This window comes from Triturus cristatus, chromosome 4_2 (genome assembly GCF_964204655.1).
Source record: "Triturus cristatus chromosome 4_2, aTriCri1.1, whole genome shotgun sequence".
NCBI classification, from domain to species: Eukaryota; Metazoa; Chordata; class Amphibia; order Caudata; family Salamandridae; genus Triturus; species Triturus cristatus.
The window spans coordinates 940,681,572-940,753,660 of NC_140586.1; the positions used below are offsets into that span (position 1 = coordinate 940,681,572).

Below are 72,089 nucleotides of genomic sequence, written 5' to 3' on the forward strand. Positions count from 1 at the left end.
TGGCTTGTTTTGGGCTCAAGGATTCAAGAGAACCTTGTGCTGAGCCAGAGCCAGGCATATGGCTCGAGCCTTCAGTGGTTTGTCCACCTCTATCACATAACAGCAATCAAAGGGACAAAGACCTAGGAATCACCTGTTGTGACCATGGTCAAATAATATGGTCAAGTAGGAGTATTAACACCACAGCACAAGTTCCCTTGCTTCGCAGTCAATAAGATTCCCACTACTTCATATTTCAGTAACTGGGCTCTGAGAATGGGTGTCCTACCCCTATGGGTGTAAGCTGCCCAGACTTTTAATAGAGTTCACAACCAGAATATTTTGGCCAAGATGTCAAGTCAGGAGTAAATGACATCGAGGTTTGTGGCTGCCCAATTCAGTGAACTACACACCTTGTTGGGGAGTTTCACAAGGATTTTTAAAAGCACTTGCTACTTTAAATGAGTCTGTTTCTAAGCACTCCAAATGTTTACAGATAAGAGATTAAAACCATAAGGACATTGTGAGGCCTAAGATTGTATATCCTTCCAATTAAATAATCAAGTTACCGCCTGTGTAAACTTGATTCACCAAACATAGCAATAGCAGGCAGAGAAGGCTTGCTTCAGGGCCAGTACAAGGACAGCAACTGAAATACAGCACAGCACAGCACTGTCAAATCTATGTCTCTTGTAAACACTAGGGGATTAATTTAGAGGGCAGTATGGTATGCTCTCAATAACCCGATGAGTCACAGTCCCCACATTGTACAGGTTTTGTTGTACAGGTTTTGTTCCCCCTACTTCCAACCTTAGACCCCCCTCGAATTCCCTGCCAGACCCTCTCCCTGCTAATGCCAATGTGGCCCTCTATCACCCCGCAGACCATATGTTCGAGGCATATGAGCTGCAGATCACATGCTTTGCTTACTCCTGCCATCTAGTGTTGGGTCTGGATGATTGCAAGTTGTTCTTCGAAGAAGTCTTTACAGTCACGAGGTAGGTGATTCCTCCTTTTGGTGATAGTGGGCTGCTCTCCACTTCGAAACCGTTGCTTCGGGTTCCCCTCGGTGCGCAATCCACTTTACCCGCGTCAATACTGTTTTTGAACGCGTATTCCACTTCTCCGCGTATTGTGTCCGTCGATAAAAACATCTACTTTGATCGGAGGTCTTGGAAAGGCCGTCGAGCCTACCTGCGTCGGTCCACTTCGCAGTCGATGGAACGGACCCCATTTATATTCTGCCCTAGGTGCCGCACTAATTATATGCGCACCGACCTGCACGAAGTTTGCAACTTGTGCTTGTCTCTGGAGCACAAAGAAGAGAACTGTGATGCGTGTAAATCGTTCCGATCGAAGAAAATGCTCTGTGATAGTCGGGCTTGATGTCACAAGATGTAAAGTCAAAACGGTGACTACATGCCGGACATCTTTGGCAAAGATTTCGAACTGTAATTCAACGCACAAGGGGCCGAGGAAGAACAAGAAGAACCTGTCTCCATCCCGGAATCGGACTCAGATGTGGAAGAAAACTTGCCACAAGGTCAACATACTGTGAGTACCGAACGCCCCTTATCCCAAAACCCAAGTCAACCAAAACAAAAGGCTTCGGTCCCACCCCTGCCTTCAGGCCTCAGTCAGCACCGACAACATGTTTCCATTGACCCTCCCTCCGGCTCGGCACGGATATACGCCTCTAAGCCTTCTGGCTCGGGATCGAGTTAGCCATATTCTGGCACGGACCCGAAGCATTCAGGCTCGAAGCCAAAACCTGCTTCGGAGCTGAAATCCTTGACACCCAAGACAAAGCCTCTTTCGGCACCGAAACCTTTGGTGACGAAAGGAGATTCTACCCCAGCACCGACATCTTTGGCACCGAAACCCAAAACTGTGCCTCCGAAGCAGCAGGATCCAGATTTCAACCTCCCAACATCCAAATCGGACCCAAAACAAATGTAACTATACATAAATCCTGATACAGGATGTGTTCTTACTAAGTCACCTCAGAAACGTATCCTGAGTCACAAGAAGAACCTTACTTTATTCCTTTCAAGAAGAAGAATGTGGATACTAACCCTACTCCCTTCCCACATTCTTCGACACCAACCTCTCCACCTTTACGTCATTTGTTAATCACACCCACCAGCTCTCCACCACCATTTGATGAAAAGGATGATGATGGGGGGACACTCTTCTACAGATAGATCCCTGAAGAGACTATCACACAGATCCACCCAGATCTTTACCCTGCAAAGCCTTCTCCTCCTGATGACAATGTAGGACACCTAGAGTTGCTCACTACAGCTGCAGAATATCATGGGGTGCAGTTACACAAGGAGTCTCTAGAGCAAGATTTCCTATTTGAAACTCTCACTACCACACATAGGGCTAGTCACACTCTGCCTATACTTAAAGGCATGATGAGACATGCGGACGACATTTTCAAAGATCCAGTGCGGGCCTGCATTCTCACCCCCCCGAATTGAAAAGAATATAAGGCTGCTCCTTCAGAGCCAGTCTTTATTAAAGGTCAGCTATCACTAGACTCGTTGGAAGTCTCTAATGCCCGTAAAAGGACCAATTCACAGACCCCGGGGGATGCTCCCCCTCCAGATAAGGAGTCAAAACTATTAGACGCCTCTGGTAAGAGAGTAGCTGCTCAAGCAGCAAACCACTGGAGCATTGCCAACACCCAGGCCCTGCTAGCCAGATATGACAGGGCTAACTGGGATGAAATGGAGCAGTTGCTGCAACATCTCCCAGATGAATATAAAGCAAAAGCCCAAGATTTAGTTCAGGAGGGAAAGCTCATATCCAATTCCTCAATAAGATGCACTTTAGATGGTGCAGACACTGCAGCTAGGGAGGTTAACACTAGTGTGTTACTTAGAAGACATGATTGGCTAAGGATTTCTGGGTTCAAACTTGAAGTCACCAGTCTATTTTAAATACTCCGTTTGACAAGGAGAATCTCTTTGGCCCCGAAGTAGATAAGTCTTTGGAGAAGATGAAAAAAGACACAGAGGTAGCCAAATCTATCGGAGCTCTACAGTCTCCTTCTAACCGTGGCTCCTTTCGTCGCTCTTCCTACCATCGGGGTCTAAGACCATGTCTTCAGACAACACTGCCACCTCTTACAAAGATAACAACCAATCTTCCTCTACGAGAGGTTTCTTTAGAGGAGGATATAGAGGTAACAACAACAAAGGTCGAGACAAGGGTTCCGTACCGCGTAATTCCCCACTCTCACAACAAACAGTGACTTGCTCACACTTCCCATGACCATTTAACACCTATAGGGGGACGTCTTCTCCAATTCCTCCCCATTTGGCAATCTATCACTACGGACAAATGGGGGTTAGGAATTATCCAATATGGTTATTGCCTGGAACTTACCAACATTCCTCCAAACATACCACCAGGTTCTCACAAAATGTCGCCAGAACATTACACTTACATTTACACTTCAACAAGAAGTACAGTCTCTCCTCTCCAAAGGAGCCGTAGAACCTGTGCCGTTACAACATCAAGGAACAGGGGATGTACTCCTTGTATTTTCTTATTCCCAATAAAGACGGCTCATTGAGACCCATTCTAGACCTCAGAGAATTAAACCTTTACATACTTTCGGAGCATTTCCACATGGTGACACTGCAACAAGTGCCCCCTCTTCTAAAGCAGGGCGCTTTTAGGTCTACCCTAGATTTAAAAGGCGCATATTTCCACATTCCAATTCATCCTGCTCATCGCAAATACCTCAGATTCAAGGTACTTCCGTTTGGAGTTACCACTGCTCCCAGGGTATTTACCAAATGCCTTGCACTAGTCGCAGCACATCTCAGGAGACAACACAACCATGTCTTCTCATACCCGACGGCTAGCTCATCAAAGCCATCAATTACCAAAGGTGTCATCAACGCACTCAAACTACTATTCATTTACTTCACCAACTAGGATTCAGAGTAAATGCGTTGAAGTCACACTTGCAGCCTTCCAACATACAAACTTATCTGGGAGCCACAATAGACACTCAGAAAGCTCTAGCCTCTCCCAATACAGCCAGGATTCACAACATTCAGTCCTTCTCACTCAATTTCAGCCCAACCAAGCATTGCCAGCAAGAGTATTTATTCAACTACTAGGGATGATGGCATCTTGCATTATAATTGTTCCCCATACAAGACTTCAAGTGCGTTCCCTTCAAGAATGCTTAGCAAGTCCATGGTACCAGTCGCAGGGTCAGTTGAACGATCTAGTGTTGGTAGATGGTCGCACCCATCGCTCTCTGCAGTGGTGGAACCCACCAAATGTATCCAAAGGGCGGACCTTTCTCGACCCTGTTCCGCAGACAGGGCTAACAGCAGACGCATCGCTCACAGATTGGGGCACTCACCTACAGACTCACACAGTCCAAGGGTTGTGGACTCTAAAATACAAGAGCCTCCATATCAATCACCTGGAGCTACTAGCAGTATTTCTAGCGCTCAAAGCCTTCTAACCTCACCTTACAGTGTGGTAAATATTTAAATTACCTGTACTATTTTTATGCGGTAAAGTTCAATAAGAATAACTCAGTAAAAATAAGAGGCAGAATCCGTGGTATTAGAGGTTCTAAAAAGGCTTTATTCCTTACAAAGGAATGATGGTTCGAACCAGGCAATCGTATTCCATCACCACGAAGGTTCAGGAAGGGATAGGCAATACATTATTGACAAGTAATCATATATATATGAAATGCATTACAGTAAGACAGATGCAGGAGGCGTAACAGCTGATATGAAAGATAAGAATACACATACGTAATGAAAAAGGCGTTACAATAGGCGTGCATAAAGGCGTATACTAGAAACGTCATTTAAGATGATGTCACAGGTGGGTGGATCCATAGAGAATCCTGCAATGTCAGCAGAAATATTTGGCAGAGATGCGCGCGCAGCCGCATGACGTGTGATTGACGTGTAACTAGAGGGTGAAGGGGACTTGACATTTAGCTCTACATGTGGAGACAGAAGTCTGGGATGTCAGAACGACCTAATCCCAAATCGTATCTAATATCTTATGTTTAAGGAACTGTATTATCCAAAAGGAAAGGTCTCTCAGGCAGGGTCTATTCTATACTGACTGTTAGTGCGTGTACAAGCGTCTAAGTGTCTACATGAGATGCGAGGGGGCATGGGCCTTCCATGGTAACAGGGGCTATGAATTATTTGCACGGAGACAGTGAGGCCGGGCCCTTTGCTCGGTAGCTGGAAGGATGTTTACCTAAACTACTAGACAGGAATGCATTGGATGAGGAGCGGAGCAGATAACTTTGAAGGCTGAATACAGTCTTTGGCTGGCAACAGGCTGAGTCAAGCACCGTTAGCCGCGCAGGGAGTAGGACGAAGGTCATGGATACAGATGCGAGCTCAGGCTGGAGCTTTCAGAGGCAGAAGGCAGGAAAAGGCTCGATGGCAGAATTCAGGGCCTACTCGCCAGAGCTGAAAAACGTGAAAGGTACACCATATAAAGTCGGTGGCCAAACACACTTAGGAACGGAATATCCGGCCCATTCATGGCGGATCTGAAAGAGGACATGTTGACGTTGGACGCACATGTATTTGCGTCTTCATAGCTGGAAGTGGAGGGAACATACATGTACTTGTAGCATGTACATGGAGCCGTTGGGGTCTAAGATAGGGGACACAATTGATCATAAAATTCATATTTCCTCATTCCCTCCTTGTCCCCTACTGACCCTTCATGAAATATCGATCTTCATTAATCCATCAATCTGTTCATATAGCATCATTTGTTCTTCTTTCTTCTTCCGGGATCTTGAATGAAAACTTGAATGCGGGATACATGATGTGGCACACAGGCCGCAGATCGCTGGCCCACACTGTAGGCACAGGCAGCAACTGAATAGTATGAGAAGGCCAATACCTAGGAAGGATAGGATCCTCCATCCCCAGGCTGACAACACGTTCCAGAGCCAACCGGACCAAGTCCAGGTGCCTGGATTCTGGTGTATCTGGCTTACAATCTTATGAAGGCGAGTTATGGCTTTATATACTGACGGCGCGTTTTCTGGAATGAAAACACAGCAACTTGATCCGATGACCCTACAAGCTCCGCCCCTATCGGCCAGGATGACGTCAAGGACAAGACGATTTTGAAGAACAACAATCCGCATCGCAGACTGCTCCTCTGTTAAGTTGCCTAATGCGGAAGTAGTTTCATTCACTACTGCTTCAAGTGTTCTTGTTAATCTACGTATCAGTTTACTATTTGTGACAGTGCCTATGTAGGGAAAGAAACCTTTATTGAAATCTGTGTATTGTTCCCATGCCGTTTCAGTATAGTCGACAATCGGGAGATCTCTCTGCTGTCTATTGTGTACTAAATGGGTATTTCTGTGATAATCAGGAGGGGCTAGGAAAACAGGTGGCAGAAGGAATGCAATGTAACAGGTACCATCCCAATCTAGAGGTAAACGTATATATGCGGTCTGACCACATATGAAGTAGCAATGACGAGAAGCTCTAAATGTAGACTTGCCTTGATCACTGAATTCGATTACAGTGGTACATCTACTATGGCCCATATGTACTGAACCATTCTTTCTTACACATAATTCACCTTTAACTGGAAATACTGACATAGCGGGCAAGACTGGTACAGCTTCGGATTCAACATTCAGAATCATGAGGTTAAGTGTAAAGTTACCTAATCCATATACTTCATTTTCTAGATCAGTTCCTGTTCTTTTGGGAAGTCCCTCCTTGTTAGGGTAGCAGACTTTAAGCAAAACTAGGTTCAGGTTTCCCCATACCCAGTTGTCTTGGTAAACTACTGAATTTGAATCTAATGAATTAATCAAACTAAACCATGCTCCACAGGAGCCATTGTGTGTGAATGGATACGGAAAGAGAGGCAGAACTCCCTTGTAGTTCTGATAGGGAGGGAGTCGGCCACATATCCAACAATTTGTAGCATTGCTGGTCTGATGGGAATGATGTAACATGCTAATGAATGTGTTGTTGCGCAGCGCAAATCTATAGGACAACTCATGCGGAGGTAATTCGCTAAAAGAATGTTCGGCAGTAGCATTGAAAGCACGCTTGGAAATAGGGTAATACATATGTAACAGTATACTTGCAACAATAATCAGAATGCTTAGAAAAAACATAATTAATAATGTCACTATACAGTGACTACGAAGTGATTTACAGTATGCATGTTTCTTGAGCTGTTTCTGTCTATTTCTCTCTCTATTTCGGTCTAGAGGATACATGTCAGAGACTAATTCAACCGATTCACCTTGGAGAGGACTTAAACAATCAAATTGTCTGACTTGCTAGACCTTAGTTTCAGTTTATAATTTTCTTGTTCGGTTTTTTCAACCAGGGGGAGTTTTGAGTCAGTCTGTGAGGGAATGCAGGGCTGAGAGTTCAAATCCGATGGTAGTCCATGAAATTTCTTGATATGGCTCGAATGTAGCCAACCCTTGCGACCCTCAATCTTCACTGCTGTCCTCGTGGTTAGCAAAACAAGTTTTGGTGATTGCCAGCGAGGCTCCAGCGGGCTCCTCCTGTCGAAGTTTCTTACAAACACTAGATCACCTGGAACCACTTCATGGGGCTTCACCTCAGTGTTATCGGGAAAAGCTGCAGCTACCTGTGAACGACAAGATTGTAGTGCAGACATCAAGGAAGCCAGGTAATCTGTCAGCATATTACAATCAACATCAGTGATTTTACGAGGTATAGGCGTCCCCCACATATTTGGTGGCCTACCGAAGACCACCTCATACGGGGATAGCCCTGTTCGAGAGTGTGTTACCATTCTCATGTAAAAGAGTGCAACCGGTAAAGCTACTATCCAGTCGACACCTTTTTCTCTACAGATTTTAGAAAGTCTAATTTTCAGGGTTTGATTATGACGCTCCACGAGACCTGCTGCCTCGGGATGCCGGACACAGTGGAATTTCCATTGATAGCCTAACAGAAGTGAAACGTGTTTCATTAGCTCGGATGAGAACGGCTGGCCGTTATCTGAGTACACGACACGGGGAAAACCGTACCGTGGGAAGAACTCTCGAACTAACTGTTTGGCAGTAGTCGGGGCAGTGTAATCTGAAACCGGGTAGGCTTCTGTCCAACGGGAAAGAGCACATACAACTACGAGGACGTATTTGAATCCTCAACAACGTTCCATCTGGATATAATCCATCTGGAGGACTTCAAAAGGGTGATCGGGAGGTTGAAATACACCCTGTTCTACGGGAATGCTTTTACCTGGATTGAACTGACAACAAATCATGCAGGTACGCACTTTCTGTTTAGCTGCTGCTCGTAAATGTTTGTTGAACCAAATGTGTTGAATACTGTCTAGCATAGCTTTCTCTCCTAGGTGTGCTGGGCTATGTATTGTGTTAATGATAACTTGAACCATGGAGTCGGGGAGAAACCATATAGATTTTCCCTTCGTCATCCATCCCTGATCTGTTTGGATCCCTCCTAATTCAGTCCATTTCTTTATTTCTTCTGGTGTAGCATGTGTCTGTATGTCAATAACATCAAGGGCGGGATCCTTAACAGACATGCAGTGTGTCGGTGTCGGAACTATTGTCTTTGTCAAGTCAGTTGTATGAGTCTGATTCTGAGCAGTCTGTTTAGCTGTTTGGTCTGCTAGATCGTTACCCTGGGAAATGATATCGGTAACTTTTGTATGGGCTTTGCATTTCATAATAGATATCGCAGTAGGCAAATGTATTGCATCTAGTAGGGCTTGAATGAGGGGTCCGTGTTGAATGTTGGCACCGTGAGAAGTTAAATAACCTCTCTCTCGCCAAAGAACGCCGAAGTCATGGACGACTCCGAATGCATAACGTGAATCTGGGTATATGTTGACTTTCTTATTTTTGGCTTGAATACAGGCTTGTGTCAGAGCGATGAGCTCTGCTGCTTGAGCTGACAAGGTGTTAATACAATTTGTTTCAATGATTTCAGTGTCTGTCGTGACTGCATAAGCGGCCACTAACTCTCCTGTACTTGTTCTCATGCATGAACCATCTACATAGAATGTCAGGTCTGGATCTGGTAATGGAACGTCTGTCAGGTCTTGTCTGGGTTTCGTCGTAATAGTAATGACTTCAATACAATCATGTGCCAATGGGTCTGTTCCCCTTACTGGCAAAAGTGTGGCAGGATTTAATGTACTACAACGTCTGATTTCTATGTGTGGCTGGAACAATGTTAGTTCGTAACCCGTCAATCTTGCTATAGTCAAGTGTTGTGTTTGTGTCCGGTTCAAGAGAACCTCTACTGCGTGTGGTACTTGTACTGTCAATTGATGTCCTAATACTATGGCATCGCTTTGTCTGATCGCTAAAGCTGTTGCTGCGACTGATTTCAGGCACGCAGGAAGAGCCTGAGCTACTGGGTCTAATGTGCTAGAAAAGTAAGCACATGGTTTGTGTGATCCTGCTTGTTCCTGTGTGAGTACTGACAAGGCAGTACTTTCGCGTTCTGTAACAAAAAGTGTAAAAGGCTTACTGTAACATGGTGTCGCTAAAACAGGTGCTTGACATAAAGCTTTCTTTAAGCTTTCAAAAGCTTGTGTATGTTCCTGAGTCCAAGGGAGGACAGTCAATGTCGCTGCCTCCTGTGTTGTCAAGTGAATGAGTGGTTTTGCTAGAAATGCATATTGAGGGATCCACTGCCTACAGTACGAAGTGAGGCCTATGAAGGCCCGCACCTCCTTTTGTGTCTTGGGTGGTGGCATGTTTATAATTAACTGGATGCGATCAGGTGTGAGCTGTCTCCCCACTTTGGACAGCAAGTGCCCAAGGTACACAACTTGCTGGACACAGAATTGTAGCTTCGAAGGGGACACCTTGTGTCCCTTGTCGGCTAGAAAATGTAAAACAGTCAGTGATGCTTTTTCACACTCGGGTTCGCTTCGGGCGGTGATCAACAGATCATCGACATATTGAAGCAGGGCAGTGTTAGCTGGCATGTGGATACTGTCAAGTTGTCTTTTCAGTGCTTGGCTATAGATGCTGGGGCTTTCTGTGAATCCTTGAGGTGCGCGTGCAAATTTAAAACTTCGTCCATTTAAACTGAACCCGAACAAATATTGACTTTCCGGATCGATTGGGACGCTAAAGAAGGCGTTCTTGAGGTCAATTACAGTAAAGAACGTTGCTTCGGAATCAATGGCTGTTAGTAATGAAGAGATATCTGGGACCACTGGATATTGTGGTACAATGCATTTATTCAACTCGCGCAGATCAATAACTAATCGATATACTGGTGGTGCTTTTGGATCAGTTCGTTTAAGAATCGGAATAATCGGGGAATTACATACATTGGAGTCGGTTTCCACAACCACTCCTTGTGCAATGAGCTCGTCAATGATTTGCAGCAAAGCCACTACAGCATCTGGAGGTAACTTGTATTGTCGCATTCGTGGTAATACCACTCCTGCTTTGAGTGTGACTCGATATGGTGTAATGTGCATACAACCTACATCAGTGGGGCCTTGTGCCCATAAATGTGCAGGTAAATTCTGTAACCGGTGATCCATGTCTCTGGACACGTAGTGACCTTTAAAGTCACGCAAAAACAATCGGACTCCTTCCGGAGAACAACATATTATAGCTCCTAGAGCTTTCAGTGTCTTTATACCTAACAAGTTTTCTGGACATGATTTAGTAAGTAATAAATCTGTAGTCCGTGTCAAAGGACCAACTGTAAGTGGAAGTGGTAGCGATACTTCGTTAATAATGGGCTTTCCTGAAAATCCAAGGGAAATATTCTGTGAGCCTGAGAGGGGTGCCCCTGGAACTTCGTTGTGACTTATAGTTGTTCTGCTTGCCCCTGTATCAACTAGAAATTTTCTGTCTTTCCCTAATACTTGACTATGTACATAAGGTCCCTCTTGATCTACAGGAACCTCAATAAGGGGTAAGCCAACTTCCTTCTCTAGGCTATTTCATGTGTATCGCTGATAATCGGGATAGTCAGCTTGTGCATACTGGTACATCTGTTGTGTCGTGGTTTGTGTTGCAGCAATAGGCTGCGGCTGTGATACTGCTACGGTCTGTTGTGGAGCTGGCATAGGCTGCACATGCTGAGGTACTTGTTGTTGGATCTGATCCTGTCTAGGTGGACGTGGTCTCTCCTTGGTTTTACCCGTAGAGATATTATGCTTCAGAACTGCGCAATCGTTTATATAATGACCTGGCTGTTTACAATAGTTGCATGTCCCTTTTACAGGAACCGCTGAATCACTGGACTGTGTCGCACCCTTTTTATGACCGTCAGCTGGAGCTGACTGAGCAACAAGCATTTTCATTTTCGTGTCTTTCATACGTCTTTGTTCATGTTCTTGTTCTTCTCTAATTCTATTCTGGTGATACTGTAACATTTGTAACATCTGTGAAGGGGTATTAGCTTGCCAAGTGCTCTCGACTTTCAATACTCTATTCTTAACTTGGGGCAGGGAATTTTCGACTAGTTTTGTCACGAACAGATGTGGATACGACTCGCTATTTGCTTTTAGGCCACTATTAATACCAAAACATTTTTCAAATCGGGAATAAAAATCACTAGTGTCTTCATCTTGTTTTTGTTTACAGGCTGAAATTGCACCCCAGTCTTCCTTTTTTGTAGTTAATAAACGTGGCAGGACTTGCACTAATAATCCTGGTAATGCTGTAGTTTTTCCCCCGAGCCCTGAGCCTGCAGTTCGGGCCTTTTCTTCGTTTTCTAATGCTGTCCAATCAATCTTTTGGTCTCCCACCTCCCATTCCTTTTCTTTGAGTTTCTCGTAAATACCGGCAGGCAATAATACTTTTAATATTTTCATAAGTCAGTCAGTCAATTATCTTTATTCGATTATTGAACATCATAAAAGATCGAGCAAAAAAATACATAACAACATTTCATCAGATCATTAAATTTGCATACAATTATCAGAAAAAAGAAACAATTAAATTTGTACATTTAAAACATACATAAATATTTTAAAAAGAATAAAAAGAAGGGTATATTACAAAAGAGAGGAAGTTCATTTTTCACAGATAAAGTGCCTATGCCTTATTTGGAACTTATTCAAACGTGCTCCTGCCACTAGAAAACTAGCGACAGCGAAGGCTACTTTTATATTAGGAAGAAGTTGCAAGAACAGCAGAGCTGGTTTTACCTGAATAAAGCCCTGAGTGCGTAAAATAGGGAGCAAGTACCTTTTTCTAATCTCAATATAATGACCGCAGAACATGATAAAGTGCATCGTATCCTGAACCGAAAAACAGTCGCAATCACAAGGTTCAGCGTCATCAGGTCTGGCCCAGGTTCCAAAGTTACCCAAGATAAAGTGAATTAATTCGAAACGAAATCTCGTTAAGAGAAAACGATGGTAAGGGTTTGTTACCCACAAAAGGTATGGTTCCATTCCAGGAACAGAGGTGAGCAAAAAGTGTTTCCTTACCATGGGTTTTTTTAGCTCTTGTGCTTCCCTTTCCAGAGCGTATAGATTTAACAGGGTATTTTTAACTAATTTTAAATCTTCGTAAGTTATTTCATCTGGAGATGAGAAGAGCTCCGGTCGGCCTGCTAAGGACAGCTGAGTTCTCACATATCTTACCCATGGAATTTTAAGTGCTCTGTCCAGGGCTAAACAATCTTTTAAAATGATGTGATTTAATGTAAGCTTCTGGTTAAGCCAGATTTTTAACCAGCCAATCACTGGTGCTAATTTCAAGGTGTCAGATATATAGCCCAAGCCTACCTCTGTATGTAATGCAAATGTCGGGGTTGATTGGGGAACAGAAAGAAGAGATCTTAAGAATTTATTTTCTACATTCTGTATTTTAATGGGGTTAATATATCCCCAAATAATGGAGCCATACTGGGCGACTGACAAGCATTTTGCTTTATAAACTTTAATTATGCTTTCCATAGGACGAGCGCCCAGTTTTTTGGCAAAACCCAGCAGCCCTGCGGTCGCTCTAGCGACAGCGTTACTTTTAACCAGAAGCTGGGGGCCCCAGGAGCCCTTTTCATCAAAAGTCACACCTAAATATGGGAAAGAAGGAACTCTCTTTACCTCCTTCCCTGCGCAGTGAAATGTTAGCGTCTTTTTTTTTTTCTGCCTGCGTGTCCAGAGATCATTACATGTGATTTATCTGTATTGATTTTCATATCCAAAGATACCATAAAAGCTCCAAAAGATAAAAGGAGTTTATTCAATGCAACTCCAGAGCGTGCAAGAAGAACAGCGTCATCCGCGTACAGGAGGACAGGTATCTTTGTCTCCCCTGCTCGCGGAATATCACTGTGTGATGTTTGCATTACTGTCTCAAGGTCATTAATGTATAGGGTGAATAGTAGGGGGGCGAGTATACACCCTTGTCTAACCCCCCTCTCAGACTTAAAGAGGCAGGTGCATCTTCCTTCCCTAGTGACTCTAACTGAAGTCATAAGATCCTTATGTAGCTCGGCTAAGTAATCGACTAAGGATGGGTCAAGGCCCATGGCCAAAAGGATCCCCCACAGCCTTGACCTGTTAACCAGGTCAAAAGCTGAGGAGAGGTCCATAAAGGCCATGTACAGTGAACCACCCCTAGCGACCACATATTTGTTTATAATAAGCTCTAGGTTTAGGCACTGATCTAAAGTTCCTCTTTTGGCTCTAAAGCCATATTGTGCATTAGATAAAATACCCTTACTTTCTAAAATCGTGGACAATCTGCCTAACAGGACTCTCCCCAAGATTTTGACACTTGAATCAATAAGAGAGATGGGCCTGTAACAGGCCGGATCTGTCCTCTGTCCCTTCTTGAAGATTGGCACAATGGTCGAAATTGCCCAACTGGGGGGGAAAATAAATTCCCTAGTGGCGTTAAAAATATTAGTTAAAATTTTTGAGCTGAATTGAGGAGCGGTCTTAAAGAAGTCTGCAGGGACCCCGTCTGGCCCCGGTGCCTTTTTGCAAAGTGTATCTTTTAATGCAAGTATCACCTCTTCCTGAGTGAAGGGAGGAATTTGAGTCAATGATTTTAATGCTGTTGTTTCACAATCTGTTGTGGTGTGAGTTTGACTATAAATGTTACTAAAGTGTGACACCCACTTTTCGTCTGGGATAATACAGTCAGCTCTTTGATTATCTAGTCCCACAAAATATGGGTGGTTTATGACTGCCCAGAATTTAGCACTGTCTTTCTGTGTCTCGGGCAGTAACAAATCATTCCAAGCCTCATTTTTAATCTCAGATTTCCTCTTCCTAATAGCAAGATTGTATTGTTTCCTCAATGATGCTATCAGTACTCTATTTCTAGGTTTACACTTTAGAGCCTTAAGAAGGGCTGAATAGGCCCTAGAACAGATTGTGTCAAACCATCTAGGGCCAATTGGTTTGTTTGACTTTGCCTTTACGGTCAGATCTAAATTAACTTGATGACATATGACACCAAAGGCATCAACCATTTTGGCACTCGGGTTTTCGTTATCTAAACAAATGGCAATTTCATCAACAACTTTGGCCAATGTCTCCTGTAAAAAGGATGTTGGGATAACTTGGTCCCATTTTAGCCTGCGATTTTGATCTTTAAGCTCAAGACCTGTCGCACACAATGTGTCAATCTTCCTATTTTCCAGGACTCCATAAGCTAAAACCTCTAAAATCACAGGATTGTGATCGCTAAAAACAGAAGTTTCTACCATATAAACGAATGTTTTAGGTAGAATACTTAAAGAAACAAAAATGTAATCTATGATTGTACCAGAATCATGACCCACATATGTTGGTAGCCTCAAATCGTTTGAGCAGGTACAAAATTCATAAAGGTTGAGGGTAGCCAAAAATGATTCCAAAATCTCTCCGCTTGGAGTGTGTTCAAAATGCGGAGATGAAGGATGAAAAGGAAGTATCTCAGTTTCCCTCTGACAACCTGCCAAACAGGGATGGATATTAAAATCTCCCATAAGGATTACCTCAAATTCGAAACAGCTATTCTCAATATGAGTAGATAAGAGATCCTGTAAGGCTAACAAATGCTCGTTAGGAAATTGACTGGTCGAAGAATTATAAAAATTTACAAATAAAATAGGGTTACAGTTTGATAAAGTCAATTCAACCATTAAGCAATTTTTGGATTTAGACTGGATATATCTGGGTTTACCTTTAACGTCAAGAGAAATATACACAACTAGCCCACCCCTAGCTCTTCCTGCTTTACTAGGGACTGCAGGCACTGAGAAATGAGAGTAGCCATCTAGGGGCAAACACTCTGACGTGTCCCAAGTTTCCTGGAAAGCAAGAATGTCATAACTCCTGATTTTATCCAACCACATTTTGTCTTTAAATTTGGTTCTGAGTCCAGCAATGTTCCAGCTCAAAATTCTACAGGCTCTATTGCCTGCGGAGAACTGGAGAGGTAAAACGAGAGCCGGCTGTGGTTCCTCAACATCATTAATTTGACTTGGCAAAAGTCAATCATTTTGGTCCATAAAAGAAAGTGGCGCAAAACGGTTAAACAGTTCCAAAGGTTGTGTAACAGGGTTAAATACAAAGGGTTGTTGTCGGTGGGCTGGTGCGTTATTCCTTATATCTTGACCCCATCTAGAATGAAGATCCCAATTTGTATTCCATCCTAAAACAGGAGTCCTTGGGATTGATACATTCTGCTGTTCCCCGTAAAAGAATTTCAGAGTAAGGGGAACCACAGTGCCTTGTCTTCGTTGAGGGGGAAGGATATTTGCAAGAATATTAGGAAGAACATGTTGGTTTGAAAAGCTCACAGCCACACAATCACCTTTGAATTTTTTTGGACGGTTTCCCAGCCAAGGAACCCTAGATGCTGATTTGATTACACTTGCGAGATGTTGCTGTCCTCCTGGAGCTAGCCGCACATTGCTGGTTAACCAATGTAAAGCTTTGCTACACAGTGAGTTAGAACTTTCCACCGTGCCTCTTTCTAATGGAGGAACATTTGCAAGGACTAACACCACGGGTGTGGCTTCAACAATAAATTGCAGGGGATCCGACGTAGAAGTATGGGGTTGTAATGTTTGCATGTGGGTAACATTCGCCGCAGGGATTGGGTTTACTGGGGGGCACTGGAGCGTAGAGGTCCCAACAACGGCGTTGGAAATCAGTGACGATGGATTCTCCCCAGAGGGCTCTGTTCCCTCTCCGACACCCTGATTATTGTTCAGAAGAGTAACTAGCGTGGTTAAATTTTCAATGCCACTTGCAACTGTATTTTGATGACCGCCCAGCTTCTTGACCTCTGCTTGTAATTTATCTATCTTGGATATGAGGGGTTTGATAATGAAATTAATTTTAGTCTCAATAAAGTCCGCAATTTTGTCTAAGAGGGCTTCTTCAATAGAACAAATAGAAGGATCCTCAGCATGATTCATTTGTGTACATTTTGAGGTATTAACCCTCTTCCATTTAGCCCCAGAACGTAGACCACCCCGCTTAAGAGGGAACTTGGTGCATTGACGTTTGGGTCTAACTTCATGAGCTGTAGGAATTAAGTCAAGAATAGGCACCTGGGATGTCTGAGACTGTGTATCTTGGTCAGAATTAATGTCATTCAAATCATTTATATCACCCTCAATAAACGAATCTTCTGAAGCCGGAGTTACATTGTCCGGAATATCAGGTATGACTTGTGAAACAGTGTCAGCTGACATGGTGGCGCTAAAAACATCTTGTGTGTTAATTTCATCAGACGAAGTAATAGCAAAAGTGGGTGGGGACAAACAGAGTAAGTCCGGTGATTGGCTCAGCCCCAATGACTCCCTCCTTTGCGTATTAATTTTCTGTACAGTCTGAACCAAATAATTGTTCATCTTGTTATTTTGGACTGTAACTGCTTTTTTAGGCATGACTTATACTGTAACCGCAAATCGTGCGAAAAAATGAATATGGGGACTTCTATGTGCTCAACTTACTTGCGCAATGATGTCCGATATGACTCCTGCAGCGTGTGTGGCCCTGCCCCTGCCCCTGCCTCTTCCTGCCGATGAGCTCCGGGCGTCCCGCTCGCGTCCCGCGAAGCGGGCCTGACGCTGATTTTATGCGCCTCCTGGCGCCGTTGATGCGTGCGTGCTGTGCGCCGCCGCAAGTGCTGCCGGGATTCGTAGTCCCGTGCGGCGGCGCGGGATCTGGCTGGCGATGACTCTTGGCGGTGGCGGCACAAACGTGTGGTCTGTACGGACTCTTGGCGATGGCGGCGTTCAGGTAAGCTCGGTTCCCCCCGCTCCGCCGGCCTGACGCTGATTTTATGCGCCTCCTGGCGCCGTTGATGCGTGCGTGCTGTGCGCCGCCGCAAGTGCTGCCGGGATTCGTAGTCCCGTGCGGCGGCGCGGGATCTGGCTGGCGATGACTCTTGGCGGTGGCGGCACAAACGTGTTGTCTGTACGGACTCTTGGCGATGGCGGCGTTCAGGTAAGCTCGGTTCCCCCCGCTCCGCCGGCCTGACGCTGATTTTATGCGCCTCCTGGCGCCGTTGATGCGTGCGTGCTGTGCACCGCCGCAAGTGCTGCCGGGATTCGTAGTCCCGTGCGGCGGCGCGGGATCTGGCTGGCGATGACTCTTGGCGGTGGCGGCACAAACGTGTGGTCTGTACGGACTCTTGGCGATGGCGGCGTTCAGGTAAGCTCGGTTCCCCCCGCTCCGCCGTCTTTTATTTCACGGTGGAAACCTGCTGGGTCTTTGTCATGGCTGGGTACTAATTTTTTCATTTCCAATAATTCTATTTTAGTTATGGGCGTGTACACAAACACGAGTTTAAAAGTATTGTCTTCACCTTTGACTGGGTGCACTTCACGTAAGGGATTCTGTCTGTCTATGTAATACGTTTTTCTTTCCATGGTGGGAGCTGAATCATGCTCTGGGCATACGAAGACAATGTACTGGTGCCGATATTCTAGAATTTCTTTAATTAAATCAGTACCCGAACCTCTCCATTTATTCGTGAGTAATTCTATCAGTATATCAGGTAGGGGACCAAGATCGGAGTGTTGGCTTTTATATAGTATAAGGAGGTGTTGTATCATGTATATACCAGCTAAACGCTGTTCGTCTGGGGTAAGATTCAGAAACGTGTGTGCTAGCGCATCATCACTGTATTTTTCAGAACGGTCAGCCCATTGTACTGCTGACCTGGCTAATTCTTGTTCATCCATAGAATCGAGCACATGGTACCCCCTTCGGTCTCGGAGTAATTTATCAGCAGCCTGGAATAAGTGTTCAGGGGACCTTGTATTTAACATAGTGGCTTGAAAATTTCTGTTACATTCTGGACGGATCGGACATATTGGATCATTAAAGTATCTGGTATTATTAAAAGATCTTCCCTTACCTACATAAGCTATCGTTTCTCTGTTTGGTAGTTCTAATTGTCCTGCGGTCATTTCTGATTCTTCCTCCTCCTCTCCCTCTGATTCAGTTTTGTCTGCCTCTAATCTGGTTTTATGTATTCGTTCTACTTCTTTTCGGATCTTTCGGCACATAGCTGCTATACACTTCTGTTTATCATGTTTTCCCTCTGATATATTCTGACCCCATCTGGTAAGTACTTGCATTTCATCCTGATCTACCTCAGGCCTATCTCTGTTTCTGATCAAGCAGTTTATGAAGAAGCGTAACAGTAGTCTCTGTATATCCACTTTCTGGTATTCCATGGCCTCGTCAATACTTTCAGGGCCTTGCCCTGATTGGACAAAGTGATATATATTGTCTAGATGAGCAACCATCCCTGGTAGTGTCGTTAAATATATTGAAGCTCGTCGTATACGTAGTGATGACAGCAACATTCTGTCCTTTTTACCGGGCACTGGATCATATCTACAATCTACAAGATGTTCCTTAAATATGTCGGAATTTGCTGTTTGAGGTGTACGTTGGTATGCTAAATCTCTAAAAGTCGAACTATTTCCTGGCGGTGGCGTGAAAAAAATTGCTGTCGCACCTCCTGTCGCACCTCCTGAGGTGCCAGGCGCGAAAGGATTTGTTGAATGTAAGGTAGAGAGTGTAGATGCAGGAAAAGCGGTAGAAACAGATGGACCTATTGGAATGTGAGGAGGAGTTTGTTGCTGCGGAGGTGGGGGCGGATGATCTTGGGGTTGAGTACCATCGACAGGTGGTGTGTGTGGCGGAACATTAACATATTCGGGAGCTACATCGTCTAAATAGGAAGAAAGGAAAATGTCCTTTGCGGTCTTGGGGTGTACTTTAATCGGAAGTAATGGAGGTGGCAGATCCTTTGGTATTTCCGGGGTGGCCTTAGGTAAACCCTCGGCCAGTAGAGGATACATACCATTCATAAGAGTGTTTCGTTGTCTGTCTACTTGTTCTGTTGTTACTCGGATACCTTCCTCAATTAATATGTTTTCTCGGGCTTTGTCTGAATTCTCCCTACTTTTCTCTTCCTTTCTGAACGCTTTCTCTGCGAGTCTATGCGATTCTTTACGCCATAATTCAATGGCATCTTTCTGTGACTGTCTGGCTTTCTTTTTCCATAATTCTTCTTCTACTCTCATGATGCAATCTGCATCCCATGTCCCAGCAGCGGGCCATCTCTGACTCTCTGCTAAATCCTTGGTGTAGTCCACCCATAAATCAAGATATAATACGGCATCTAGGCCATGTTTATGGTACATAAAGTACCCTGGAGTGTCCCTAGGTGGAATGGGAACAGCTTCTTCGAGTACCCCTTTTCTAGTTTTTATCTGTCTTAATTTTGAAAAGAACGGCATCTTTAAACCTTGCTATTTTATTCTTACTCGAACTCTTAATACTTGGACTTGAACACAATTAATACAATAAACACAATAATGAAAATTGAACAATCATTCATACCACAATTTTTTGAAACATATTAAAACATTTAACATTTAAAACGAACAATGATAATTAGAAGAAAACTAGTTACTGACATAACACTATTATTAGATAATACTAGATTATACACTAGATATACTGGATGTACTGCTAAACAGTACAGATACACTGCTAAAACAGTGCAGACCCGATTTGTGTACCCAAACCCGTCTTGACCGGCACAAACTAATGTGCACGTCTAAATGCGTCCCCAGCAAGGGTACTCACCGGGAAGCACGGAACGGAAGGCCTCGGAAACTCTGGACTGGACCGGACTGGACTCGACTCGCGAACGGAACTTCGGAACCTGGTGGGCCTCTGTATACCTCGGATCTTGCTCTCTCAGCTAGGCTCTGGTCGGGATCCTTCGCACTTCTCACCGCCTCGTCTGGGTGTTGATCGCAGCCTCAGTCACTCCCGCTTGGCCGGAGGGAGATACAGGAAATCCTGCGGGTACGCGTAGTTGTCCGTCCAGCTGTGGCAGGAGACCGGGCCTGCAACGCACCTCCGGCGCGTGAGATGGGGAAAGTGTCCCTGTTCGGGCGCCAATTATGTGGTAAATATTTAAATTACCTGTACTATTTTTATGCGGTAAAGTTCAATAAGAATAACTCAGTAAAAATAAGAGGCAGAATCCGTGGTATTAGAGGTTCTAAAAAGGCTTTATTCCTTACAAAGGAATGATGGTTCGAACCAGGCAATCGTATTCCATCACCACGAAGGTTCAGGAAGGGATAGGCAATACATTATTGACAAGTAATCATATATATATGAAATGCATTACAGTAAGACAGATGCAGGAGGCGTAACAGCTGATATGAAAGATAAGAATACACATACGTAATGAAAAAGGCGTTACAATAGGCGTGCATAAAGGCGTATACTAGAAACGTCATTTAAGATGATGACACAGGTGGGTGGATCCATAGAGAATCCTGCAATGTCAGCAGAAATATTTGGCAGAGATGCGCGCGCAGCCGCATGACGTGTGATTGACGTGTAACTAGAGGGTGAAGGGGACTTGACATTTAGCTCTACATGTGGAGACAGAAGTCTGGGATGTCAGAACGACCTAATCCCAAATCGTATCTAATATCTTATGTTTAAGGAACTGTATTATCCAAAAGGAAAGGTCTCTCAGGCAGGGTCTATTCTATACTGACTGTTAGTGCGTGTACAAGCGTCTAAGTGTCTACATGAGATGCGAGGGGGCATGGGCCTTCCATGGTAACAGGGGCTATGAATTATTTGCACGGAGACAGTGAGGCCGGGCCCTTTGCTCGGTAGCTGGAAGGATGTTTACCTAAACTACTAGACAGGAATGCATTGGATGAGGAGCGGAGCAGATAACTTTGAAGGCTGAATACAGTCTTTGGCAGGCAACAGGCTGAGTCAAGCACCGTTAGCCGCGCAGGGAGTAGGACGAAGGTCATGGATACAGATGCAAGCTCAGGCTGGAGCTTTCAGAGGCAGAAGGCAGGAAAAGGCTCGATGGCAGAATTCAGGGCCTACTCGCCAGAGCTGAAAAACGTGAAAGGTACACCATATAAAGTCGGTGGCCAAACACACTTAGGAACGGAATATCCGGCCCATTCATGGCGGATCTGAAAGAGGACATGTTGACGTTGGACGCACATGTATTTGCGTCTTCATAGCTGGAAGTGGAGGGAACATACATGTACTTGTAGCATGTACATGGAGCCGTTGGGGTCTAAGATAGGGGACACAATTGATCATAAAATTCATATTTCCTCAACAGGCAAAACGGTCCTAGTATGCACAGACACCATGACAGCTATATATTATATACAAAAACAGGGGGGAAAACACTGTCTCTAACTGTCACGCCAAGCACAAGCCATTTGGAAATGGGCCATACATCAAAAAACTGTATCTTCTAGCAGAACATCCTCCAGGAGTGAACAATCAGATTGCAGAAAGAGGCAGCAAATCCACAAGTGGGAACTTCATCCCCAGGTTCTCCTTCCCTACTTTCAGGAATGGGGATTTCCACACGTAGACCAGTTCGCCACAGCTCAAAACGCAAAATGCCCAAGCTTCGCCTCCAGGTTCCCACACCCGCTCTCCAAAGGCAATGCCCTATGGATGAACTGGTGAGGGATATTTGCTCATGCTTTTCCATCTCTCCCACTCATTCCGCTGGTAGTTCGGAAGCTCAGACAAATATCCCTCAAATTGATTCTCATAGCTCCCACATGGGCACCCCAACCTTGGTTCACCACCCTGCTAGAGCTCTCAGTAGTTCCACACCAAAAGCTGCATCTCAGCTCGAGTCTCCTCACTCAGAGCCATGGATAAATCAGGCATCCAAATCCCAACAAACTCAACCTGGCGATTTGGCTCCTGAGGTCATAGAGTTTGGTTATTTACAATTACCACCCGAATGTACGAACATCCTAAAGGAGGCTCGGAGACCTACTGTTAGGGCATGTTCTGCAGCAAAATGGAAGAGATGTGTTATCTAGTGTACAAATAGCAATATCAATCCCCTTGATGCCTCAGAGCAAAACCTCATCTGTTGCCTCTTACACTTACAGCAATCTGGATGAGCCTACACATCCATTCGCTTGCATCTAGCAGCAGTCGCTGCATACTTACAAAACAGAAAACACTTACCTCTATTCAGAGTACCAGTTATTAAGGCGTTTATGGAAGGATTAAAAAGAGTAAAACCGCCAAGAGTCATACCTGCACCAACGTGGAACTTGAACATAGTCCTTACAAGACTGATGGGTCCACCTTTTGAACCACTGCGCAGGTGTCCATTACGATTTCTCTCTTGGAAGGTTGCTTTTCTTATCGCAATCACTTCCTTAAGGAGAGTTGGTGAACTCCAGGCACTAACTATACAAGAACCTTACTTTCAACTTCATAAAGACAAAGTGGTTCTACGAACCAATGCCAAATTTCTACCTAAAGTGGTTTCTGCTTTTCACATCAATCAATCAGTTGAGTTACCCGTGTTCTTTCCTCAACCTAATTCTATAGCAGAACGAACTCTACACACGTTCGATGTTAGAAGAGCTCTACTATATTATGTATAAATAACAAAAGATTTTCGCAAGACAAAACAGCTCTTTGTTGTTTTTTCGCCACAACACAAAGGCAATCCTATATCTAAATCGGGCATTGCACGATGGATTGTCAAATGTATCTGAACATTTTATGTGAAAGCAAACAGAACCTGACAATACCCCCTAGGGAGCATTCCACCTGCAAAATAGGTGCTACTATGGCCTTCTAAGGGAATATTCCCTTAGCTGACATGTGTAAGGCAGCAACATGGTCTACACCACACACATTCACCAAACATCATTGACTTATGATACGGACATGAATACTTTCTGGAGAAGAACCGCCTGATAGGGTACAAAATCATATCTTTTTCTACACCAGCAATTAAGTTATAAACTTGAATTCGATCCACTTTGTGATTAAACACCTCTCATTCCAACAAGCATCACAGGACCACTTATTGTTATTTTACCAATTAGTGATAATGTTTCGGGTGGCAACAACAATAAATATGTTTACAATTTTACCTTCGAAAGGAAAAACATACCATGTCTAAATCATGCTGCACAATAGGGCATTTTTAGGTGTAGCATTCATTAAGGTTTGACCAGACTTGAAACCACAACTCCTTATCTTTTCAGAATTTAAATGTCATATGGAAATAGTTCCAACAGACCCACCACAAGACCAGTATCAATTAGAAGATGAGTTCATTGTAATTGGAGAATATGTGCTGATAAATAATCTATTGATGTAAAATACAGTGGTCAGGCCATGTTTGTGGATCCAATCTATTCAGATTTTAACTTCATACTTTGTTCCATAAATTGACTGAGCATAATACTTGAAGGTCCATCTCTCAGATCAGTTCTATTACAGTTTTATTTCCGATAACGATAATTGAGATCAATGATAAATAGATTTTAGGAGCCATGGGTGGAATTGATCCTCTAGATTATTATCTGCAACAGACGCCAGAACAAACAGATAACATCCAAAAGGTTTGAATATGTTTATTATAGTGGTTTAGAGAAAACCAAAAAGACACACATTGTTCCTGATACTCAGAAAATGCATCTAAAAATCATGATTACATCATATCTTATGTTGAAGGTCCAGAGACCGCTTGTGCTACTTTTCTGTATAAGTGACAACATTTGGAAATATATTTAACAAAACATTAAAGCTTGATGTCAGAAATTCTGTCTTTAAATAAGTATTGTGTCAGAGTGAAGCGAGATGGTTTTCATTTGATCTCAAGCAATACTAACATTAAATAGGTAGTTGTACAGGTTACTAACTCAACTAATGTTATTAGCAAACTTAATTTGGAGACAATTTAGAAAAATAGGGTTTTACCGTTCACAAACGCCTGATTCGGTATTTCTCATGGTTTGAATGCTAAAACCCTTTTTGAAATATACTAAGACCATTTAAGGATTCAGAATTTGGAAGGGGATATTAATAGTGTCCCTTCTGAAACTTGAATGCATCCTTATAGTATGTATTAAGTTTTTCGACCAAACATCAGTTGCAAAACATTAATACGAGGCGGTAATCCATTCGCAAACTGGAAGGATTCCCCAAGGGGAACTTTTTGAATGTGAAAGTAAAAAATGGGCTGCATTTAAAAAAAATGAAATATTCCTTTATCTAAAAGCTATCACAGAAACTGTAGTCTGCTGACCCCTAAAGGAACCACTTTTACCAAATGGATTATTAGTGATGGAGGTTTAATATGTCCTATATTTCTGAGGTTTAGGGCTTGAGTTAGATTTCAGTGGATGGTTTACTGCATCACATTGGTGACGGATATCCCATCTGCAGAAATATTACTCCCATAGGACATAAAGGAATTTATATTTCGTCCGACAGGATATCCGTCACCGTTGGGACACAGTAACCTGTCTACTGAGATCTAATTCATGCCCTTAGACTCCAATAATTTTGTCCTGTGGTGTAAATATGTTACTGTTATTTTATTTCCCGTTCCAATATTGTAATGAAGTGTACCTATTCTTTTTGTCAAACATATTGAAATATCTTTATCACAAATTTTAGGGAACTCTAAAAAGTGTTTTTACTCTCTAACTAAGGTGTATACTTACTTACTAAGGTGTATAGAATACAGTGTGGTAAGTATACGGGAGAGGCAGCGATGTACCGTCCTGATAAGACCATGATAATTAACTAAATCAGTCGAAATATTGACTATGCAGGGACTGTTTCACATGAACTATGTCTCCTGAGAATCAGCTTTGCTTAACTTGTATTGTACATAAGTAATTCTCAGCCCTGTTTCTGTTCATATTATGTGGATCTGATTGTTTTATCATCATATCACTTTCAGCTTGACCACTCCGATGGCATCACTCAGAAATTTATATATACACTTGCTGCTGAGAATACAATTTGGCTTTTTAGAAATGAAAAGGACTCATCTGAATTTTATTTATTTAAAAAAGGTTTATTAACCTCGACACAGGCCCTGCATATGTGATACATTCCTGTGAGATAATGAACCCACGAACCCCTGAGTTTGTTCACAATGAGAATGGTTAGTGCTCATATGCGGCTCCGCTCATTACTCTGGAGTAGAAAGACGACACTGAGCTGCGCGATGTCTCCTACCGGCGTGCAGCAGTACTGCTTTAAAGTTTCAGTATACAGTCTGGCGCCTGGGGAATATTCCCAAGGTGAGGAATTAGCAGGTAAAGGAATATCCTCCAGAAACAGCGTGACCAAAGGTAAGTAACTCGTTTGTTACGTTTTACTGCTGCTGTATCTTATCAAGAAAATTCGGCATTGAATAATGTTAACAAAGTGTACAAAACTCTACACCCAAAATATATATTTCAGTCTTATGTAAACAAACAAGGGTGAGTAGAAACCTTTTAGGTCTAGTACATTTGAGACAGAAATAATGTGAATTTTGATGCAATTAGTTGATTTTTGCAAGCACTAACATTTCTGTGAGTCGAGGAGTGACCTTGAGAGTTTTGTACCTTTCAGATACTCAAACTGCTGATTTTTTGGGAATTTGTTGACTATTTTCAATCCCACAAATTTCTTTGGAGGTTGCATGCCAGCAGCCTAAGTTATACTGCAAGATTTAATTGACAAATCCTACTGCAACTACAATTTTTGCTCTTTCATGTAAAGTCAGGTTGCATTAAAAGCTTTTCTGCAACTCAGGATGGATTTGGGTTCCTATTCACCTAGTGTGGATGCATTTCTCATGTTTTGCGAGACTGACTTTCTTGTCTGACTAAACCTTTTCTTGCATTCAGAGCACGTATAAGGCTTTAGTCCAGTGTGGGTTCTCTAATGTCGAATTAGATTGTTTTTGTCAATAAACTTTTCTGACATTCAGAACATCCTAAGGCTTTTCCCCCATGTGAGTACACTCATGTTGAATGAAAAGCAGTTTGCAACCAAAGATTTGCTTGCATTAGAAGCACTCATAAGGTTTTTCCCCAGTAAGGGATGGCTCATGACGTGTAACACTGTCTTTCAGATAAAAGCTTCTCTGGCATAAGGATTTTCTCCAGTGTGGAGTTTCTCATGTTGAGTGAGAAAGCATTTTTCTCTGAAGGTTTTCTGGCATTCAGAGCACTCAAAAGGTTTTTTCCCAGTGTGGAGTCTCTCATGGTTAGTGAGATTGTGCCTATCAATGAGGCATTTCTGGCATTCAGAGCACTGGTAACGTTTTTTTCCTGTGTGTGTTTGCTCATGTAGTGTGAGACTGCGTTTAAAATGTTATCTTTTCTGACAATCAGAGCACTGAAAATTATTTTGGACGGTGTGTGTCTGCTTATGGCGCTTATAACAGTCTCTATCTCTGAAACGTTTCTGGCACTTAAAGCACTGATAAGGTTTTTCCCCAGTGTGGATTCTTACATGTTCAGTGAGATAAGATTTATGTCTGAAACTTTTTGGGCATTCAGAGCATTGAAAAAGGTTTTCTCCAGTGTGGATTCTTGTATGTTGAGTAAGTCTTTTTTTGTCACTGAAACATTTCTGTCATTCAGAGCACTGATAAGGTTTTTCCCCAGTGTGGGTTCTTGTATGCCGAGTCAAACTGCTTTTTACAGTAAAACATTTCTGGCATTGAGAGCACTGATAAGGTTTTTCCCCAGTGTGGAATCTCACATGTTCAGTGAGAACTGCTTTAAGGTTGAGGTTTTTTGGGCATTCAGAGCCCTGATAAGGTTTTCCCCCAGTGTGGGTTCTTGTATGCAGAGTCAAACTGCTTTTTACAGTAAAACATGTCTCGCATTGAGAGCACTGATAAGGTTTTTCCCCAGTGTGGATTTTCACATGTTCAGTGAGAGAAGATTTACGGCTGAAACTTTTTGGGCATTCAGAGCACTGATAATGGTTTACTCCAGTGTGGATTCTTGTATGTTGAGTAAGTCTTTTTTTGTCACTGAAACATTTCTGGCATTCAGAGCACTGATAAGGTTTTTCCCCAGTGTGGGTTCTTGTATGCCGAGTCAAACTGCTTTTTACAGTAAAACATTTCTGGCATTGAGAGCACTGATAAGGTTTTTCCCCAGTGTGGAATCTCACATGTTCAGTTAGAACCGCTTTAAGGTTGAGGTTTTTTGGGCATTCAGAGCACTGATAAGGTTTTTCCCCAGTGTGGGTTCTTGTATGTTCAGTGAGTCTGCTTTTGCAACTGAAACATTTCTGGCAGTCAGAGCACTGATAAGGTTTCTCCCCAGTGTGGGTTCTTATATGCCGAGTGAGACTGTTTTTGTCAATGAAATATTTCTGGCATTCGATGCACTGATAAGGTTTTTCCCCAGTGTGGGTCCTTATATGCCGAGTCAGAGTGCTTTGATGATTAAAATATTTCTGGCATTCAGAGCACTGATAACGTGTTTCCTTACAGTGGTATCTTGTATGCTGAGCGAGACTGCTTTTGTCTCCGAAACATTTCTGGCATTCAGAGCACTGATAAGGTTTTTCCACAGAGTGGGTTATTGCATGTCGAGATAGACTCGGTTTGTTACAAAACCTTTGCTGGCATTCAGAACACTGATAAGGTTTTTCCCCAGAGTGGATTCTCATATGTTCAGTGAAATAAGATTTACGGTTGAAACTTTTTTGGCATTCAGAACACTGGTAAGGTTTTTCCAGAGAGTGGGTTAATGCATGTCGATATAGACTCGGTTTGATACTAAACCTTTTCTGGCATTCAGAACACTGATAAGGTTTTTCCCCAGTGTGGATTCTCATATGTTCAGTGAGATAAGATTTACGCCGGAAACTTTTTTGGCATACAAAGCACTGACTGAGGTTATCCCCAGTGTGGATTTTCATATGTTCAGTGAGATAAGATTTACGACGGAAACATTTTTGGCATTCAGAGCACTGAGAGAGTTTATCCCCAGCGTGCAAGCTCACATGTTCAGTGACATGAGATTCATCACTGAATCTTTTTTCCCCAGCTTGGGTTATTTCGTGTTCAGTAAGGCTGGTTTGAACACTGAATTTGTTCTCATAGTCTGTGTTTTCACAAGATTTATTTCTAGAACTAATGTCACCAAGTTTGTTTTCCTTTTCCTTATGTGCCATGCTAGGAGTGAGCCAGACCCTTCATAGAGTCCGGCTTGTTTAGAAAAGGGTCAGCATTAATCTCTGAAAGGAATCATGTGCAATCTCCTTAACACTTGAATTGAGCAAAATATGTCTGGAAGCTGTCCTATAATACCGGTTATAAGGTTTCTCGCAGATAATGGTCTTCAGGTTACGGCCTCTCCGGCAGCAACTTATTTTGTGACTGACATTTTTCTCACGTTCATATATATAAGTTCTTAGCAAAGCAGTGATAAGGTGTTGGTTGGATATTTAATGATTAAATGTTAAGTACCTTTTTGCGCTGACGTAATGGCAGTAACTAAAGACATTAGAGCACGCACAGTAGAATTGTGGATCATCAGTCGCAGAACATCAGTTCCTTTTAACCTTCCTTTACATGGAGCAAAGTTTGTAGTTCTGATGACAGGGATAACATTAGATATAGCGCCGCAGTGTTCACTTAATCAGTTTTTATATTTAACAGTTATACATATACTGCTGCTCAACAAATAATGCTAAGCCGATTTACATAGAATTCATCACAGAACAGTACACAATAAAAAGGAAACATATATTTGAGATGGTCATGGACATAATGAAGTGTGTATCTTTGAGGGTATTGCAAAAGTGAGGCGAGTGGTTTGAGGTGTTATATCCAGAGACAGATAGTCTCGAAGTTGTCACTGGTTAAAAACGGTTGTTGAGCAAGAGTGATTTTTAATCTCAGGGCTTTTGGCTGTCGGATGTGTCGGCTTCAAAGTCTTCTTTCAGTGTCTTTTCTTTGATGGTCTGCAGAAGAAACCTTTTGCAATAACTTCTTTTATTCGGTGTGTGCTTCCTCTCTGGAATTAGATGAGGCTTTAGATTAACGTTTATTCTGTCATGTTGAGGCAATTTGTCTTTCTGATAATATTTCAGATGAGGATGCTGTGACTGGTCTTTCTACATTATTTCTGATGCTGTGTGCACAGATATGGCTTTGTTCTAGGTTAATGAAATGCAAAATTAGAGACTTCACTTACAGGTATAGTACTTTTCTCAGCTCCCAGGTCCGCGCCACACCTAGATTTTGGAAATTGTTCAAGCTTAGAATGCTGGATGTCCTTCAGTTTTTCAAAATAATCCTTCTTATGGCACTGACATTCGGTTGCCTAGCGCTAAACCTTGCTTTCTTTGCACGTAATTTCAATCACCTGTAGATTTAAAATTAAACAGTTAATAGAAGTAAATTTCCAAAAATATAAATTAAAAGTCAAATCAATGCAGAATTGTAGAATTTTGATAAATGTGTGCTCTTTTTCTGACACAGCATAGCTAAGAATTGTAAACTGACAGCCCTTCGGATGTAAGAGTGAGAATTTGTAGAAGTTTCTAAATGTTAATAGACTCACATAACTTACATGTACCCTGTGGATATTTAAGTCATATGGGCTGGCACAAACATCTATTTTAAAAAAATACTATTAATTAATTTGTAATGTAGATTTCTGGGATGGGAAATGTCCCCTCCATTGACAACAGGCGTTTCCCCCTGCCTAGTTGCCAACTGCATGTATCTGTTATCCTGACTTTTGATTTTTGGCCTCGGCTTCACGCTAATCTATTGTGTTGCGAGCCCTATGCCTAGATCTATCCCTCAAATAAGTCAAGCGCAAAGAAATGAAAGCATACTTTCATGTATTAATTTAATTCCAGCTGATTAGCAGTTGTTAGGTTTTTCTGCACCTGGATTTACCAGGTGCAGAAAAACATGACACGATTTTTCCAGGCGGAAACATCTGACGGAAAAGCTGCATAAGACTTTGTCTGCAGCAGTAGCAGCCAAGACTTGTGCTGTCTTTTTTTCTAACTAGGGGAACACATAATGCTTTGCCCTGTTAGAAAAGATTCCCCTTCCCTCCCGTACTCTTGCCACCCCCAAAATAACTAATATATCTACCACCTGCTGGAAACAGGTGGTAAATATTAGCGAGAAAGACCCCATGAAATGGCAAATTGCGTGCGGTTTGACGACCAGAAAATCTGCTCCTCATGGCAGTTCCCCATTCCATGGCATCCACCTTGCAGTTGCCGGACAGTCTGTCCGAGTTGAAGGGACAACATCTGCAGTCTGAATTAATTGCTGGTACCTGTCCTGAAGAGCCTAGATGCCTGCCTTCCTGTCAGGTAAGAGAAGGGATTTTGACCATCCAACAGGAGGACGAGGCTGTCCTGGAAGAAGCAAGGTCCAGCGCATCCCTAGCAGCTGTAGGGGGCCGGAGGAAGCCAACTACTGGAAATCCATTCAGCAGGACCAGGGAGTCAGATGGTCCCCCCAGACTCTACCAACAGTTCAATGCAGAAAAATAATACTCTATGACAACGTGCTTGACGACGCCCAGTCAGGTGATGAATGTGTGCAGCCAACCTGCCCGTGCAGGGCCACACTTGCCAAATTCTTAACTAAACCAAGAGGGGCTGAATCTACAGATTTCCTGGAGAAACTGTGTGGGGCTGTATCTGCCGAATTCCTTAGCGGTCCATGTCAGAAGCTCATGAGGGACTACAACTACCCAAGTGTCGAACATCCTGTCTGAGGGTACGCCTGTGGTCCAGCCGGCCACAATGTGGGCTCAATTGCCGATGGAGGGGCCCACAGAGGGCCTTCACTTACCAACAAGCAAGGTGTGACCGCAAAACTTTGGAACTGCTGATCTTCACTGTAAGCTGTAAAGAAAAGGCAAAGCAGGTGCCCTACTGAATGCTGCCATGCACCCAGGACGTAAGAGCTCCACAAAAGCCTGCTAGTGGGCCAGTGCTCTCTCAAGTGTGTGGGTGTGCCCTGCGAGTGCTGGGCAGCTGGTAAGGGACCCTGACAGGACTGACTCATGTTGTGAAGGGGTAAGGTACTTAAGACTGGGAGCACATGTGTATGAGGGTGAATGAACTGCACCTGTACTATATTCATGCTACTCCTAAATGCCCCTGGAGGGGAAGAGGGATCAGAACCAGAAGAAAAATGAATGATACTAGGGAGGGCAGGGATAGACATGAGTGAGCGGAGCACCTGACAACTTAGAATGCAGAGATATTGACTTGTTTTTGATTAATGTAGTATTAGATGCAACTGAGTGAGTAAAGTACTTTTTCTTGACAAGATAAGCAGTGTGCTGGTCATTCATTCCTTTGTGTCTGTTGGTGTATTGCTGAGCTCTGAGTTCAAGCAGCCAACATTACCAAGCTGAGAATTCTGTGACTACTCGCCCTCGCTACCTTGGGAGTCAACTACAAAAAGGGTAAACTTGGTCCAGTTTGCACAGCTATTCTAGGACAGGTCTTGGGACATCAAAGGAAATGTATGTCAACCCAGTAGCTCCTGTCTACACCGTGGCCCCTGAACTGGATTAAACACAAAGGCTGGAACAAAAGTCACATGCTAGGATTTGTCAAGCTAAGGCGTTTTCCCCTTTTATGTTTTCTAGACAACAGAATTAATTTTTTTAACATTTATTTATCCTTTTCCAGTATGACATGATTTAACGTAATCAGTAACTTGTTCAGCTGACATTGTAGAGATAAACAGACTCAATATATATAGTAAATGAAAAAAAAAGTCAGTGTTAAGACAAGGAACAATGCAGTGTCTTGTCATTTACTTATTCGTATGCAATAAGTCACATGCAGACAGCCTTCTAATTATCTCTTTCTTTTCTCCACTCTTCTATTTGTCAATTATCAAGACTCTGGGCCTGATTTTAGGTCCAACGGGCCGCCTGCCTTGTTTAGAGATCTCTGCTGGCCCTGAGGGGCACTCTGTCTGTCAGAGGAGCCACAGTGGCTGCTCTGAAGGCATGGAAAGATTGGTGAGCAGCTGCCATGTTTAGAGATCTCTGTTGGCCCTGGGGGGGCACTCTGTCCATTCAGAGGAGCCACGGTGGCTGCTCTGAAGGCACGGAAAGATTGGTGAGTGGCTGCCATGTTTAGAGATCTCTGCTGGCCCTGGGGGGCACTCTGTCCGTCAGCGGAGCCACGGTGGCTGCTCTGAAGGCACGGAAAGACTGGTGAGCGCTGCCATGTTTAGAGATCTCTGCTGGCCCCGGGGGGCACTCTGTCCGTCAGAGGAGCCACGGAGGCTGCTCTGAAGGCACGGAAAGACTGGTGAGCGCTGCCATGTTTAGAGATCTCTGCTGGCCCTGGCGGGCACTCTGTCCGTCAGCGGAGCCACGGTGGCTGCTCTGAAGGCACGGAAAGACTGGTGAGCGGCTGCCATGTTTAGAGATCTCTGCTGGCCCTGGGGGGCACTCTGTCCGTCGAAGGTGCCACAGTGGCTGCTCTAAGGGCATGGAAAGATTGTTGAGCGGCTGCCATGTTTCAGGCGGCCAGTCACCAACTTTTCTGTTTTTCAAAAAGATACTCCTAAAGCAGGTGTTTGTTTTTTAAAAACAAATAACTAATTACTCTCCCATCCTTGGAGTTTTATCCCGGATTAATTTTCTTCCAGGGAGCTGCGTTCATATTTAAAGTTTTTCTGTTCAGGACTGTCATGTTTTCCCTGGTGGTCCCCAACAGGAGAAAAATACAGACAGCCTGATCTAAAGAGGATGGGCAGTGGGATGTATTTACACCAATGGCACCCAAATAAGGCTGGACACATAACAATCCACCTGACTTGCATTAGGTCAGGCAAACCATCCGTTTGTTGGACAGGGTACTCCACCACACTTGTGAATGTGTACCCAGTTCACCAAACGCTAAATCAAGACCTTTATCTTTTCTGTGTTATGCATTTATCTCTAGGTCTGCTTCATTATGTTCATCAGTCTTTCTATGATGTACCTGTTACTGAGGCTTGTGTGTTTAGTACAGGTTTAATATTGGTGTGTGTGTAGATGTATTTATACCCTGCGTTTTAATCTACACTTGTTGTTTATGCAGTGTGTTTGCGCCCTTATTATTATAAAAAGTGTTACGTGCGACAAGATGTCTCCTGCTTGTGACTTCTGAGGAATCCACAGGCACACCGTTCCTAACAGTAATATAAATGCTTGGGTGCCCCACAGGTAAACCTGTCCCAACACAGTGCTATACATGCTTAGGGGCCCAGCAGGTAAACCTTTCCTAACCCAGTGCTCCAAACGCCATGTACTCACTGCAGCAGGACTGGGCGCTCTAGGGGAAGTGATTTAAATGCATGACTCTTATGCACCCTTAGCTAAGCCACGTACTATACGCAGTACATCAGGATGATTCTCTTCGATCAGAAGTAACTCTCACTATTGAAAAGACCCCAGGTAGAACACAAACACACATACGGTTGGACGCTTTTAGGACATGTTGTAAACTATGATTTCATGTGTATGCAGGAATTGAATTGTATGTGCAAGTTAAGCCTTGTTTCACTATTTTCAACACACAGCATACAGCATAGATTGCTCACATGCGTCTCTTGATGAAGGGAGAACCCCTAAAATTGCACTGGGGCAGACTGAATTCACTTGTGCAACAGTGGGTTTCGAAAGCGATTATATGAAAATAAATAAGCTTGATGGAACACTGAGTGAGAAGTGGATTTGTTTGCATGTACAGGAGAAATTGATGCAATTTAGTCATGTGCTATATAACAATAGCCACACACATGTACCTTGTGGCACGCGATCAGTGGATTACATATTTACTACAATATAGAATGGAAAATACAGGCTATGCATAGGCAAGGTTTGCTATTTCATGTCCTGACTCCTGTAAACCATCTTTCCACTTCAAGGAAACAGGTTTATTTCATGCTCAGGGGGTCAGTCTTTCTGCATGGGTATGGAGGGGGTTTAACAGCAAAGAATGGTGGTGAAGGAGGGGGAATGTTGCAGAAGATGTGAGGAAGCACAGACTCCCTGCCAAGCACGACACAGAATAAAAATGAGGCCTATACTTTACTCAGTAGGGCAGGGCCTAGCAAAGCCTGAAACCACAATACCATATATCCTAGATGAAGGGTTAGAAGAGTTTATACCAGGGCATAACTGGGTTTCTGCCAATGGGTTACCCCCACAAGATACGGGCACATTCCTCCCTCCTCACGTGCCTGCCGGTAGGGCTCCTGGTTGAAGGCGTTCACCCCGTGCATGGCTGTACGCTGGGGGATGTAGCGCTTCTTAACAAGTCTGTGGACTAAGAAAGTGGCACAGGTGAATCAACTCAGCCCCCTGCAGCATGTTACTATTAAAGAGCTGAGTTTGAGTACAGTGTTACGCTTTCATGTGAAACACTATTTAGACTGAGCACATATTGACAGTGCTGTGCTCAGTATTAGCTGACCCTGCTGTCACTTGCACAAACTGAGACATTTACAGCATCTGAATACAGTTTCAGAGTGCTGGTGTTAACATTGACAAAATCGCTTCCCACTGTGGTATTTTTAAATCAATATGCATACCTGCAGTTTCCATTGTACCATCCCGGCAGGTGGTGCGCACAGCACTTAAGAGGCGGCGGGAGCAGCTCTGGTGTTTGAAAGCGGCAGCGGGGAGGTGCCCTGTAAACAGCGTGGAGTTAATAAAGAAACTGCCCAAGCAGGAAGCAGGACTGGTTAGGATGTTACTGACAAAATTAAGAGGGGAAAAGAGAGGATTAAAAGATGTGACCTACCATATGGGATTGACCAATCAAAAAGTGATTTACATCTGCAGTTGACATTTTCAGTAAACAGAAACAGTTGGGCTGATAACCTGCACATGCCAGCGTGGAAACAGAAACATCTGTAGGTTCCTGCACTCGCAGCAAATTAAGATGGCCTACCCCAGACCACGATAATAGTCTAGATGTATTCTATTGACCTCCCTACAAATGAAACAAAACAATCTTGCTACCAACATAAATGCACTAAGCACACACTTTCCAGCTGCTGCCAAAGCCAAGTACACTTACTTTCAAAATATCATCTGATCGCTGCGGTCTCACCCACATCCTTCAACTAATTTAATCTCCCCACTAAGCCCACTCATCGTTCACTCCAAGCTCTGCCACTGACCTTCCGTCATACTTTCCTCTAAGATCACCACTATTGGGAACACCCTGCTACCTCACTTACTGCCCCTCTTCTCCTTTTTATCTATTTGCTGCTCTCTCTCCTTTCCTGCTTTTTTCACCTACAGAACTCCGCATTTCTCAAATCAGCCAATCCATCAAGCACACCATCTGACCCCTTCATGGTCATGAATATTCTACACCTTTGGATATATTTCTCTGCTGAAACTCTACTAAATTGCTCTTGCTTAACTAATACCTACCCGCTGCTTCAAACCTGCTGCCATATTATCCCTACTGAAAATCTTACTGCTGACGCTTCACCGTCTCTAATTATCATTTGTTTTTAGGATATTAAAAGGCGTAATTGACCCACTACATATGTCTCTTCTAACAACGTACTCCACCGCTTAGCCTTGCTTCACTCCCCTTCACCCATTTGAAACTGCACCCTCCCAAGTCATTACAGCTAACAGTTCTGCTCACAAAAACCACCAATCATGGGTCCTGGTCTCCTGTATCTGCTTGCAGCACTCAACACTCTAGTTCGCCCTATATTACCCTCTCCCTTCAAACCACTGACTTTAAGGGAACTACTCTTCAATGCTACGATCGCTCTGACTGCTCTTTCTCAGCAGACTGGGACACTGAGAGATCCCCAATGGCCACTCTTCCTCTTGGGGTCTCTAGGTTCAGTTTTAGGTTCTCCACTATAGTCGCTCTGCACCACCTCACTTCAGGACATCTTCTTTTTTGGGTTTTACCTGCGCAGCGCTTTCAAAATCTCTTGTAAAAAAAAAACCTTTAAAAGAGCTTTGAGCCCGCCCATTACTTGCCACTGGCTGGATTCCCTGCGACTCACGTTTCATTGCTTCTGATTCGGCTGCCCCTCCTACTTCCTCTTCTGAGTTGAGTGTTTGTCCATTCCATGGAGCAAGGCCCTTGCACAGCTTCCTGTCTGTGTGGCCAGTGTCCTTCCATTGGCCATGCACTTCCCAAGGTACCTTTTTTTTACTTTCTTCCTAGCACTCCACACGAGTGCATGTGTTTGTAGTCAGTCTCTCCTTTTCTTGTTGACCCAGTCTTCTTGCACTGCATTGCTGGTTGCCCCCTCACCGCTCTCTGCCTCCTTCTGCATCACTCTTTGCCTCTTTCTGCATCACTCTTTGCCTTCTCCCTCTTTTTTGTTGCTCTACCATGGCCATCTCAGTTTTTGGAAGTCCTGGGAGAGGCTGCGGTGCATTTCTTGGTGGCGCTTTATGTTTGTGAGCGTGATTCATCTGCTCAGGTGTTAGTCAGCCGTAAATGGAGTAACATGTGGCACTCTGCACTGTACCAATGCCTCCTGTTCCAGACAAAAGAACACCTGTCTGCAAAGATCCAATTCCGTAGCCGATCACTGCCGAGCAGATTGTGCCACCAAGCCGCACGTTTGAAGTTTGGCTAATGGCCGACATGACCCCTCTCTGAAATTCAGTTCTGGCCTCTGTGACATGCGTGCACCAGGGCTAAATTTAAATCAGGGGAAACAAGGTGGGGAAGCTTCGAGCATAAATAGTAAAAAGGGAAGAGGGGGAAAAATTGATTTTTGCCCGGGGCAGGGCAGATTGTAGAAATCCAAAACGAAACTGCATTGGCGTTTGCCGAGTACCTGAAGACTCTACAAACAATGCAACTTGGTGTAGAGCATGTCCACTGGGAACGGATTGTAGCCTGCATCCCAACACTACGACTAGGACCAGAGAGAAGTTGGCCTCTGGAGGCAGAGATCATGGAGTTGGAAATAGCAGAAGCAGTGACAGTTGAAGGGGGTAGATCTCTGAGCCCGAATGGCTTTCCCGCAAGTTCTCCAAATGTGTTAAGTTCAGGTCACCGGCCCATTACGGGCGCTATAACACAGGCTGAGGAGGGACAATCATCTCCCATGGGGCTTAAGGCTGGCAACGATAGTGATGATTCACAAGAAGGGCAAACCGGTAGAGGACTGTGCCTCATATACACCAATATCGTTGTTAAATGTGGAAACCAAGATCTTAGCCAAAGAAATTGCCAATCACCTAATTCAAATATTAGATACATGTTGAACTTGACCCTTTTTACAGGGTCATCCCTGAACTTTTTCCCTTCCTCCTGTATTTTTTCTGACCAGTTGGTGGTTTTTTGACTCTGGGCACTTTTTCACTGCTGATCAGTGCTAAAGTGCATATGCTCTCTATTGTAAATTGTTGTAATGGATTAGTGACTCCATGATTGGCTATTTGATTTACTTGTCAGACCCTAATACAGTGCACCATGTGTGCCCAGGGCCTGTAAATCAAATGCTGCTGGTGGGCTTGCAGCACTGGTCGTGCCACCCACAGAAGCAGCTTGTAAAATGTGGCTCAGGCCTGCCATTGCAGAGCCTGTGTGCAGTCTGGGACTGCCATGTCAACTTGGCAAGTGCACCCACTTGCCAGTCCCTAAACCTTCCCTTTTCTACATGTTAGTCACCCCTAAGGTAGGCCCAAGGTACCCCCATGGGCATGGTGCATTGTATGTATATGGTAGGATATGCCCTGGTGTGTGTGGCATGTCCTGATAGTGAATTACAGCCAATTTCGTTTTTCACTATTGCAAGGCTACCTGTTCCCATGGGACAGAATGGGCAGTTTGGTTATAACATCTTATAATCCTAACTGACTCAGGGAACTCTGTGGAAATTCGAGTTTAGAATGCCTGAACTCAGAATGTTAAAATACATCTTTTAGTGAGGGTGATTTTTACATTCTGTGTTTGAAAATACCACTTCTAGAAAGACGTTATTTTCTTGCCTAACCATCCAGCATGCCTCTGCTAGGTTTGTGTATTCCATGTCTGGTTTGTGAGTGACAGGGGGCTGCAGAGGTCCTTGGCTCCAGCAGTCTGATGGGTCAGGGCTGGGCTAGGCTGAATGGGACCTGCATTGAATAGAGAGTGGGGGGGAGGGGGGGGGCGGAGACTTCCTTTCACTGACTTGAGCCCTCATAGAATAGAGAGTAGGGTGAGGAGATTTCCTTTCAGCTACCTGGGCCAGGTCTGCCTTCAACAATGCTGTCTCCACCATCTGCCAGGAAACTGCACAGAACTGGTTTTTGCTGGGCACAGGCACCCTCTGCCTTCAGAGGACAAAGGATTTACTGGTATAAATATTGGGGCCCAGACCCCAGAACTATAGATCACTTCTGGGAATCAAGACAAACCTTTGCCAAGGAGAAGAACCAAGGAAGCAGAAGGGGGAGACTGCCTCTGTGCTGTTTGCTATTTCTGGGATTGGCCTGCAGTGGTTACTTTATTTGCCAAGGGGGAAAAGGACTTTTGTGAACTTTTCATAATCTTGAAGAAGAATCTCCAAGGAATTGAAGTGTGCTTGCCTCCTGCCTGAAGTCTCAGGGATACAAGACTACACCACCAGCTCCCCTGAACTCCCTTGCTGGGAATTCTACCTGCAGAGAGGTGCCTACTGTTTTTTGGGCCCTCTGAGAAGACTGCGTGTCGCTGGGAGCGCGATGCAACGAGGAGAAGTGTGTCGCCGCCGCAACAGTTGGAGTCGCATCGCCGAAGAAGCGTGCCGCAGCTGTTCGCCGTTGCATCACCGACAGAGCGTGTCACATCCCCGGAGAAGCATGTCGCCGCCGCAGAGGTCGCCGTCGCATCACCGGAGAAGCGTTACTGAGTGCGCCGCATGGCCGTCGGGCGTGCACACATCGCATCCAACGTTGCCGTAGCGCATCAAAGACCCATTTTGTCGCATCGCACCGGATCATCGCATCGTCACCGGGCCGCAGTAATAAACGACGCATCAACTCCCCACACAGTAAGGAAGCGATGCATCACCTCCCCTGCACAGCAGTAAGGAACGACGCATCCACTCCCCTGAGTGTAAGGAACGGCGCATCAACTTCCCTGCGGCCCTTTTGTTTGCATTGCGTGACGCATCTAAGGTACTTTGAGAGTAAAGTGTCGCATTTACCATCTACATTGAACTAAGCTATTTTCTACCATTTTAAAGTCTTATTTTTGATTACAGTATTGTGGATTTTTGTCGTTTGGTCTTGTGTTAAGTCTAGTAAAGTTTACTTATTTTTCTAAACTGATGTGGTATCCATTTGTAGTGTTTCACTGTATTACTGTATGTGTTCACAAATGCCTTACACACTGCCTCTGAGATAAGCCTGTCTGCTTGTGCTAAGCTACCAAGGGGGTGAGCAGTGATTATCCAGGAGTGTACCCCCCCTTATCTTGACTAGAAGCAAGGGTCCCTATTTGGACAAAGGTACCTACCTCTGCCAACTAGAGACCCCCAATTCTAACAATACACTTGCGGCCCAAACTACGTAGGCTTGCGGGATGCCTAGAACGTAGTGACCAGATAGAAAAGCCAGTGGGTCCTCTTGTTCAATGCCAAGAAGGCATTCAACTCTATGAAGTGATCCTATCTAGTGGCAATATTGGGCAAGATGGGTTTCGGCCAGACGTTTTTGGTGTGAGGGACACTGCTTTACACTGCTGCGACAGCCAGGTCAAATTGAACGGGGTGTTTTCAGACACGTTTGGCCTGGGTAGGGTCACCTGTAAAGAAAGCCCACTGTCCCTCTTACTTTTGTGTACAGGCAATAGAACCCCTGGTGGAATGGAACAGAAAAGATACACGAGGGGAGTCAGATGGGACACAGGGTGGAAAGTAGTTGTGTCGCTTTAAATGGATGTTCAACTCTGTTTCTAGGACATAGATCGCTCTTTTCCCAGGGCTTTGGAGATTTTAGAGAAGTTTGGATTCTATTGAGGGCGTTCCCACTATCCAGAAAGGCCCCCAGAAAGGCCCGACACTACCCACTTTGATGGGAGGTGGGGGGGTTCAAGTACCTGGAAATCTTCATAACAAAAGATGTTGATGTCTTTGTGACATAAAATCTGAACAAAATCCTGGAGGCTAATCGGGAAGCCATGGGATATTGCAGAGGCCTCACTCTATCCTGAAATTTCGCTACATGCTACAAAATGCTCCCTTCCTGGTCCTGGGGAGTTTTTCTGCTCTGTAGGCAAGGGACCTGCTGTGGCATAAAGGGTAGAGAGGATAGCCACGACTACCTTGACCAGGAAGCCCCTTGAAGGAAGCACTGCCCTCTGACTTGCTGCTCTACTCCTGGGCAGCACAACTGTAAGGTTAAATGATTGGGCCGTCTAGGTGCAGCAAGAAATCTCTGGCAAAATAGGAAATGAACCCAGAGGGCTATTTTAGATGCCTCTATGGCCGGAGAGGCATGACCACGCTGCCAGCTCCAACAGCAACTGTGATGGGTATATGACATTGGGCGACCCGGAAGACAGACTCAGTGGGCAAGTTGACTCTGGAAACCCCCTTCTAGGAATCTGACATCCTGAAAGGGCTACGGGAAATAAAGAGCCAATAAAATGGGACCTGGTGGGCATCTCGAAGCTGGACGTCATGTGGCGGGAAGACAGACTGATTCCGTTTACTGAGCTGCAAGGGGAATATGAATTAACAGGGGTTGTCAAACAAACCACATGCACAAGTTGGCAGTGAGTTGCCTATTGTAAAGGGAATTCTTATGCGCAATGATGTATTTGTGCCACCTGTTTCCATTCATTATTAAAGCAGCTCACAAAGGACATTTTGGAGTTGGAGGAACCTACAAGAATTTGAAACAACATTTTTGGTGGCCCTCTATGGATGCTGTTATGTAGGTGGATATCTCATTGTAACACCTGTCAAAAGTCGGATAATCACTAGAAGACATGTCAAACACCACGAGATACAATTGTGGCGCTAGATTTTGTCAAACCTTCTGGCATGTTACCAAGTGATAAATATCTATATGTGATAATTGATACCTATGCAAGATAGGTTCATTTAGAATTCACTTCTGCACCTTCCACAGTGATTTTGATCAAGTTATTGCGGAAGATTTTTGGAATTGAGGGTCCACCCAAAGATTTAGTTACTGATAAAGGTAAAGATTTCACATCTGCACAAATGAAAGATTTTATTGTTTCACATCATATTAAACATCTAAAAGGTGGCACTGTATTCTGCAACATCCAACAAATTGGTTGAGAGGATGAATATTTTTTCAAAAGAGGGGATTCAATCAGCGTTGGCTATGGGAGCCCTGGTGGCGGAAATTTTAAAACAAAAATTGTGTTCATATTAGATTACACCAGAGTCAAGAAAGGTGAGTCAGTTATTTTTTCACTTGTTCAAGCAATCAAAGTTTCCAAGGGATCTGTGTTCTTAAATAAAAAAGTATGGTGGAGCAAAAATGCTTAGTCAAACTCTCCCGAGAACAGGATAGGAAGATTCCAGAATGCAAACTAGGATATGCTTGAGATTTGCGTCATTCTTTTTTTTGTTCCCAGGGAGGCGAATGTGTCAGATTCCGTCTTATCAAACTTTAACATTTCCAGAGTAACAAGTGATTTGGCAAACCAGAACATGATCCTGTAATACCCATGGGTACAGTGGAAACAGATCATCTCCTTCGTTTTTCTCACTCATGCATGTCCATAATAAACAGAAGAAAGACAAGAGGAAAGTTTACAGTATTTACTCAAACGAATGCTGTCTATTATGAAGCATTTGTGCTGCGATTAGAAAACATATACAACTAAGCAAAGTAATGACATTACTAGCAAAACTGTATACAATGATCAGCCCTAACATGAGAAATAATACATCTGTCACAGCCTACCCTTACTACGTGAGCACTGGGATATATCAGTGATCTCTGGGATTAGCACCAGACCCCCATACTCTGCAAGGTACAGTGCACCAAATGTAAATGTAAATGTCCAGTATTTGTAAAGCACGAACAATTACCCGAAGGTGTCAAGATGCTAGGGGCCCTCGGGAAGATTAAGTGAGCTATTGCCCAGAGTCACATGGTGCTGAGCTGATCTGCCGCCGGTATCGAACCGTGAGCCCCGGGTTCCGGCGTCAGTAGCCCTGGCCGCTGCGCCACACCTCTTCCACCAAACATACTCTGCACAGGGCAGAGTATCAGTCATACGTTGCAGAGCACCAGTCACACTGCACTGCGCAGTGCACCAATCACACTCTATAGAGCACCAGTCACACTCAGTGCAGTGCACCAGTCACACTCTGCACAGCGCACTGCACCAGTCAAACTCTGCACAGTGCAGTGCATCAGTCACCCTCTGCACGGCTCAGTGCATCAGTCACACTCTGTACAGTGCAGTGCACCAGTCACACTCTGCATAGTTCAGTGCATCAGTCACACTCTGCACAGTTCAGTGCACCAGTCATACTCTGCACGGTGCAGTGCACCAGTCACACTGCGCACTGTGCAGTGCTGCAGTCACACTCTGCACGGTGCAGTGCACCAGTCACACTCTGCACGGTGCAGTGCACCAGTCACACTGCGCACTGTGCAGTGCTGCAGTCACACTCTGCACGGTGCAGTGCACCAGTCACACTCTGCACGGTGCAGTGCACCAGTCACACTCTGCACGGTGCAGTGCACCAGTCACCTCCACAGGGCCCCTTGGGATGTTGTAAGTGTCCTGTATAATCCAGCACTGATCTTCAAGGCCATGACTTGCCTTACCTCTCCTTGTGCATCAGTCAGTGGGAGTCTGCACGGCCTTGGAGAGAGGAGGCAGACCCGCAGTGAGCACCGCCCGGGCCCAGCCCGCCTGAGTCCGGCTCTGAGGGGCCGCCGGGGCCGCGGACGCTGTTATTCCCCCGGAGTGAAGCGCGCGCTCATGCCACGGCACGAATCGCGCGAACAAAACAAGACGTCTCACACATGCGCATGCGTAGGACCGCGCTTCATAGCTGCGCATGTGCGGAGGAAACACACTACTTCCTATCGCAGAGCAATCGGAAAGTGTTAGGGTCTTGCACTGGGTACGGACAGTGAACAGCCTTGGACAGAGGGCGCAGCCTGTAAAGAGTCTAATCCAGCGAGGATGCAAACTGGGCAGGAAACACCGTTTTCTTCCAGACACGGGGAATCCTCCGGAATGAATCACGTGAGCAGGTTGAAGAACGCGACCATTAACTGCGCATGCGCAGGAGATTGCATTTAGTCACACTGCCCCTGCGCAGAGGGAAGACACTTTCTCCCACAGAAGAGCCAAACTGAGGAGCTTTGCACTTAAAATAAATCTCAGCATTTGCTGTGCGCGAAGCGCCTCGTGCTCAGCTACAGGAGGCAGTGTTTGTTTTCAGCGCATGCGCAGTTGTTAATTTGCCAGGCCTTCTTTAACCCGCGCTCGTAGTGCAGTCCTGGGGCTTTCTTGTGTGATGGAAGACAGTGTCGACGGTGCAGGTTGTGTCCTCTCTCGGTGTCGACGGTGCAGGTTGTGTCCTCTCTCGGTGTTGACGGTGCAGGTTTTATCCCCTCTCGGTTAGACTCTATACAGGCTGTACTCTCCCTGCGAGGCTGCTCAATACACAGTGGGGAGAGGATGTGGTCCGTCGGCTAGACTGCCGATTTTGGTGCAGGAACCCAGGGTTCGAGCCTCGGGTCGCGTCCACATCCTGTGATTCTGGGCAAATGACTTAATCTCCCCGTGTCTGAATATGTAATGTAAATACGGTGCTCATGTACAGCGCTCCAATACCTTGGGTTCGAGTTCGCGCTATATAAAAGTTTAAAAGATGCACAAAAAAAAGTAACACAATCTTACAGTTTCATGTGCTTCGTACACTCAGCGCATGCGCAGTCATAACTATAGGAAAGCTGCGCATGCGCGGTTGTGACAAACCGTGTGTCCTGCGCATGCGCAGTGGTAGATCCAACAAAGTGGCTTTTTCCCATGTGCGGTTTGTTGTCCAGGTGGGGACAAGAGGCTCAGATCAGATTCTATGTTAGGACCGGAGGCTTTGATTATGCTTCTCATTTTCTTTACTGAAAATCTCAGCAGCCAATCAGAAAATAGAAAAAACACAAGTACTACAATACCCATAAACCTAGAGGGTATCACGTCATAACCATAGATTATTCCCCTATAAATGCATCACAAGAGAATACCACTTCCTCTTTCTTTGCTGCTCCGCAGCCAGTTAAGTACTTTCACCTTTTCTTATGCATATTGTCATTAATATTGCTTGCTTACTTATTGTGCCTTGTGGTTGCGGCGCACGCTGCTCGCCTTGCTGTTTATTTCTGTTTTGAAAACTTCGGCGGTCTCCGCCTCTTTGCCCCGCGCTCCTTCGCACATCTGCAGAGTGTCGGAGCTTCCCGCTTCGTTGCCGCTTGCGGTCGCGGTTGCCTTGGGAGCGCGTCTCTCGCCTCCCGCTTACGGGCGCTTTTCGCCCGTTTAGCTTGCAAAGTGGAGTGGGAGCAGGGGGAGTGAGGACACGCGCGCATTGCAAGCACAGTCCTTCTTCTGGCTTGTTTTGGTCGTCCACGCATGCACGGCGGCCATATTTGCATATTTTGCATTACCGGCGTTTTTCTCCTCACAGCACCGGTGTTTGAACGCAGGGTCAGCGTTTAACTGCTCTATACCCACAAACTTGCCAGTTTTTCTCCCCAGTGACGTCCAAGCCCACCAGAGGGCTTGAGCTGTATAATTTGCATAGGCTTTGCCTAGAGTGGCATTATTTGGCAAGCCCTCCCTCCACATTTTAAAAAATTTGCATATTTTTCACATTGGAATTTCCTCATTCCTATGTGGTTTGGCTTGCCTAGGGTTTGGCCACTCCCCTTATTTATCACTGTCCTTATTAATTTTCCAGCTTGATACCTCGGACAGTGCATATTACTCCTTACTTCCCCCTGTGGGTAGATTTGGTCACTTTTTAGTGCTTACAATGTCCGAATATTACTATGATGAGGCAGACTATTTTGAGGAGGAACCCTCTGGGTCTTTGGAGTATGAGCTCGTCGAAGCTCTTGATGTGGGAGTTCAGCACTCCGTTAATAAAGCAATGGTCAGGGCTATTGCACCCTTGAAGCGCCATTTATGCAACTATGCCTTACAACAGGGGTGGCTTCTAGCCTCTTCGCCCCGCACTTCTTCTGGGGTAAAACGTAAGAACCCACATTCTTCAGATTTTGCGAAACTCGCTAAAACCATGGCTTCAGACCATTCTTATGGATCTACGTCCAAAATTACTCCTTCTAGCTCCCCCCCGGAGATGATAGTAATACCTCCTCTGGTACTTCGTCGGAGTCCGAGTCTTCTCCTCCTCCAGCAAAGAAATCATGCAACGAGCGAATTGTGGACACCCCTTCGCACCCCTCTTTATTGACCTTTGAGCCTTCTACAATTGTTCATCCGAACTCTTCTTCATGGCTCCCCTCAGATGAAGTTGCGACCTACGTCCATTCCCATTTACGTCAACCTTTTGACAAGGATGTTAGAGCACGTTTGTGCTCTGAATGTCCACGCCCAGACCTGGCAGACAAGATAGCGGATACTCCTGATGTGGATCCTTCCATGCTTACATATCTTAAAAAATATACTAAGGATCCGAAGAGAGGTCTGGATCGGGCATGGAGATCCTGCCAAGATAAGTTGCTGGATTTATCCGGCCCCCTCACAAAGATTTTGAACTTGGGTTATATTGCCAAAGCCTCAGGGCAGATTATCAACCCTGATGATTTAATTGGTTGGGCCCAACGGGCAATATGTTTCCTAGGCAATGCAAACTGTGCCATGTCCAGTGAGCGCCGTCGCTCTATCCTTTTAAAGCTTGATCCCAAACTAGCTGAATTGTCTTCCTCGGAGTCCGGCCCTTTGGCTCAGGGTCTCCTTTTTGGTCAACCCTTTTTAAAAGAATTGACTAAGTTTGTCGCAACCTTCAGTGGTCTGGCTCCTTAAAGCGGGCTTTCCGCCCGGTTTTTGGAAGGGCCGGAAGATACAGGGGGCGGTCGTTCGGCCGAGGTTTCCAAAGAGGCACCCAACGAGGCTATGATACTCACCATGGGAAATATCAGGAGTCCACTTTATCCGCCAATTTCTACCCCACACGGGGATCCCGTAACTCCAGCAGAAAAGGACGTTTTGGAGGCAACCAAGGAGGTCACAGCGATGCCACTCCTTCAGGTGAGCTTGATTCCCTTTTCAGAGGTTCTCTTGGGGGGCCGTCTCCAGTTTTTTCTCCACAAATAGCAAGAGATCTCGCAGGATGCGTGGATCCTGGATACGGTGCAGGGATACAGAATAGAATTTCTTCATTCCCCCTCTCAGAGTCTTGCCCCCAGTCCGATGGTTTTTTCCCATCTAGATCGGATCTTCATTTCCAGCGAGATAGATTTGCTTCTCCAAAAAGGGGCCATAGCGCAGACGGTTCGTCATCCTCAGGGTTTTGTCAGCAACGTCTTCCTAGTTCAGAAGAAGGGGGGTGGATCCAGGCTTGTTTTAAATCTCAAGGACTTCAATGGATGGGTCGTATATCGTTATTTCAAGATGGAGGGGATCCATCTTCTTTGCGATCTTCAGGAAGGGGACTGGATGGTCCATCTAGATCTGATGGATGCTTATCTGTCAGTTCCCATCTTCGGACCTCATCGTCGTTTTCTCCAATTCCAATGGCAGGGTCTATGGTACGAGTACAAAGTCCTTCCTTTCGGCCTCTCGTCAGCCCCTTGGTGCTTCACGAAGCTTCTGAGGCCTGTGGTCGAGTTTCTTCGGGTCAGGGGCGTTCGCCTCATTATTTATCTGGACGACATCCTCATCATGGGTCAATGTCCTCGTCTTCTTTTACAACATCTTGCCTGGACCACGGATCTCTTGCAGAATCTAGGATTCTTGATCAACCCTCAAAAGTCGATGTTGACTCCATCTCAGTCGGTGGAGTTTCTGGGCTTTCTTGTCAACTCCCTATCTTGTCAACTCCTCTTACCCCAACAGAAGATCAGATCGATCAAGAGAGAGTTGAGGTTGATTTTGAACAAGCAGACTGTGTCCTTGAGGTTTGTAGCCCGGGTCGTAGGGTTGTTGGCTTCTTCTATACAAGCGATTTTTCCGGGTCCTCTTCATTACCGAGCGCTTCAACGCCTCAAAATCAGCCATCTCCAGAAAGGCCTCAAGTTTTCCGATCAGATTCCTCTTTCAGATTTCAGAGGAGGCGAGGTGGGAGATGTTATGGTGGCTGGAACATATGGAATCTTGGAACGGTCGAGCCCTTTTCGGCACCACTCCGGAAGTAGTGATCGAATCCGACGCCAGTCGGTGGGGTTGGGGAGCCCGATGCGGTCAAGTGTCGACGGGCGGCCGTTGGTCTCCGGAAGAATTGAACCTTCACATCAACTGTCTGGAGCTATTAGCGGGCTCCTTTGCGATTCGTTGTCTCTCTCCCCGCCAGACAAATTGTTGCATCCTTCTCCGCATGGACAATGTGTCGGCGGTTCGGTATGTCAACAAGCTGGGGGGGACTCGGTCCCGTCTTCTGGCAGAAATTGCCAAGGACTTTTGGCACTTTTGCCTTCAGAACAGTCTTTTTGTAGTGGTGCAGTATCTTCCAGGGTGCAGCAACAAAGTTGCGGATTGGAATTCCAGACATCTCCGAGATTTCAGCGATTGGCGGCTTCACCCTCGAATGTTTCGATTGTTGGACAGGTTATGGGGCCCTTGCCAGATCGATCTGTTTGCCTCACAACTCAACAAACAGCTTCCGGACTTTTTCAGCTGGCGTCCGGATCCGGAGGCTCTGGCCACGGATGCTTTTCTGCAAGTATGGCCTCCAGTGATGTGTTATGCGTTCCCTCCGTTTCTAATGATTCCCAGGGTACTGGACAGAACCAAATGTTATCGCTCAGACTTGATTCTGATAACTCCTCTTTGGAGGGCACAAGCATGGTTCCCGGTACTTCTAGAAATGCTATGTGCAGTTCCGGTTCTTCTTCCCCTTCGTTGGAATCTGTTGCTAGACCCTCTCCAATCTCCGCATCCGTTGATAACATCAGGTCAACTACGGCTGGTCGCTTGGCGAATTTCGGGGATCGTTGGAAAGTCCCTGGCCTTTTGGGAGACGCTACCAGTTTTATCAATGAGGCTTGGTCGCCCAACACACACAAACGTTATGCTTCAGCATGGAAACGATGGTGTGATTGGTGCTCTTCACGGGATTTGGATCCCTCTGCAGCAGATGTCTCCTTGGTAGTGAACTTCTTAGCGTCCTTAGCCACTTCAGGTCTTGCTTATCGTACTGTTAATAATTTTCGATCGGCCATCTCGGCAGGTCACGTGGCCCTTGAGGGCAAACCGATTGGTGATCATCCTTTGGTGTCTAAATTACTTAGGGGTATCCGGTTGGTAAAACCTCCGTGTCCTCGATATTCCGAGCTCTGGGATGTCACCATTATACTTCGTGTCTTGGATTCCTGGCCTGTCAATCAGAGTTTATCTCGCAAACAGCTTTCTGCCAAACTAGCGATGCTACTTTGTTTGGTATCATGTAAACGCGTATCTGATATTCGCGCTCTCGATCTAGCGGGTCGTAGTTTTTCCCCTGAGGGGGTTACTTTTTTGGTCACCAGACGCACAAAACATAACACCAATTCTGTCACATATCCCGCGTTTCCTGACAATCCCAAACTATGTGTGGTACAATGTATCCGAGATTATGAGGTAAGTACTGCAGGTTTTCGTCAAGATTTGACTGGTCAATTGTTGATTGCTCTCCAGAAACCTTTTCGTCCAGTGACCCCAGCTACACTGGCACGTTGGGTGCGTTGGCTCATGAGCGAAGCTGGTATTGATGTTTCCAAATTTGTTCTGTTTGTGGTGCTATGGCATCCAAGGCTTTTTCTAAGGGTGTCACTTTAGTGGACATTATGAAGATTGCTGATTGGTCCTCTGAATCTACATTTAAAACTTTCTATTATAAACCTATTGTAAATGTTGCATCTGTTGTGGTGGCACAGCTTTGAACAAGCATAATCGGAGCCTCCGGTCCTGACATAGAATTAAAAATTTGCAAACATTCGTGACAAGAATTTTCAGGGCCGGAGGCTTCTGATTATGCTGGTTCAAAGCTCATAAATAACAACAGATGAAACATGCGAAATAGGCTTGTATTAAAACACTTTAAACATTGAATCGGACGACCAGTCAGCAGCTTTCAAGATATCTTCTAAATGAGATCTTAACATGTATGCTTCAGAGGCCATGGCGCCTCTAGCAGAATGAGCACCATGCACAGAAGTATCAATGCCTGCTTCTGACATTACCCATCGGACCCACCTAGCCAAGGTGGCAGCTGAAACCGGTCTAAAAGGTTTTTGAATAGCTAACAACAATTGACCCAAAGGTTCAGACCTATGCGCAAGAGTGCGTTACTCATAAACCTTTAAACATTGCAAAACACATAATTTAACATTGTGTGAAAAAGCAGGATACTCAACCGAACGTGACATAGTTTTGGTCCGTCTCGAGATGATGAAAGACACCTTGTGGGGAGAACATTCTCCCTGCCAAATCCAAAGCACGCACATCAGACACTCTGCGACATGAGATCAAACATAGCAACATTGTGAGTTTGGCCGTTAACTGCTTTAATGACAAATCTTGATTATTCGGCCAAGATTCCAGTAAGGACAGAACCTTAGAGACGTCCCATAACATCGGATACCTTGGATGAGGTGGATTAGCCACCCTAATACCTTTGAGCAACCTACACAATAGGGGATGCATCCCCACAGGTTTACCATCCACGGGATTATGTCCTGCCGAGAGTGCTGATCCGAAGTTGTTAACTGACCTGTATGAAAGACCAGATTCAGCACAATCTGACAGAAAATTCAACACTTCCTCCAATAGTGTGGGAAACCAGGACTGAGTCTTCCAAAAAGGTGTCACCAACATTACGGAAGCCACCTGTCGACGGACCAGGGCCGCCACTCTCGGAATCAGAGTAAAGGGGGGGGTAAGGCATAATTCCTCTGAGACCTGTAATGCTGAAGGAACGCATCCGTTCCCATAGCCATCGGGTCCGGTCTCCAGCTGAAAAATTGCGGGAGATTGACATTGAGATGAGAGGCAAAGAGGTCTATCTTGCAAGGACCTCGCATACTCATGATAGTCAAAAATAGGGAAGGGTGAAGCCTCCAGTCGCTGCAATCCCTCAGGAATCTGGAGTACCAATCCGCTACCTGATTGAGCTTGCCCGGCAGGTATTCCGTTATGACATTGATCTTGTGATCCAGGCCAAAGTGCCAGAACTCCCTCGCAATGTTGGCCAACATACGAGACCTCGTTTCCCCTAGGCGATTGATGTACCTCACCGCCGACACATTGTCCATCCGGAGTAGGATGGAACAATTGTTCTTCAGAGGAGGTATTGATTTTATGGCAAAAGAACCTGCTAGTAACTCGAGGCAGTTGATGTGCAACTTTAACTCATCGGCTGACCAACGTCCGCTGGTGGCAAAGTTTCCACATCGAGCGCCCCAGCCCCATCGGCTGGCGTCGAACTCGACAATGACGTCTGGGGAGGCGCCAAAATTTGCCCTTCCGTACCAGGCCGCCATGTGTACCAGCCACCAGAGAAGTTCCTAACTTTCGTCTGGAGATAGGGGGATGAGGTAGTCATAAACAAACCTCTTCTGTATGTAATAAATCTTGATACGTTGTAAGGTCCGGTAGTGTAGAGGGCCTGGAAAAATGGCCTGGGTGGAAGACGCCAGGAGGCCCACAATCCTTGCCAATACTCGTAATGAGATCATTTGTTTGGACAGGATGCTCCTGATTTCCCGTTTGATAGATCTGAGTTTTATCAATGGTAGAAGCAATTGTGCTGATACTGAGTTAATCTGAAAACCTATGAAGTCTATCTGTTGGTTTGAAAGATCCATGGATTTTTCGATGTTTATGACGAACCCCAACTCCTGTAACAGGGACATCGTCCAGTCTAGATGAGTGAGAAGAAGATTTAGATCCTGAGCCAGCAGCAGCATGTCGTCGAGGTAGACAATCATGTACACTCCCATTTCCCGAAGTCGGTTCACTACCGGTTTCAAGAGTTTGGTGAAAACCCAAAGGCTAAAGACAGTCCGAAAGTTAGTGTGCGAATGCGATACCATTGCCCCTTCCATTGGAACTGAAGGAATTTCTGGTAAGAGGGGCAAATCGGAACCGTGAGATAGGCATCTTTCAAATCCAGACGGACTATCCAGTCCTGTTCTAACAAGAGATCTCTCAATAGATGGATTCCCTCCATCCTGAAATGCCTGTACGTCACAAAGGGGTTTAACTCTCTGAGATTCAGAACCAGCCTTTGACCACCTCCTTTCTTTTACACCAGGAAAACGTTGCTGCAAAAACCTCCGGGAATGAAGGGCCCTACAGCAATAGCCTGCTTGGCCAAAAGATCTTGAAGTTTGGAGTCTATAAAATCTGTTTCTGAAGGGAAAAAAAGGAGAGCACGAGGAGGAGTCACCTGACAAGAGGAGTCTAGAAGTTCTATCTGATATCCCTGGACCATGTGGAAAATCCATGCATCCGTGGTCAGACGTGCCCATTTATTACAAAATGTAACAGCTAGCCCCAGAGGGGGATCGTTGGAAACAACAATGGACCTACCAGAGGATTGGTTATCGAAGATCTTGTAGCCTCTGTTAACACGTCTGTTGAAGCGGCCTCTCAAGTCTCGAGACCTGAATGGATAAAAGCCTGCTTGGTCTGGCTCTAGAGTGTAACCCCTACGCCGGGGAGCGAAGCCTAGCTGAGGACTGGGATTGCTGTAGCGGCCGGTCAAGCGTCCCCTGCCACGACCGACCCTACCAGAGACCTGATGGAAAACTCTCTTCAAAGAAGCCTGGGACTTGTCCAGGGAGGCAAAGGTACTCACAAATTTGGCAATATCTTTAACAAATTTCTCGGCAAAAAGCTGCCCTTCGGCCAGCGGGCCCAGTTCACCCGTGGCTAGCTCCACAAGCTGTGGGACAATTCTCTGGAGCACAGACTTACGATGTTCTGAGGACAAGGCGCAGTTAGCGTTACCCAGGAGACAGATCGCCCTAGGGCCCACCCCGCCAAGACATCGGGATGAATAGCGGCCTCAGTTTCCTGCGCCTGAAGGGTTAGCTCAAGAATTTTGGCCAAAGTGCCGGCAATGTCCAACACTTTATCTGGGCACGCCCGGAGGGTGCGATCGAACTCTTTTTTTTTTTTGTATTACTTCAAGAAGATGATCATTGACGAATCTATGTCAGGGGTAATTGCCACCTTATGCGCTAAATCAGGGCGTGGACATTCTGATTTAAGGTGAGCCCTCACATCCTTGTCAAAACTCTTTCGCAAGTGAGTTTGTATGTATTCTGCTACTGCAGGAGGGGGGTCCAGTCAGCAGAGCGAAGGTGGACAATGTCAGAAGGGTCAAACAAAAAAGGGGGGGGGGAAGGGCCGGGGCGTCATCTTGAGCCTGCTCTTTGAGAGCTTAGAGTATGCGCGCACGTGGGGGCATGGAAGACTGGGGGGTTCCGGGGGAGGGAAGGGCGCCGGGGCAGGAGAAGCACCGGAGGGGGAAGCATTATTAGCCACAAGGAATTCCAGTCGCTGTGATATAGGTAATACGGCGGAGGAGAGCACCTTATCTAGTTTAGCATCAAGCTTGTTATCTATAATGTCTTCCATGGACTCATCATAATAATATGCGTATCATAAGGAGCATTGCACGCAGCTACCTCCTCCTCGCAGACCTCACCGTCTGACATGATTCAGCAAAAATATATATAAATATATATCGATCAAAGTCCCCAGAGGGAAGCACAATTTAACCAACCCAGAACCCTCTGACGGTCAGTTTGTCAGATGGGAGCATATCCGGGGCAGTGGAGCCAGAGAGATACCTGTAAGTTCGAAGCGCAGGACTAATGGAGGGTGGTGAAAAACCCCCACATGCCTGAGCAGATCAGTGGTGCCAAAAATTGTATCCCAGCAGACCTGGTAATGCAAGGGTTAAGCTCCCCCAAACACCGTCTGAAAAATGCTGCCAGAAATATTGAAATATTGGCCCGGTATCAGCTCCAGACTGCCAGCTGCGTAGCCCACGATCCAGCCCGGGGCGAGGCGTCTGTCCGGCACAATCAAGGAGCTGCATGCGCACACGAGTGCGTGCAGGCTCCTGAGACGCACGCAGGCCGGCCGGACAGGCCTCCGTGAGCGTCTCGCTCCCTACGGGGGGCCAGTCCCGGCCCGAACTCAGAGCGCAAGCAGGCAAGCGCTGAAGGCGCTAAAGGCAGCAGCGCACAAACGGGGAAAAGAAGATGAGCCTAGAGCGCAACACGCGCTCATAGAGGGAATCAAGAGTCGCTGTGTTAAAGTTTGACAGAATCATCATTAGCAAGAGCTGAAGCCATCTTGTTTACAGCGGCCATCTTAGCTAAGCCGCGTATTCGCTGTGTGCTTCTCCGTCTTCACTGTCGTTTGCTTATCTATAGTTAGCTCTTTCAGTATTAAGCCAGAGTCCTGCGCATGCTCAGGAAGGCCCATGACTGTTAGAATACACTTGCCTTTTCATGTAACTGTCAGATTATTTTAGCTAATGTCAGCAACTATGGTGCTCCACCTACTTGACGACTAAACGTTTTGTGTAACTACATATATGTATGTAACTATTCCTGTATAAGCTTGTACCGCCTCCATTTAAGCTTCTATGCTTACACTGCAGTCCTTACCCTATATATACTCTTGTATCTGTGTATTCTGTGTGCTACTTCCTACATTACCTAAGGGTTGTGTATTGAAGTGGACCCGCTCATGAGTGATTAATAAACATATCTTTTGGTATTACAGCTTCCGTGCCAATTTCTATGTGATAGTCTAAGGACTGAAGTACGCAGAGGGCGAACCCCCCTGTACTGGTAGACTAGCAGAGAGTCTCACTCTTACAGCTGGACACGCGCGTGGTGAGTAGCGCGAGACAAGAGACAAGCGGCAATAAATAAAAATCAACAGATAATCTGCAATATTGCTGCTCAGATCATACAAGCGATTAGTCAAATAAATCAATTACCAATACATAATAACAATGCGGGTAGCAAACAGTCATCAGAAAACAATAATTGGAATGAAAGCAATAGAAAGACACTTATTTCGGCTGCGGAGCAGTAAAGAAAGAGGAAGCCAGGATGGTGCCTCTCTATTTTGTTCACTGTGATATGCTGCCATTGGCTGTTTGAGGAGGCGTGGTTCAAAGCCCCATGGGAAATAATGTTTTTACTAAATGTACTTTATTTTTCATTGGCTGCTGTTGAGTCAGTAAACAAATTGAGAAAGTGTTAGACCTGGCATCATTGGCGTAGGTCTCCCTTCCCCTCTACTCTTCCTATCTTTTCTGTTGGCTGTATTTAGATGCTCTGGGGGCCGTGCCACTGCTAATCAGTGCCACAGCGCGAATGCTCCTTGTATATAAATGTCTGTATAAGTTAGAACAAACATAATGCTTACATATGTGTAGCCTGTCCCATAATGAGTACCACCCATTTCATTGTCGCTACTATGACACGATCATCTCTCATAGGCCAGAATGGACTAATTCAGAATTACTGTCTATCCTTCTATCGGGCCCTAGGAACATGGTAGGACCTTCGGGTTTGATATGTTTATGCTTAGGACCATGAGGGCACCTTTTAGTAAGGACCGTTTATATTTCCCATGTGGGGAAATACCGCTTCTGGAAACGGGGTCGTTTCTTGGCTAAACGTTACTTTAGGCTGTTGCAAGTGTGTGTATTGGCCGTCTGGTTTTGAGGCCGCAGGGCCAGCTAGGTCAGACCTGGTTGGAGAGAGAGATCAGTATTCAGAGCACAGGGAGGAGTGACTGTTTGATCCAAGCCGGGCCATGCCTGGCAAGGTGAATGATGGCTCCACCTCCCACTGGGTGTCTGATAGCAGACCCCCTCATTCTGAAAGGGGAGTATGTCGCCTCGTAAACCAAATGCTCCCCGACCCCACCAAACTGGTTCTGACTGGACTCAAGTGATTTGCAACCTTAGAGAACAAAAACTTTTTAGGTATAAAATGCTGCACTGGAACCTTGTCCGGGTGTGTTCCTTCTGGATGTCAAGACGAAACTCTGTCCAAGTGAACAGAGAAAAGGACTTTGAAACTTTCACCAAGCTTGCAGAAGAAACTACCCGAGGGCCTAAAATCGAGAGCGCATCCTGCAGAAGTCTCAGGGACATTAGACTTCACCCCGTCAGCCGCCGGAATTTCTGTGCGATGAATTCCACTTGCAGGTGAGGCCTCCGTCGATTAATCCGGAGCCTCTAGGTCTACTGTGAGGACCGCGGACTGGGCATCTTTAAAATCTCCGCTAAATCCTGCATGGGCTGCTGCAGCTAGGAGAGAGCTGCCGTCGCTGAGAGCCCACCTGGATCTGAACCTTTTGCAACCTGTGCTAACCCCAGTGTGGGCCGCTGCAGCTAAAAGAGAGCTGCCGCCGCTGAGAGCTCGCCTAAGCCTGAACCTTTGAAACTGTTGCCAAGTCTTCGCGGGCCGCTGCAGCTAGGAGAGAGCTGCTGCCGCTGAGAGCCCGCCGGAAACTGCACCTTCGAACCTTCCACTGAACCTGGGTGGGACGCTCTAGCTAAGAGAGAGCTGTAGTCGCTGAGCGCCCACCGTTGTGCAAGCCTGGTCGAGACTGTGAATTGCTGTGTGGGCCACCACAGCTACGAGAGAGCTGTTGCCGCTGAGTGCCCGCACCCTCGCCAACTTCCACCCCCTTGGCCTCTGTCCGTCCTGTGGGCCGCCACAGCTAGAAGAGAGCTGCCGCCACTGAGTGCCCGCACCCTTGGCCATTGGGCATCGCTGTGATCCACTGTGTGGGCTGACACAGCCGAGAGAGAGCTGCTGCTGCTGTGTGTCCGCACCCTTGACCACGTCTGCATTGCTGTGGCTCATCCCGTGGGCCGTCGCAGCTAAGAGAGAGCTGCCACCGCTGAGTGCCCACACCCTTTGGCACTTTGCATCATCGTAACCTGTCCCGTGGGCCGCTGCAGCCCGAGGAGAGCTGCCGCCACTGAGTGCCCACACCCCTTTGCCCCTTTTGCACCCCATGCCCCTTTGCACCATTGTGATCGTCCTGTGGTCCACCGCAGGTAGGAGAGAGCTGCTTCCGCTGAGTGCCCGCACCCTCTCCGGTCATGACAGAATTAGCAGAACAAGCTGCTTTTACCTTGAGCAGTGAATGAAAGTCTGCGCATAAAAAGCAAGTTACATTGCTATATTGTTGAGACAAAGAAGGTTTAAAACAATATTACACTTTGCCATGATTAGAATGTGAAGCATGATAATACAAAACTATATGCAGTTCGAGGTTACAATGTGAATACTTGACATCCTTAATTTAATTCATTCTGGCCTAGACGTCCTGGCAGTCTAGGGGAAGGAGGGCGTCCATTTCTTTTGCAGGGGGGAGTGGGGGAAAGGCTCAAGTTTTGCTACACCACTGACCTGCACATAAACTTAATACACAAAAAGTTGTGAGCCAGCTCTTGTCACTGTGCCTCTCAGAGAGCCCCCGAACTTGGAAAATAATTATCTGCTAACTGCAGGAACATGAGTTATCCACAGAGCACTGCCAGGGAAAGCCATAAGCAGCAGCTAACTTAAAGAAACACTTCTAATCCCATTGAAGAGTGAGAGGACTGAAAGTAGAAATAGCGTCTTATAAGGTCCCAAAAGCGAGACCTATTGGCTATGTCAATGCTCTGTTTTCAGTGATTCCACTAGGTTCATTTAGTTACTTCTGCTCTTCCATAGGTAAAGCATTTTTTGTCTTGCCAATAACTTTGGGACCGTTTTATGAATCTCCACGAAACTTTCCAAAAAGGTCCTTCTTTTTGTCTAGTTTTTGCATAGAAAGTTTGGGAATGATCTATCAGGCGATGGCCGAAAAAAAAGGGGGGGGGGTTCCCAAAATGAAAAATCCCCATGCATTTTCCATAGACTTCTATATCAACTGCTGAATGGAATTGCCTCAAGTTCAGCAGGATCTAGACCATGGTCCGCTAATTGTGCTCTTTGTAATTTGGTGTAAATCTGTTCAGTAGTTTTTGTGAAATTATGGCTGTAAAATAATTGTATATCTGGACTGCAGCAATTTACAAATGAAGTTTTCTAATTGGCCCAACAAACTTTTCCTTGGGCTATCTTGCTCTCACGGGAGTCAGACTCCTGCAAGAACGAACACTATGATTGGTTACCAGCAACATGAGAAAAATTCTGCTGGCAGCCATTGCAGGAGTAAGGAACTTAGTAACCTGCCCTGAAGTAAAAAATAATAATATAACGGGGCAGCTAAATAAGAAAAAAAATGGAGAAAAAAAACCACGATCCCTCGAGACTCGTGGGAACAGGAAAAAGAAAACACAAAATGGTAGCTGGCGACACGGGGATGAGCTCCTGATTTCGCCTCAAGGCAGTGACGCAGTGAAAAGGATTGAGAGTGGAACCAGCAGCAGCCAGGGTGATAGAGGGATGGCGGGAGCATGGAACTGGGCAGGTGAGGGTGATGAGTGGTGGATTGGGGGTTGACCGAGCAGGAAGAAGGTAAACACCCTGGACTGGTGAAGCAGCATGGATGAGCGTATTTTGACATATTGCAGGAGGGCCTCCGACATCCATGTAGTGGCAACTACAAAGGAAATGGTGAAACCAAAAGGCCCTGTGACAACCCAAACAATTTAAATGGATAAATACACTGCCGCAAAATCAGCAGACGTGGGAGCCCAGATGGCAGAAACAGGGGCAGCAGAACCATCACTAACAGCCATCATTGCAGCAATAGCGGGCCTAAAAGGATCACTCGAGCCTAAAATACACACTGTCACTGGAAGTAAATCTCTTAAGGGCGGACTTCTGGAAAATATCCGAAAAAGTAACAAATGCAGAAGGAAATATCACACAGTTACAGAATGTCACGCAGAGTCTTGAGGAATACATGCAACACCACAAACGACATCAGGACGTGTTAGCAGCAAAACGCAAGGAGCAAGAAGGGCAAGCGCGCCAAAACAACCTACAGGTGGTGGGTGTGCCAGAAGGGACGGAGGGACCCAGTGTGGAGCTCTTCCTGGAGGATCTCATCCTAAACCATCTGCGCCCAAAACGGATGTCAAACCTTTTCACCATTGAATGGGCCCACAGAGCCCCGATCCCAAAACCGAGATCAGGAGCGCCTCCCCAAACAATAATTGCCAAGATCCTTACTAATAGAGACAGGGACGTGATAATGCAAATGGCAAGAACTCATGGAGACCTTAAATACGAGAATGCAACAACCCGCTTTTTTCCTGACTTTACACTCCAGGTTCAAAAGTTTCGTTGCAGCTTTGAGGCAGTGAAGAAAGAGCTGCGAGCCAAGGATATAAAATACATGATGTCACGGCTGCGAGTAATGGCAGAGGGAAGTCTTGGCACTTCTCCATGCCGGAAGAGGCCTGGGAGTGGCTGGAAGGATGGCGAGTAGTGAAGCAGAAGACTGCAAAATTCAAGGACCAGCGGAGGCCCCCGGGCTCGGGGGAAGCAGAAAGGGAGGCAAGAACCAGCCTGGTGGAGAATGACGTTGAGTGACTACGCAGGAAACAATACTGGCTATAGGATGCGTCGCCTGCGCAAAAGGTTCCGAACAGGGAGCAGCAAGGAATGGACTTCACTCCAGTGGCCTTGCAGTTGGTGGTTGGGTGGGGGGAGCAACAAAATATAGATGACAATGGGAAGAGATATTTTAACCGAGACTGTGCAATGAAACGAAAGTTAATAAGTTACAATGGGCTGGAAACGTAGGCGAGAATGGGGCAGATGAGATACTCCAGCCTACCCTAGCGTTAAGCAAGTTCTATGGGGCGATAGGCTCTCTACAGGTTGGGGAGGCGGGTAGTTTTAGACCGGTCAAACCAGGGAAGCATGGAGGGGGGTGCAAGTTAGAGGTCTAGAAACCCATCAAGAGGGTGTGATTGTTACAGTAGTTATTAGTTTTATGCTTGGAGCTAAGAAACACAGTAATGCAGGAGGGCACATCGATGAAAGACACACAATTGATGGATGGAATGCAGAACAAATCAAAACATTCACCCCCAGTCAAGAGATCTGGGTTAAATCCATCATTCTTTTTCTTACCTTTGTAGGCATGGCCCAGATGTGGTGCTGCTCCAGGAGACCCACCTAGGAGGCAATCACTGCAAAGCAATGGATAGATATGGGAACAAGTTGCACGCGGGGTATACGTCAGGCTCAAGGGGAGCGGGGATTCTAATTAAGGCGTCCGTCCCACTGATAGTGAAAAAGTGTTGGCTCGACAAGCTAGGGCGGTATGCAGCAATAACCGGCACTTGGGAAGGGAAAACTCTGAACCTTTGCTGGGTATACATTCCTCCGAGGCTGCAAAATGATACCCTTACACTGCTGGGAAACACCATACTTGAGTTCCCCCTAGGCACGCCCATTCTTGGGAGTTATATGAATGCAGTCATGAACCCGCAGTTAGATAGACTGACAGGGGCAATGGGGACACCCGGAAGAGAACCACTACAGGGATTTGTACCAGCGATGGGCATGATTGACCTGTGGCAGGCTAATAATCCATCGAGTCGACAGTACACACATACCTCCACGGCACATAAAAGCCACTCCAGACTAGACTACATCTTCACATTCAAATCACAGGTGGGACAATTTTAGGGAGACCACACACAAAGCGCGTGGGATATCCGACCACTCCGCAGTCGCAGTGCAGTTAAAGGGTCCAACGATAAACACTACACTGCTAAAGAGAATAGACCCATGACACTTCAGAAACTAGCAGTTTGTGCAAAAGGTACAGATGCGTACTACACAATACTTTCAAGACAATGAGGGCTCGGTGAAATCAGCCTCCACTTTGTGGGAGGCTTACAAGACAGTGATCAGAGAATACGCCCAGGCACAAATAGGCATTCATAGAAAAGAACAAAATAGAGAAGCTGAAAAACTTGAGAACTGTACAAGAGTGTAGCAAGTAAAATTGCTCCCCAACTTTTAAATATGTACCTTGAGTCAAGGGAAAAAGGGAGACTCCTCCTGGACCAGCACCCAGCCAGGATAGTGGTTATCCCCAAAAAAGGTAAATCACCAGTCGAGTGTAGGTCGTATTGGCCGATGTCCTTGCTAAACACAGAGGCAAAGGTGTTGGTGAAGATACTAGCAACCAGACTACGGGCAGTCAATTTCACACTGGTCCACCCCGATCAGTCAGGGTTTATGCCTCATAGGGGCACACGGCTCAACCTTTGAAGGCTATATGGGGTACCACACTGGACCAAAATGACACAAGATGAGGGGGCGTTGCTCCTTTCATTGGATGCCCAAACGGCATCCAATAGTTTTGTATGGCAATTCATATTTTCCACCCTGGAAAGGCTAGGCTTTGGACCCAACTTCTGTGCTTGGGTAAAACTCATTTACCAAGACCTCCAGACAAGGGTGAGACTTAACGGAGAGGTGTCTCGCTCCCTCCGCTTAAAAAGGGTACTTGTCAGGGATGATCTTTGCCCTGGCATTGGAGCCCATAGCCACATGGGTCCGTAACGACCCAATAATACAAGGAGTTCCAGGAGGGGGAGACTGGGAGGACAGAATATCCTTATACGCTGATGACATACTCCTCTACCCGGTCCACCCACATAGGTCAGTGCATAGGGTGCTCCATATATTCCAATTATTCGGGATACACAATAAATTGGACTAAGTCCCTCATCTTCCCATTGGCAGGTACGGTCCCTCGGAGATTGGTAGACACCACCCCACTAATAGTTAAAACAAGGTTCACACGCTTATGTATTCAGATATCCACAGAGGAAGATTTCCTATCAGACAATTTATATCCCCAAATACAGCGGCTGGGCAACGACGAGGAACACTGTAGGAAACTACCGTTGTCCCTGATGGGTAGGGGGGTCATTTTCAAAATGATATCACTGCCCAGGTTACTATATGTTTTACAGAATACCCCATACAAGATACCCAAGAAGTTGGTGCAAGATATAAATAGTGAGCTGCAAAAACTCCTCTGGGATGGAGGCAGTTCTAGAAGGGCTCTAGGGTTGCTGGAAGACACATAGGTGTTACTGAAAGGGGTGTGGGAGAGCGGGGTAGGATAGTGGATTATAAGCAGCCTTGGATCTCAGCAGCCCTGGGATCTCCAGGATGCATGAGAAGGAAATCTACCTGAGAAGTAAGAGATTTTAGTATTGGAACATGTATAATCGTTGTCCTATGTGTACAAGACTTGTTCTGAGCTTTTGTTTAATAAAAAGAGTTAAACAAATGGTAGCTGGGTCGCATTTATTTACTATAAGCCCTGGGGAGCCCTCCCCCGGAGCTGTGTTCATAAAGGGGAGGTGGATGTGCGGCCTCTTCTCCGAACCATCAGACGCCCCGGAAAGCCCAACCGAGCGACCAAAATTGTTGAAAATGGGGATGGGAGCTGTTCAGCCACCCCCCAACATCCAAACCTCAAAAGGCACCTGGGAGCTCACTCCCGGGGCAGACTGCTTTAAGGGAGGGGGCCACCTGGCACCCCTCCCTGAGCCATTAACGGCCCTGGGGACCCATCCCTTGGTATTGCTCAGATGATGTGCCTCGGGGAACCCCTCCCCAGGAGCAGAAACCTGCGCTTGCTGTTGCTTGGCAGGATGATTTTCAAAACTCCTGAAAATTAGGAGCAGACACCAATCCAGCAGGTGGGAGCTTTGAAAATGCACCCGCCCACTGGGAGCGAACTTTTGATCTGTTTCCCTGCCTTCACTGAAGCGGGCAGAGAAACAGATAGTCGCTGCTCTCTGTGGATGGGAGCAATGCCAGCTTCCCATGTTTACGGAGGGCGGCAGGAGCCTTGGGCGTCCCCTCTCCACCCTCCCCTCCCTCCCTCCGGTCTCCAATGAGACTATGGTGAGTGCCCTGGGTGGGCACCCACTTTTAACAATGAGCCCCCGAGGGATGTGGTCCCTGTGGCTGAACTCGGTCCAGTAAGGGAGGCTGCCTACCCCCTACTCCTAAAACCTTTGTTGGACCACTGGGGATGGGGTGTCAGGTGCCCCACAAGACTTACCTTTGCTTGTGAAGCGATTCCGCAGAGACGACAGGAGCACCCGCCCTTGTACCCACCTGACCCCCTAGGACTAAAACCCAACAGGGATGAGATGGACGCGGGGTAGAAGCCAGAAGAGGGCGTAGAGTTGTGGTATGGAGCTTGCAGGAGATCTCGAGGGCAACTGGGGAAACAAACGAGAACCCGATTGGAAAACAACCCCCACTGACGCCCTATCTCTACTCCCTAAAACACACACAAACGCCAGGACTCACCAGTGTTTCTGCGGTGTTCAGGTTGAATCAGGACACTTCTCATGCGATGGCGTTGAGAATGGAAGGTCTACAGTTACACACAGCGCCTCGGGATGAGCACCCAGTGCACGAGTTGCATAGCGCTCCCCAAGACTGATGTATATCACGGCTCCCAAGGAACAGAGATGATTGCGCTCCTGCGCTGATACCACAAAACAAAAGAACCAAAGGTGAAGGCGCTCCAGCGCGGACGCCAGAGAACCACAAGTTGTGCGCTCCTGCGCAGACGCCAAAGGACAGGGAAACCAAAGGGGATGGCGCTCCAGCGCGGACGCCAGCGAACCACAAGCAGCGCGCTCCTGCGCGGACGCCAAAGAATAGAGGAACCAAAGGGGATGGCGCTCCAGCGCGGACGCCAGAGAACCACAAGTAGCGCGCTCCTGCGCGGACGCCAAGGGACAGAGGAACCACAGGGGATGGCGCTCCAGCGCGGACGCCAGAGAACCACAAGTAGCGCGCTCCTGTGCGGACGCCAAAGGACAGAGGAACAACAGGGGATGGCGCTCCAGCGCGGATGCCAGGAAACCACAAGTACGAAAACCAACAGCTACCTGCGTAACGGCGGGTCTCAGGAACTTCCTCCGCAGTGAGCCTCGATAGAACAATTTGAAGCACGGAGCCGGCGGGAAACGCAAGGTATAAGCATTTCCCCCGGAAGTGCTTCTGTGACCTGCAGTTGACTGGGAGGACTAGACCGGGGCTCAACTTCCGCCCGGAAGTGAGTATCCCGGCGGTATTGTGTGTGTCTTAGTGGAATGTCGGGGAACGGCAATCGCCGCGAACCCGACAGAACCCCCTCCCAAAACAAGCCCCCCCCTCCGCAACCCCGGACCTCAGAAAGGGCAAGCAGGGCGAGGGCTAAGGGGGTGTCGCAGATGAAAGGCACGGACCAGAACGGGGGCATGGCGTACGTGGGACAAGGGCTCCCAAGAACGCTCGTCAGGACCGTAACCCTTCCAGTCTACCAGGTAGAATAGCTTACCCCGGACCCGGCAAGACCCCAAGATGGCCCTGACCTCATACTCGACATGGCCTTCCACCACCACTGGAGAAGGAGGAGAGGGGATGGAAGCTTCAGGGCGGACCGCCCGCAGAAGGGAGACATGGAAGACTGGGTGGATCCGCATATGTGGAGGGAGCGAGAGCCTCATGGCCACAGGGTTGACCACCTTCTCGATGACAAAAGGACCCACAAAACGAGGCAAGAGTTTTTTGGGACCATGCACGTTGAGGTGACGAATGGATAGCCACACCCTGTCGCCCAAGCGGTATTCAGGCTCCTTCTGTCTGTGAGCGTCGGCATGTGCCTTGTAGGTGTCCTTCGCTTTGGCCAACTCGAACCGCGCCTGCTGCCAGAGTCTGTGTAGGGACTCATGATAAGCACGCAGAGTAGGCAACTGACTGTCCCGGGGCACCTCCCAAGCAGAGGTGCGAGGGTGACGGCCGTGGAGACAAAAGAAGGGAGACATGCCAATGGCCGAATGCTTGCTGTTGTTGTATGCGTATTCCGCCAACCATATCACCGCAGACCATTCCTTCTCCACCATCAGTAGCAGACAACGGAGATATTGTTCCATGGTGTGGTTCGTCCTCTCGGCCTGACCGTCGGTCTGTGGATGGTACGCAGAGGATAAGCGCACATCCATCTCAAGGAGTCTGCATACTTCCTTCCAGAAACGGGACACGAATTGAGATCCCCGGTCCGTTATGACCACCGATGGAATGCCACAGGGGATGGCGCTCCAGCGCGGACGCCAGAGAACCACAAGTAGCGCGCTCCTGCGCGGACGCCAGAGGACAGAGGAACCACAGGGGATGGCGCTCCAGCGCGGACGCCAGGAAACCACAAGTACGAAAACCAACAGCTACCTGCGTAACGGCGGGTCTCAGGAACTTCCTCCGCAGCAAGCCTCGATAGAACAATTTGAAGCACGGAGCCGGCGGGAAACGCGAGGTATAAGCGTTTCCCCCGGAAGTGCTTCTGTGACCTGCAGTTGACTGGGAGGACTAGACCGGGGCTCAACTTCCGCCCGGAAGTGAGTATCCCGGCGGTATTGTGTGTGTCTTAGCGGAATGTCGGGGAACGGCAATCGCCGCGAACCCGAAATGGGGGTCCCCTGGGCCGATAATGGCTTGGTGAGGGGACACCTGATCCCCCTCAAGATCACCTTAGGCCCTGGGGGATGGGGTCTCTGAGTCCGAAATTTTCCCGGGGCCCACATGCACCCCTCCTCCTAAGAATTGGCATAGGGAGGGGTGCCATGCATGCCCCCGCCACTTTATTAAAAGGAGTGGGCCTGGGAGATGGGATCCCTAGGGCTTAATAAGCTCGCTGAGTAGGGTCCTCTCTCCTTTAAAAAAAAAAAAAGGCCCTGATGGATGGGGTCTGTGGCCAACTCCCCACCACGCACAGTGTGGGGTTGGCTGCCTTTACGGGGTCGGCTGCATGTGGTGGGTTGGCCGCAGGGCCTGCCACGCTTCTGCTGTGCACGGTGGGGGTTTGGATTAATGTATTGTAATTAAATATTACTTTATGTTAAAGAAAATCTGTAAATTTACTAAAAAAACAGATATTAAAGTAACTGTATAGTTAGGTGTGATAAAAAAGTTTTTTTCTCTTCAAACGTTTGAAATTGACTGAAAAAAACGTAGGTTACAGTGACGTTATAGTCAGGTGAATTTGTCAATTACAACATTAACGTTTTGAACTCAAAAATACATAGAAATTTAGTTCTAGTTTTCTCAAAATCTTTTGCTGACAACACTGTAAAAATTCAACACTGCCTGTTCAACTACCCCGACAGTAGCCGACGTGCAGTGACTGCACACCCACATTTAAGTCAGGGACACAAAAATAAGGAAACCACCACATGCCCGCTCCATACCTGCCCCATAAAAACAATGCAGTATTATATGAATTTAAGGCACTCCCGGAAAACAAACTTATCAATGTCATGTCAGACCTAAACCAAACAACTCACATGGCTTATCCCATCTCCTCACCCTTGTTTAAGATATTCAGCCGCACTATTTTTTTTTTTTTTTTTTTTTTTTTTTTAAAAAACCTTTATTCGTGCATCTTAAAAGAACAAATACGGGCCTACAACCGTCAGGCCGGCCACGATACAGTAAAGCACTGATACCCACATTACAGCCCCCGTGCATCAACGGTCAGGATTAACAACCGGTTATGAGTCACATACTGGAGATATCTTTGAAACCCGGGGAAGGAGAGGTGAAGGTTAATTTTAAGTTTTTTGATAATTTTCTCAGAGAAAAAAAAAAAGTCAATGAAGGATAAGAGCAAAGTAGATTCGAGTCCGCAAGATAGCTTCACCACACGGGCGAGCAGCAACATCAGTAAGAACAACAATGGGAGTAAAATCTCAATCAGTGAGGCGGTGCAGAGATATATCAGGATAGTCACATGAGCAAGTACGCACCCCTCCAGAGCCGCCCCCACTCGATCCACCCCACACCCGGACCCCGAATCGAAGAAAGTAGAGCACAGAGACATAAAAGAAAAAAAAGGCCCATAGAACTAATTGAGAACAGAGTATTACCCCCCCACCCTACACCAATGCGGAGGCTACGGCCTACCCCCCCCCAGCATAGTGCCTGTCGCCCAAGGAACCCGAAATATAGAGAAGAGAGAAAGTAGGAACAGAGTAAAGAAGGGAAGAAAACAAAAAAGAAGGTGGGGAGGAGCCCACTGGACACCAGAGCGCCCCGAACCATCAGCCAGTTATGGCCCCCACATTCTGAGAGCCCTCTACGCCAAAAAACGGCATGCAAAGATACCATGGCACCACAGTTTAAGCAAGGGATACAAGTCGCGACGAGTGCGCGCAAAACCTACATACAGTCCCAGTCCCAGGCCAGCCCGTCCATAAACCATAGCGATAGAAGTCAGTCTAGCCCTGGCCCGATCGCGGGCTTGGGATTAAACCAGCTCCTGCGTGAAGGCCCCGTGTCCCGAGCAGACAAAGACAAGATGGCCGCTTGTGAGAGGATGGTGAAGTAGGATCACGAAATGGCCGCCGACCATCGATTGAGGTCCCTCGTTGCACCACAGAAAATCCAAACCTGGCAAGTAAGGTACAGGAGTTCCACAAAAAGGCAGCAGTGGGCCACCGCGGACGGTCCCTCGAGGCCGTTAGGTATCGCTCAGCAGGATAGCCTCGCGGACGCGGTGAGGCAGGGAACAATAAAGCAGGCAGCCATGACCAGGGGGACAAAATATCCGCGGTTGAGGTGGAGAGCGGTGGACCCTGGGCGCCGGGAGCGCTAGATGAAGGCACCAGTGTAGCACAGTCAGACACCGCCGCTGCTTCCCCGCAAGCGGACAAGAGCACCGGAGGACCCACGCCCTGTGGATGACAAACAGTGCGCCCACGGCCCGCAGCCGACAGTATGGGGTCAAACCTCTCACTCAGCGCCTGCAGGCCAGCGCACATCTGTAGTTGAAAGTCCCGCAGGACAGCCAGAACGGAGCCGCATGTCAGCGGAAGCCGGGCCCCAACATCGGCAGCAATCCGGGACGGCACTGTGGAGCTGGTGTCCGGAAGAGGGAGGGCGAAGTGAGCAGCGGGCGAGACCGGAGTGTCACCCCCCAGCCGCGAGCAGGCACTCAACGCCATGTTTTGCCGCTATACGGTGCAATGGCCAGGGGGGGGGGTCGTGGCAAGGGGTCAATTCCCCTCAGGTCTACGCCGCAACAGGAAAGGCCGACAGTCGCTTATCTTCTCGCCGGTCCCCCTCGCCGCTGGCTAGGCAATAGGCAAAGGGGGCAGCAGCCCCCCACAGCTCGGTCCTCAGAGCGGGGCAGGAGACTCACCGCACCGGGGCCCACCCCACAGCTCCAGCCCGTCAGGCACAGGGTGCAGAAGGTGTCCGGCCGTCTCTCCCCGGGCTCTTCAGGCAACGATCCATGGTGCGAGGCGAGATCGGGACCGCGGGGCTCAGGTTAGCGCTAGCTGGTCCGGTAACTGCGGAGCTTCCAGGAGGCAGGCAAAGGCCGTAAGGGCGCAGGGTTTCAGTGCCGAGGACAAAAGCACCCAGAACTCGGGCATCCGGGCGGGTTAAGACTCCGGGAAAGCAGCAGCGCGGTCAGCGCGTCTTCGCACACGGTGCACCTCGAGAATCGGCGAGGATGGGCATCAGGATAGTAGTCCGAGGCCACAGACCGACGGAGCCGGGCGCTCAAGCGTCTGCTCCGGTCGCCATCTTGGCTCCTCCCCCTCAGCCGCACTATTGCATCTATTTAGACCAAAACAGTCAACACCTTACTAGCCTAATGAGCAATCCCAGAATATTTAAAGCCAGAACAGGTCACCATGCTCCTCAAGAAATCAGGAGCAGCACGGGACAGCAACTTCTGTCCCGTGACCAATCTACCCTTCCTGGCCACGGTTCATGAAGAGTGTGTACTAGCCCAAGTCAGTCAACACACAGATTAGCATGACTTACTCAACATCTATCAGTCCAGCGTCAGAGCGGGCTGCAGCAGACGGCAATCCTCAACCTCACTGATGACATCTTCAGGATGTATGATAAAGTGGACTCATGTCTACTCCTGCTCCTTGAGCTCTCCTTGGAGTTTGGCACGGTCACCCACAACACACTCATAAGCACCTGAAAATCACGTACGGACATTGGCGACACAGTTATAAACTGGTTTGTCTTGTTACTCATCTAACACACAAATCAAAGTCACAGACACACTCTCTTATCCAACCCAATAAACCTAGGAGTCTCCCAAGATTAAGTCTTTGCCACCCCCCCTTCAACCTTTCCATGGAGCCTCTAACTGCGATCCTGTATCATTCTAACTATGCATATCACCTATATGCAGACCACACTCCCCTACATGCAAACTACCTAAAGATCTCTCTCAGGGATTTTCTCTTCCTGAATCGAACCCTTAAAGAGGTACAGTACTGACTGGCTATCAATCAACTAAAGTTCGACTGCCATGAAGATGGAATTTCTTCTGATCTTTCCACAAGGTATCTCCCCACCAAGTCAAGACTGGTCGTCTCACCTTGATGCTCTCAACGGCAGCCCTACAATCAGTAATTGCATCAAATCACTTAGGATCATGCTAGGCAAGAGAAGGACCTTAGAAATTTGATTCCGACGTTGATGTGTTGATGTTATCTAAGCTGGTCTCTGTAAATTCGACTCTAGCCAGATCAACCTCCCCACACTTATTATGTTAGAATGTCTCCAGATTGAAGCAAGATGTATCTCCAAGACTGCATTACACACAACGCCCTTCACATGGGGACTTCAGAATACCTAGCAAGAAAATTGACCAGGTCAGGAAAGAAGCTCACCCCGCGAGCTCATATACGCTACTATTCAAACCACCTAGATTCAAGAAAGTAAAGTCTTGCACATGCTTCTTCACTGAAAAACGCAGCCAGAATCTGGAACTCCCTCCCACTGGAGCTACCCTCACCTTCATCTCTAGTGAAATTCAAGAGATGTGTCAAAGTACTATTCCTGGAAATCCACCTACGCCCACCCAGCATTTATAAGCCTCTTCTATCACTAACCTACAGCGAAAAGGCCACTAAAGGTCCTGCCTAACATACCAGACACGGTTTATTGGTGGGCACCATGTGTATTCTGCATAGTGCTCTGATACCCTTGGATCATGTACATGCTTTATAAAACTCTCAAAATAAATAAAATAAGTCAATATAAACCTCCTATAAAAAGGAGACTGTAGGAAATGAGTGTTTTCATCTTTTGCTGTAATGCTATATTTTTGCTCACTTTAGAACTCTGTGCAATTCAACCCTGCTGACCAGTGGTAAAGTGTCTGTGTTCCCTCTTTAAACATGGTCAAATTGGTAAAGTCCTAACTGGTTTATTTAACTTGTATATAAGTTGCTAGAAAATAATCAAGCAACTATTTTCAACAACCATTAAAAATTCGATCCATTGGTGACGTTGGATTTTTTATTAATATTTATGAACAGTAACTTTTAGGTTTAACTCTTTTTTATTGTTATTAGACTCTTCAGTATACACACAGTTGCAGTTCTACATCGTAATGCGTGGTTTACATCATAACGTTTGTATATTTCAAAAACAGCTAGCACTGCTGTGACGTGCAATCAGCATATTGCGCCCGGAGCTTGTGAAGCGCTCCGTGGTCATGAACATTACCCACGGAGGTGGAACTTTCCCCCAGAACATTAAACGATAAACCCCTCCCTCCCTTCCCCCCAACTGGTATGCACGGTTCTTACGTCCTTGATATATTGACGTGAAACAAGTACATCCGGTTAGCGTTCAAGTTCCCTCGGGAGAATCATTCGTTTCTATCAGGCATAGGAGGCGGAGGTATTTCGGGCAGGTAATTTCATTGAATTCAGTGGACAACAGAGACAGAAGGGGCCTCCATACCTCTTTAAATCTGGAGACTGAGTCTGTGAGGGAGGCATGAATGCGCTCTATACCCAAAATGTACCACAGCCTATGGAGCCATCCTACAAAGGTGGGGGTCATGTGCGTACCCTAGTGTGTTAAAATGTTTTGAATCGGTGCCCCTAGTACTAAGCCCATCTGTTTTCCATTGCAGGACTTCGGTGGGAATGTTAGAGGGTTGGGTAAGCCCAATATAACATAGACCAGGAATCTTGGGATCCGTGTCTCGAACTGCCCATCGATGTCATCCAAGATTTTGGGCCAATATTCGGACAGTACAGGGCAATCCCACAACAAGTGTAGCAAGGTCCCATCCTTCCCACACCCTCGCCAGCATGTGGGACTGCGGTCAGGGTTCCCTTTGTTTAGGCCCACAGGTGTCAGGTACCAATAAGTAGCTATCTTGAAAGCTGTTTCCTTGCTGGCTGTTTTTCGCGCTTTGTGCTTGGCCCTATAATTAATGTCCCCCCATTCTTTCTTCTTTGAGAGATCCCTCCCAAGCTCCGCCATCCAGCGTCTCTGACCGAGGCTAGGCTGTGTAGGGGCAGAGAAACGCAGCATTTCGTATACTTTCGGAAATCAACTTTTTATCCAATACCTTTGTGACCAACTATTTTTCATATTTCATTAACTTGCTATCAACTTTGGGGTGGATTTCGGGGTGTAGAAGCCGCGTAATGAAACCTTTCCGTCTCTGGAAGTGTATAGTCCTTTCATAGTTGTGAGAAGGGAATAATCCTGTCCACGTTAAACAGGTGGCCCACTGCTTTACAGGGCATAGCTTGCCAGGCTGTGAAAGCCCCGACCTCCAACCCCGGCGTGAAGTCCTTGTTCTCTAGTAAGGGCGTTATTGGCGAGGGGAATGTCTTGAGCTCCCTTCTCGTCGCCACCTCCTCTCATACGTCCATCACCGCCCTAGTAATTGGTAACCCCTGTAGGCCCTGTGGCCTGTCAGCTTTTTTCAAAAATGGCACTTTCCACAATGAAATCTGGGCTAGCGCCCTATCCTGGAACAACCACCGCTTTTCTGACTCCTCCCTGTTCCACTCGAACAGGAATCACATTTGAGTTGCTCGATAGTACTCTGCCAAGTTCGGGATCCCCAGACCTCCCTCCCCTGGTTTCAGATAGCCCACTGGCAGACGCATATGTGGTCTTGTCCCTGCCCAAACGACATGAAGCATCTCCTTCTGCATTGCATTGGGTGCCCCAACTCGGTGGCTTGACCGGTAAAGTTTGGAACAGGTATAGTGCATTCGGAAGAGACGATATTTTGATTGCGGCCACTCTGCCCATCAATGAAAACTGTCGGGATCTCCACGCCCGCAGATCCTTTGTAATTTGTCTGGCGAGGCTATTGTAATTCAAAGTGGACCGAAGGGGCCAATCCAATCCCCAAATATGAGATAGTGTCTGTTACCTGGATCCCCGATGAGCTAACTATCCTCAATGGGCTTGTGCGCCTCCCCACCAGATCGAGGATCTGCGACTTCCCTACGTTAACTTTAAAACCAGATATTTTGCCGAAATCTTCCAGTTCCCTTAAAACCGCTGGGACCGACCTCTCCGGGTCTTCAAGTGAGGCTAAGATGTTGTCAGCATAGAGGCTTATGGCGTGTCTTTCCCCTCCGAACGGTATGCCTCTTATGTCCGGATGGTCTCTCACCTTCTGTGCTAGCGGTTCAATATATAGGGCAAACAGGAGGGGCGGCAACGGGCACAGCTGCCTGGTGCCCCGTTGAATGGGGAAGGGTCGTGACAAGACTCGATTGACCCTTATGGAGGAGGTAGGGGAGCTGTAACAGCTCACTACCCAAGCTCTAAAGC

The 72,089-nt window shown here is 46.5% G+C and overlaps 1 protein-coding gene across 4 annotated transcripts; it reads right to left on the reverse strand.

The window, feature by feature from the left end:
* Positions 1-23,896: 23,896 nt before the first annotated feature.
* On the reverse strand, positions 23,897-43,451 carry LOC146839001 (uncharacterized). Of its 4 annotated transcripts, none has more exons than XM_085603039.1 (4): positions 43,089-43,451; positions 34,895-34,993; positions 29,508-29,678; positions 23,897-29,327 (listed from the first exon to the last, which is right to left on the reverse strand). In XM_085603039.1, exon 4 carries the CDS (start codon positions 28,480-28,482, stop codon positions 26,923-26,925), a length of 1,560 nt encoding a protein of 519 aa, XP_085459165.1. In that variant the 5' UTR covers positions 28,483-29,327; positions 29,508-29,678; positions 34,895-34,993; positions 43,089-43,451; the 3' UTR covers positions 23,897-26,922. The 4 variants fall into 4 exon arrangements, with proteins under 4 accessions (XP_085459165.1, XP_085459166.1, XP_085459167.1 ...); XM_085603040.1 differs by having other exon boundaries at positions 34,895-35,058; XM_085603041.1 differs by having other exon boundaries at positions 43,084-43,451.
* Between the last annotated feature and the right edge of the window lie 28,638 nt (positions 43,452-72,089).

Bases quoted from the DNA above. Each gene is read 5' to 3' on its own strand.
- LOC146839001 (XM_085603042.1), bottom strand. From the start codon at position 28,482: ATGGCACATAAGGAAAAGGAAAACAAACTTGGTGACATTAGTTCTAGA.